The 53,101-nt window shown below is 33.4% G+C and overlaps 1 protein-coding gene and 2 long non-coding RNA genes across 3 annotated transcripts; 1 reads left to right on the forward strand and 2 right to left on the reverse strand.

The window, feature by feature from the left end:
- Window positions 1–1,842: 1,842 nt before the first annotated feature.
- On the reverse strand, window positions 1,843–3,180 carry LOC124455742. The gene is made up of 2 exons (XM_047006374.1): window positions 2,546–3,180; window positions 1,843–2,446 (listed from the first exon to the last, which is right to left on the reverse strand). Exons 1-2 carry the CDS (start codon window positions 2,699–2,701, stop codon window positions 2,252–2,254), a joined length of 351 nt encoding a protein of 116 aa, XP_046862330.1. The 5' UTR covers window positions 2,702–3,180; the 3' UTR covers window positions 1,843–2,251.
- A 6,620-nt stretch (window positions 3,181–9,800) lies between these two features.
- On the reverse strand, window positions 9,801–17,894 carry LOC124458182. Its single transcript, XR_006953059.1, has 3 exons — window positions 17,849–17,894; window positions 10,021–10,053; window positions 9,801–9,942 (listed from the first exon to the last, which is right to left on the reverse strand). It is a non-coding gene; the product is annotated as an uncharacterized LOC124458182 (long non-coding RNA).
- A 6,114-nt stretch (window positions 17,895–24,008) lies between these two features.
- LOC124458173 lies at window positions 24,009–25,025 on the forward strand. Its single transcript, XR_006953051.1, has 4 exons — window positions 24,009–24,044; window positions 24,115–24,286; window positions 24,355–24,538; window positions 24,627–25,025. It is a non-coding gene; the product is annotated as an uncharacterized LOC124458173 (long non-coding RNA).
- Window positions 25,026–53,101: the final 28,076 nt, after the last annotated feature.

Genomic DNA, 53,101 nt, shown 5'->3' on the forward strand with positions numbered 1-53,101 from the left:
ATTTATTGGTTTTATGGAAAAGGCAATACCGTGCGAAGTAGTGTTTGCGAATGATATAGTTCGATTGGCATAACAAAGGAGGAAATAAAGGACACGAATGGCAGAGAGGTAGTTCAAGAAGAGGATTTTTATTACCCGTGCTTAGTTATGAAGCATGTGGGAGGATCATGGATAACAGAGGAACAAAAGGAACAAAACCGAAATATTATTAATCTGAAGATCATGGGAAACAAACAGCCTTTCTTTATGTAAATGCAGATAATACTATATTTGACGTTAAAACTAGGGTGAAAATATATTAATAGTTGTGAATTCGGAAAAGAATGGCATTTTCAATCATAATAGAAACCATTCACCTTGCACATGCAAAGTGTCCATGTTTGTGAATTGCAACAGCTGAGACTGAATCAAATATACCAAAGATGTGCTCCTTGGTATATTTTTTGGTCCGTTATTTCTCCGTAAAGACCTCACGCTCGGTCATTAAGGGCTTAATATTAATGAGTTAATTAAAGTAATATATACCTAGTGCAAATTAGCCACTTTCCAACAAATTTTTCTTCTTTGTTGATTACGAAAAATAATGAAATTTTGTTTAATTGTATTCACCTAAGGCTTTCAATTTATATTGTCATTTTTAAAGGCTCATATGAAATACTCGTCTCCAACCCCTGTGGGCTTGGTAGCTTAGCAGGTAGAGCGGCGGACTAATATCCCGAAGGTGCGAATTCTAATCTCGTCCAAGTCACATGTTTTTCATGTGCATTTTAAAAACCATGTTAGGATTAATATATTATATATTCTCTGATGATGGCTTTGGAATAAAGTCGAAACACGGTGCCATTCAGTAAACTGTTATAGTGGTGAGATTCTCTCGTCCATATGCAGTTTAAAAGAGATTTGACTCGTCTCCAATCCCTGTGGGCTTGGTAGCTCAACAGGTAGATCGGCGGATTAGTATCCCTAAGGTGCGAGTTCAAATCTCGTCCAAGTCACATGTTTTTCATGTGCATATTAAAAACTGTATTAGGCATATTAAAACTGTATTAGGCATATTTCATGTGCATATTAAAAACTGTATTAAAAACTGTATTTCAATTATCGATTCATAAATATTATATTAGTACACACGTCAGGATTAGCTCATGCAAGCCCTATTAGCGAGACATCTCACAACCTGCTTACGATCTTGCTTAGCCATGAATTTACTGTTAAAATTCACGTGTTCATATGACATAGCAGACTGATCCAGTTTCCAAAGTCAGCCTGCTATCATGAAACATTTTCCACATAAATTCAGCTAGGTGAATAGGAAACATTTTCCAGCTTATATTGAGGCTCCAACTCTGTTCCGAGAACATTCGAATTTGATTTAGCCCATTCTTACACTAAATCTTGTTTAAAAAAATGTCTGCAAATCTTCTTATGAGTTATAACCTAGTAGCTTGAACTTTTCAAGGTTTACATAGCGTTCCAAAAAGATGCGATTTCAAAAAAGCTGTTTCGAAAAGACCGACTTGATTTGTTTACTGTTTGCAGTGTCAAACATTCTAACAGTTTCAGTGGCGAATCTAAAGACCGGTTTCACAACCATAACAACTGTTGTTAAGGTCGAATTCGGAGAACAAGCAAACGAAACTGCCATTAAATTATCAACTCACTGTTTCCGCAGATAGGAACCTTCGTATTTTCTAAAAAATATTATTACTTTACATTCAAATATTATATTTTCTGTATTGGACAAGCACTTTTCATTTTTGAAACGATGGGAAGTTGTAAGCAAGGCTTCTTTGCATGATTTCTTGGAAAATTTTGACCGCACACCAAATCACCAAATGTAGGTGGTATGTGCTAAACATTGTAATTCATTTCTTGATATGATCCTTAAAGGACGATCTTTATCTAAGAGCAAGCTTAACATACAATCTTTGTGGAATTAACTTGTGTCTAAATAGAAGGCAACGTGATTCACGAACAACTAAATGCTATTTTTTTCTGTGGTGAAGATGAGTTATATTTTTTTAATTTGAAAATCGTAAGTGCATTAGAGTTATTTATTAAACAATTGAATTTAGTATGACTAGTTAATAGTAATGTGCAATTATTCTTGAAAAAGTATTAACATGGCAAGTTTTTTAAGAAGTTCGATAAATTTCGTGGAAATTTAAAGATTTTCTCTGAAAATAATGCTACAGAAATTGAAAATTTATAACGAAATGCATTGGCTCTTGGAAAATTGCCTTTCTTCTATTCAGGTTTGCTGTTGTTGTTTTTTTGGCCTTATCATTGTGCCACACCATTCTTCTCCACCAACATTTTTAGACCAAATTATGGATGCTGTATTATGAATGCCAATATTACCATTTCGATCGATTGCAATGGCAGAACCAATACCACTCTTTGGTAAGCGCTCCTTCATTTTTTCCACTGCGTTCTTAACCGAATTCTATATAGTACAAAATAAGTTTCAAGAAGATTTCATTCTTTTCTGACATGCAGGCTTTGTAAAATATTTCTGCATTGAGTTTGAATTTATATGACTTACCTGAGCATCTTGTCCCGACTCCATGTTGAACACTACTTGTCTTGCTAATGTCATTTTTCTTACTACCTCTCCATATCCACCAGCCATTGCCGCGCCATATTCATTAGCGTATCCACCACAACCAACCGTACAGGCTTCGCTAAGTCTACCTTTCATTCTTCCTGGTAGGCCACCTGATGAATTGAAACAAAATTAGCATAAAAGCTGCTTGCATTGTCTTACCCGAAATATTTTTATTTTTGTGTCTGTGAATTAGCGATACAGGAAGAAAAAGTGGAAAGAGCAAACTGGGAATGAGATGTTAGGTACAATGTGGGAAGTGTTGCATGAACCTGCAGTAGTAGTATGTGCAAATCAAAATAAAACTGTTATTGGAAAGAAGCGATGTGGTAATGGATGAGGATCAGACTGCGATAAAAGAAATAGAGAAAGCGTACAAAGGTTTGAACGATGGTCTAGATATACAGGAAGTGGAAGAAAGAGGCAAAACAAGTTGTGGCAAAAGCCAAAGAAGGAACCTGAAAATTGTGATATGAAATCCTGGAAACGGAAGAATGGGAGAATAAGATATAGAAAATAGCTATACATAGAAATAAACTGAAACACGTGTAACACATGTGACGGGATGAAAGAGAGAATTTTTTTATCGAGGAATTTAAGGATGTAGTTGAGAGTTTAAAAATTGTCATAAAGTAACTGGACCCACTTGAATTGCTAAGGAGCAATTTGAGGGACAAGATATTGTAGGGATTGAATGGCTACAATGTTGCTTAAAAAATCATGGAACTGATTTTTGGGGTTATGGACTATGAGCTATCTGATCAGAATTCTTATAGATAAAGTAGACCCGTTCCAAATCTAAAATTTCAGAGAAATAAAATTGCTTCAAGTGAGATTCAAGGTGCTAGCAAACGTGATGGAATGAAAGGTTACAAAATTTTGTGTTTTGTACACTCTAAAGCAATGTATGAGAGGTGTTTAGAAATATTAGAAAGCCCTTTGGTGATTCGGACGGTTTGAGATAAAGTGAATGTCCATCAATTTTACGAACTAGGCCCTTTCTGCTTCGGCATATTTAAAAAAGCAACACCGTTAGAGCTTGTCTTTACGGATAATATAGCCTTGATTGGAACAAAGTTTGAAAATGCATACTGAGAAGTTGGAAATTCTAGAGGAAGGGAGCTACTTCAAGTTGAGTACTTTAAATGGCTGGACTTAGTCAAAGAAGCTGAAGGAGGATCATGGAAAGCAGAAAGTGAATGGACATGGATAGTATGGAGAGAAATTAAAGGAATTATTTGTGATGAAAAGCTTCCATTAAACCAAAATGTAAAATTTACAGAACAGTTAACACGAGGGCTGTTGTATGGGGTTGAATACAGGACAATTAGGGAAAGAAAGACAATTTGATGGAAAAAACTGAGATGCGGATGCAGAGATGATTGTGGAAATATTATCAACGAAAGACAAATAAAAAATAACATTATAAGAAGATTTTGTCTGCCAACCATTATTAAAAAGAGAAAAGAAGCAAGTTTAAGATTGTATAGACATGAAATAAGAAGACCCATATAAAAATCATTGCGAGATGTCATGGAACTAAAGATAAAGGGGAAACAAGAGGATGAGGCAGATCAAGGAAGAGATGGGTAGATTGTGACTAAGAACATTTAAATGAAAAAAGATTAACATTACAAAGAAATCATGAAAGAATAGAATTTAAGCAGGCTATCTTTGGACTTTTGGAGATTAGAGCTGTGTAAAAGAAAAAGAAGAAGAATTTCTGAAATTAAACAATAGATTACATTTTCCCGATGTCTACTTTGTAATAGATACACAGAATTTTAGATCTGATGCACGGGGCTGATCCAGTGTGTTGTCAAACTTGCCTTGGCAACAGTCACACTTGGCGTTACATATTAAGCTGTATGCTACTATCACTCAGCTCAAAGCTGCAGTAATTATATTTCTGGCATTTTAAATATATTTTGATATACATCCGCAGAATGACTTAACAAAGAAAAAATTTATACGACTATAAGTAGATGTAAATAATATATTCATTGTGTCAGCTGTAGGGAAGAGCCCGCATAGGTTAATTAGTTCATGAGGTTTGCGCGTGTGTATACCGAAAATCTTTTTAGGTTTCGGAAGGAGCTCGTAGATCTGCACACACGATTTTTGGGCAACAGTCAGCAGCCTTTTTGTTGCTAAATTTAGCATGGTCGCAACAGTCCAGTGCTGCCAGCGAATCAAAAGTCGCTATTCTTGTCAGATGACAATAGTTTGGCAACAGTGAGCAAGAGATTCCGCTGAATTATAACAAAATCTGAATCTATACGCAAAAAAAACTTCATAAGCTGTATGATCAATGTAAAGAAAATGTAATTTTTCGGCTTATGCGTCGATAAACGACTTTTACAAGTAGCATAGGGGCATATGGCCACAGTTTTGGAGAAAATCGAAGAGATATTTTGCCGCCAAGCAAAATCAAGTGAAATAGTTGAAGCGTTAAAATTGCTTCAAGAGCAATGTACAAATCATTTTCACCGAGAATACCTGATTCGCGACTTTTCGAAACTGCAATTTTCAAATTGTGAAGTCAAAAGATCAAATTTAAAGATTCCTGTTAGGCATGTCAATTTTTATTTGTATTTTCAAATAAACTTTTTGTCTCAGAAAGAAATTCACATGAAATAATGTCTCCAAAACCTACAGAAGTATCGAATACAGCAGTTGCAAAGTCTCCTGCATTATATGTGAAATCAAGTCCTAAGCAGCAGCAAAGCAAACTAATTTGGATTTTTTGCTCTCTAAGAAAAGAAGTAGCACCTGTGGTACGGAAAAATCATCAAATTTGGTAACACCACACGATCAGACAGAATATCCAGTAAATATCAACATTAAAGTGGAAGATCTGGATTCGGGAAACGCAACAGCTAACCAACATGAGTCCACAAATAACAGTGAAAAGAGGAATGTTCATTCTAATGATGTATATAACTTTGTCAACCGTGGCAATAAACTTTCTGATGCTGCTAAATATGATCTTTTGTGTAATGTTTGGAAGCTGGGTGAAACCTACGACTTTCCTTTTGTTTATTTTAATGGAAAGAAAAACCGATTTCAGCATCGTTGGCTGTCGAAACTCAGTTGGTTGGTCTACTCGGCAGCTGTTAATGGTGGTTTTTGCATAAATTGTGTCCTTTTTGTAGTGAGACAACACATAGCTTGTGTAAGCTTGAAAGATTAAAAAGTTCTCCTCTTTTACCCATTAGATCTACAGTGCAGAGGCTTAATGCCCATGCTTCGTCATCGATGGTCTACAAAACTGCTACTGTTCGAGCAGACGACTTTAAAAAGGTGATGGAACAAAAGAAGATAGAAATTGATGTGCAAATTTGTAATGCAAAAAGAGAACTGATTGGGAGAAACAGAAAGCGCCTACGGTCAATTATTGATGCCATTATATTATGAGGTCGACAAAATATTCCTCTTCGTGGTCATCGAGATGATGCTTGCTACTACATTGTTAACGACGACACCAACCCAGGAAATTTCATAGAATTTCTAAAGTACGGCGCTAGGTGTGGTGATATGATGGATTTGCTTTTCAAGGACTGTCTATCCAATCAAACGTATCGATAAAAAACAATACAAAATGAAATTATTGAAATTTGTGGGGCTTATATATCAGATGCTATTGTAAGTGAGATAAAGAAGGCTAAGTATTTTTCGATTTTGGCCATTGACTGCTTTAATGTGGAACAACTAGCTATTGTTTTACGTGTTGTTGACGATTCTTTAAAGATACGTGAAGAATTTGTTGCATTTTTTCCGTGCAAACATGATCTATCTCGCGAATAATTAGCTGAGGAAATATTAAAGTTTCTTGGTAAGTTAGACTTAAAACCGGAAGACTTTCGCAGACAAGGATATGATGGTGCAGCAAACATGGCAGGCAAACTATCGGGAGTTGCGTCTCGCATCCAAAGAAACTACGAAAAGGCAATCTATGTCCATTGCGGCACACGTATTTTAAACATTTGTGTGGCCGCTTGTAAAATTGAGATTGTCCGTGATATGATGGACAATGTAAGAGCAGTATCTGATTTTTTTAACAATTCTCTAAAACGAGTGATAATGTTTGAAAAAAAGTTAAGGAACTGTCGCCACTGCCCGCCAACAAAAACTTTTTAATGTTTGCCGCACAAGATGGGTTTTAAGAATAAATGGTTTGACCATTTTCAAACATAGTTACTGTGAGATCATAGCAGCTTTGGAAGAAATTTCAGCGCATGCATCATACGAGCAAGATGTGCGTTACAGAGCTTCTGGAATGAACAACGCAATTCAAAACTTTAAACTTATTCTTTGTCTTGTTGCGGTCGAGTCGTGTCTTCAATGCACCAAACTTTTGACTCTCAAGCTTCAATCCTCTTCCCTTGATCCTGGAAAAGCTAGGGAAAAAGTTTCTCTTCTTTATTTAACTTTAAATGATATGCATGTTAGCGTGAATACCACTCACACACAGCTATATGAAGTGGCTGTCAAGATTGCCAGCGAATTAAACGTAGCTCCAACGAAACCTGGAACTGCAGCACGACAAGTACATCGTGAAAACATCCCTGCAATTTCTCCGTCAGAGTATTTCAAGAGAGCAGTTACTATACCTTTCCTAGACGAGATTGTCAATCAGGTAAAATCTCGATTTTTGGAAGGGAACCATGATATTCTAGACGCTATGTTTGTGATGCTTTCTTCCGTGGTTTCTAACTCAATATGGAAAGAGAGCTTTTCCCGGTTTCTTAATAAGTATGAAGATGATATTCCCGATATGGATTTTGTAGAAAGCGAATTGAAAATGTGGCAACTGATCTGGTACAATAAGAAGCAAGAAGTCAGTTCAACATTTAGCGATGTTACTCCTTTACCTTATAAGTTTTCTTTTCAAAAGGAAGCATTGCGTGTATTAGGAACAATTCTTATCACGACCTGCACTTGCAATGTTTTATATATGAAAACTTATACAAATACCACCTTAGTAAGCAGATCAGTAGATAAAAACATATCTAGAACTATATGAACTGGCTGACTGATAAACAGGGTGGCTCGACTGGCTCGACTGATAACGGAGTTGAAGAACGCTTAATTAAGCCATTCCATTAGTCAATAGCTAGATCAGTGGACGATCTGAAATAATATCGACCGATAAGCGGGGTAGCTGGACCGATAAGGGAGTCCAACTGCTTTCGTGTAATTGGTTCGTTTAAATTTTTTGTCTTAATGTGATTGGTTTGACCGATTTCGACTGATAGCCAACTTAACTAACATAGTCAAGCTCATTGTCTGACTTGAATGTTTGATCGTTTCATAGTAATTCTTTAAAGCAAGATAGAAACTAAACTACAATCAGATGGAATTTATGGAAATCTTTTACAAGTTCATATATCGATATGAATGCTGATGTTCAAACTTTGAATTTTTTCTAGAGGGTGAAAAATTTATGGATAAATTGTAAATGCGTGGCAAAGACGATTTCGCGAGCGACACTTCAGTCATTGATATTCTAAAGCAAGCCAACATTGTTTTCAGTTTTCTCACCAGAAAGAGAAAATCAGTCGAAATCGGTCAAACCAATCACAGTAATACATAATGTATTAATCCTAACACGGTTTTTAATATGCACATGAAAAACATGTGACTTGGACGAGACTTGAACTCGCACCTTCGGGATACTAGTCCGCCGCTCTACCTGTTGGGCTATCAAGCCCACAGGGATTGGAGACGAGTCAAATCTCTTTTAAACTGCGTATGGACGAGAGATTCTTGCCACTATAACAGTTTACTTGATGGCACCGTGCTCACTCGTCTCCAGATCGTCCCCTGATCTGGCTATTGACCAATGGAATGGGTTAAATAAACGTTCTTCAACTCCGTTATCGGTCGAACCAGTCGAGCCACCCCGCTTATCAGTCAGCCAGTTAATATAATTCTAGATATGTTTTTATCTACTGATCTGCTTACTAAGGTGGTATTTGTATAAGTTTTCATATATAAAACAGAAATTTTGACGATGAAATCCAAATTTTTTACTATAAACAATTTTTACTATAAACATCATTTTTTACTATAAACATCAGTTGCGTGACTGATTTGACATACCCTAGATCCGCCACTGAACCTGAGTATTTCACATACATGAAATGTTCTCCCTTGTCACATATTGTTCCCTTTTCTCACTGAACACCTCATGTAGAGATGTCAAGGTGTGTTGATCTATGGCTCATACCAGTTATAATGATCATCAGAAAAATTACCTAGTGATCATGAAAAATACTTTGCTGTTTTGCCAAATTTCAAGGTTTATCTGCATACATAGAAAGACATTTTTACTTTATAGAAAATGCTTTTCATACATCAATAGCCCTTTCGAATTTATGGCAAACAATCTGGTATGAGCCGTACATTAACACACCTTTACATCTCTACATGAGGTGTTCAGTTAGAAAAGGGGACAATATGTGACATGGGACAACATTTCATGTATGTGAAATACTCAGGTTTAATACCATTCCAGTCAAATTGTCAAAATAAAAAGCTTCATGGATCAGAAGATTCAAAATCACAGGTTATAGTAAACAGCTTCTCATGTAATCAATGTTAGCAATTTAAGCAATTGTCTCATGAACCTGAAAAATTCAGGTGACTCAACGAACCCATGACCTCTGCGATGCCGGTGCAGTGCTCTAACCAACTGAGCTATGAAGTCACACAGTGGAGAGCGGTCAACCGCACTGCATATAACATTCTTTCATATGACATTCCTTTCACGGGAAAACATGAGTCCAACAAATTGACCACTCTCCACTGTGTGTGACTTCATAGCTCAGTAGGTTAGAGCACTGCACCGGCATCGCATGGGTTCAAGTCCCGTTGAGTCACCTGAATTTTTCAGGCTCATGAGACAATTGCTTAAACTGTCCAGCAAAAGTGCGAAGATCATATCCTCATTTAATTAATAATTTTGTATCTCTGAACTAAAAGTACTTTATAACGTGTGGAATGTTGGGGAGCCTCACGCTGAAAATGTGCCACAGGCCTCACGCATTATTAATCCGGCCCTGCAAAAACCCCTTCGAAATTGTCTTCATTAGTCTAATTTAAGTGCTCTTTGTCATGAGTTTAAAAGGCTCTAAAAAGAACAGCTTATTGTGTATTACCTGAAACCTTAAAAGAGAAATTTGTACACACCTCACTGAGAACATGATATCCACTTCGACAAGCTTCAGTAATTGCATCAGTCAGCATTTCCGAATTCTTATTACCCATAACAACATAATACGTCGGGCTAATTTGCACAGCTATTCTCGGTGCAATATTTTTTTGAGATTCATCTTAAAAGAAACCATTCAATTTAAGATCACTTTTAGTCATTCTTGTGTAATAAAGCTACGTGAAAATGAATAATTTACCTGAAAATTCAGCCATTCTTTTCTACAAGGAACCTGTGAAATACAATAAAAATGACTCTACATAATAGTAAATTTGTCAGAAAAATAGTCAACTTCGTGATAATCAATGAAATTGTCTTTAGGTAAAATATATATGCTTGAAAAATTGTCTGATCTCGCATAAGTCCAAGCTCATTTGCATTCAAGATTATCCACGAAGTACGAATTATGCAATAGTTTTGACAACGTTAGCGAGTTTTTAGTTGTGTGAATTACTTAATCAGTGAAAATTTTATGACTCAGTGATGATTTAAACTTGACAACGCCAATTCAATGGGGTCATGTACGATTGAAAAAAACAAAAATGAACCAGTTCCTGGAACATACACTGTATACAAGAATTAAACAAGCTGTGAACTAAAATATATAAATAATATCTATTTATTGCATGAGAAGTCGTGTACTTCATTAATTTAACGAGCCATCTAAATTCAAACTTTATTAATACGATTGGCTGCTACACACACGTGATGAAGAACGTGTTTTATATTGCTGCCACGCATGAGCGTAGCAGCACACTATTCTTGACATGACTCGACCCATCCCCCCCCTACCTATATACTGGTGAAATCTTGATTTGTGTCTGTCTGTCTGTTATCAATTTCGGGGGGGGGGCTTACGGAATAAAGGCGAGCGTACAATCACAACATAAAACCTTTCGGAACTTCTGTAAGTTTCTGTTTAATTTTAAACTTCAGGAATTCGAATAGATATGAGGCATAAACAACATAATACAGTAGATAGTAAAATTGAGTGATCACTGGCATCAATTATACATATCTCGTTTGGCGAAAAACACATGAAATGGATTCACCCTGCCGTATTGCCGTATTAAGTCAGTTTGATCGATTGATACTGCTTATCTTGCACATATGCTCTCTATGGTCTCTATGGTCTCTATGGTCACAGTGCTCCAGTGAGGGAAATGTTATGAAAACGTGTATTTAATTTCTTTCGAGCTTTTGTGATTACATAAATATCGGCGTGAATTTAACAGAACGTCCAAAATCACAAAGAATTTATACGCATGGTGCGAGTTTAACCAAGAATACAATTAAACGTTTGCTCTTTGCGATGACTCCGCGTTCAAAGATTAAACATAGTTTAATCGCAGTCGCACAGAATCATGTGCAATAAGATCCTATCAAAATGTTATAAAGGAAATAGTTGAAACAAAACTACAGTTGTAGAATATTGCCTGTTTCTAATCATGTAAACACGCGTTCGATTGATCGGTTGAGTGAACAAAGTATCATACTCTTCATGAAGCATCATAAAGACATATTTCTGAAGATATAAACATCTTATCTAAACATTGTTTTCATTTGAAATAGTAATGAATTTATGGTTATTGTATTATCAGTTTTGAATTATACATGTAATATTGCCAACTGTTATATTCATTGTCCGTATTAACAGGAGAACAAGGCAACGTCAACTTTCAAGGTAAAAGAGACAGACCTAGTTGTAGCACCTTGGAAAATCAATCCGATGAACATACCGGAACTGGCAACCAAAGAAGCAATAATGCCACTCTGAGAAACCAAAGATCTGCAGAAAAAGACAATTTGAAAAAAAAGGGGTCTACCGTTGGCGTAGTTGTAAGCTACAAGTCACAGATTCGGTGTTTAAGGGAGATGGATGATGTTTTACCTACAGAGGATGCTGATCAGTATGCTCCACTTACTTATTTTAAACGTTTTAGGGGCTGATTTAGTCTTACTATAAATTAAGCATTTTCAACTCTGGGCTGAACTGAGGCCCGTTAAGTGGTTTAAAACTTATTGTGTTTACATGGAAGATCTCATCTCCAAGCCGAACAGAAATTAACGGGAATATAATCTAATAAACACGCGAAATTCAGAACAAAAAAATAATGTCTTAGCGACAACAATCAGACAAGATATGCTTTAATAACTCAGCCCTGCAATAAATTTTAACAATCATTTGGCGCAATTTTCGTCCCAGTGCTGAGTTCATTGCTGGTATTTATCGAATATAATTTACTGATATTCATGCTTTGCTTTTTCCGCCACACGGTGGTTGCTGAAGGATGGGTAAGAGATATCTTGCATATTTTTACTTATAGAATATAAATAAATGTAAATATATATATATATATATATTATTATGGATAATATTCCTGGATAAAAGAGCGCTCAATATTCTATATATTAGAAGAGCGTAAGATAAAATGAACTAAAATAAAATGGACAATTGTTTGCTGTCGCTACTCAGAGTTTCACGCTGTAGGGTGATCTTCAGGCAACTGACAGATAATATTTTATTTGCTGACTATATACATCGACTAAAAGGTGTTAAGTTACATGACGGCATGCACTAAACATATCGGAACGTTTATTTAAAATGTTCTATCTTACGCTCTTCTAATATATAGAATATTGAGCGCTCTTTTATCCAGGAATATTATCCATAATAATATTTTATATATATATATATATATAAGTTTGAAAATTTGTAATCCAGGCATTGAATACATAAAAGATAACAGTTTCTCCGGATTTTAATTGATTTTTTATTGAGCTATCGACTCGTTGCTTCGAGCCTTCATCAGAATGAGGATATTTATTTACACGTGCCTTTAGCTTCTAACCAGAACAGATGACGGTACACTAAACACACAAGTATACCGCAAAACCACCCATACAGACCAAATACTCGATTTCAACAGCAATCATCCAACACAACACAAAATAAGCTGCATTCGAACACTTTTCAACAGGATAAACACTCATTGTAATACGGAAGAAGCCAAAAAAACAGAACGCAACTACTTATACTCCACATTTATTAAAAACAACTACCCTAGAAACTTCATAAACAAAACTATATACAAAATACAAAACACAAACCGACAAAAGCAACAAAAAACCGGACGAAACAGTAAAAATCGTCACATTACCATACATAAACGGAACATCAGAAATGACTGCCAGACTTCTTCGACCATTTAATATTAACGTCGCCCACAAACCTACACAAAAACTCAAATCATGCTTCACCAAACATAAAGACAAAACAACAATTCATGATACAACTGACGCGATCTACATGATACCATGCAAAGACTGTTCGAAGCAATACATAGGACAAACATCTAAGAAAATTGAAACAAGACTAACAGAACACAAAAACGCCATAAAACGACGAGATCCGAACTCACTACCGGCAGAACATACCCACGGAAACAACCACATTCGACTGGACAGAAACTAAAGTACTCGGACGCGCACAGACTAAACACGCACGCGAATTTAAAGAAGCTTGGTACAGTGAAGACAACGACACAATAAACAGACATATCGACATACCCATCATATACTCACAACTAAAGAAAAAGGACAAAAAAACTACAAACAACACCAAAACTAAAACACTACACTCTAATATTACTAACACCAATCATATTAACAACACACCAAAACCCATGGCAACGCATTTCACCCCATCCAATCACATTAATCCACCCACTAATCCAATTAGACGCTCTATACGTCTCCAAGCTAAAAGCACGTGTTAATAAATATCCTCATTCTGATGAAGGCTCGAAGCAACGAGTCGAAAGCTCAATAAAAAATCAATTAAAATCCGGAGAAACTGTTATCTTTTATGTATATATATATATATATATATATTTGAAAATTGGTAACCCAGGCATATTATGATAATGATAAGGATTCTCTGGATTTGTTTTAAATTTTTATTAAGCTTTCAACTCGGTGCTTCGAGCCTTCGTCAGAATGTGACAATATATTATTTACAAAGATTTTGTAGGCGTTTGGAGCGTCTGATTGGTTGGTTAGTAGTTGAGTTGATATTATTGGATGGTATAAGATGCGTTGTCATGGTTTCGGGTGTATCGATTACGTTAATGAAATTCGAGTGTTTTATTTTAGTCGTTGTGTTATTAGTTTGTTGTTTTGGTTTTGTCTTTAGTTGTGAATAGATGATGGGGATGTCAATATGTCTGTTAATTGTGTTGTTGTCTTTGCTGTACCATGCCTCTTTGAATTCTCGTGCGTGTTTTGTCTGTGCGTCCAAGAAGTTGTGTTTTGTCCAGTCAAATGTGGTTGGTATCGTAGGTATGTTCTGCTGGTAGTGATTTTGGGTCGCGTCGTTTGATGGCATTCTTGTGTTCAGTGAGTCTTGTTTCAATTTTCTTGACGTTTGTCCTATGTACTGTTTGGGGCAATCTTTACATGGTATCATGTAGACCGCGTTGGTTGTGTCGAATGTCGTTGTTCGGTCTTTATGTTTAGTGAAGTATGATTTGAGTTTGTGTGTTGGTTTATGTGCGATGTTTATTTTGAATGGTCGGAGTAGTCTTGATGTCATTTCTGATGTTCCGTTTATATATGGTAATGTCACTATTTTTACTGGTTCGTCTGTATCTTCGTTAGGTTTTTCAGTTTGTGGTTTGTTGTGTATTTTGTTTAATACTTTGTTGATAAAGTTTCGTGGGTAATTGTTGTTTATGAATGTAGAGTATAAGTAGTTGCGTTCATTCTTCTTGGCTTCTTCTGTATTGCAGTGTGTTTTAATCCTGTTAAAGAGAGTTCGTATGCAACTAATTTTGTGTTGTTTGGGTGATTGCTATTAAAGTTGAGTATTTGGTCTGTGTGTGTTTTTGCGGTATACTTGTGTGTTAGTGTACCGTCATTTGTTCTCGTTAGTAGGATGTCGAGGAAGGTAAGTTGTTTGTCGTGTTCTTCGTCTTTAGTAAAGGTAATGTTCTTTGTGGTATTGTTTATGGTGTGTAGGATTTGTTCAGTTTTGTCTTTCTTGACTATGGCAAAGATGTCGTCGACATATCTTTCCATAGTCTGATGTTTGTGTTGTTTGTGACTGATTGTGTTTCGAGGTGTTGCATGACAGCTTCTGCGAGGAAGGTGGATAGTGGTGATCCCATTGGTGTGCCTGAAATTTGTCTGTAGTATGTGTTTTGGAAGGTGAATTCAGTGGCGAGGCAAAGGTTGAGTAAGTCTAGGATGTCATTTTGTCTAGTTGTGTGTAGCCGTTTGTCGTTTGTGAGTAGTTCGTTTGTAATTTGTTTGGCAATGTCCAGTGGTATGGATGTGAAGAGTGATGTCACGTCGTAGGATATCATGATTTCGTCTGGTCGTAGTTTAATGTTTTCAATACTGGCGAGGAAAGTGGTGGCATTTCGGATGGTGGTGAATTTTGACTAATGGATACAAATGTTATAAAGATATTTTGAAAGCTCATACGTAGTTGATCCTGGAAGCGATACGATAGGTCGAAAGAGTGGGTTGTTTTCTTTGTAGATTTTGGTAGTCCGTATTAAGAATTTGGCGGTGGATGCGTCATTGGGTCGGATTCTTCTTTAATTCGTTTTCGTTTTTAGTTTCGTTTTAGTAGTTGTTTTCCCGTAACATCAGACTATGGAAAGATATGTTGACGACATCTTTACTTCAATCCAAGAAGAAGATAAAACTGACAAATCCACCACCATAAACAATGCAAAGACATTACAACTGCTAAAGACGAAGAACACGACAAACAACTTACCTTCCTCGACATCCTACTAACGAGAACAGATGACGGTACACTAAACACACAAGTATACCGCAAAACCACCCACACAGACCAAATACATGGACAAATCAGACTACATCAACAAAGCGACGACCCTCTTACAAGACACCAACACGTATGAACCTCTACAAACAGACCCCAACAAAACCACTACCAACCGCATCAACAAGAAATTAAAACAACTAAAAGACAAAAAGAAACTTAACGAAACCGTCTACAAAAGAATCCGACCCAACGACTCCTCCACCGCCAAATTCTATGGACTTCCAAAGATTCACAAAGAAAACAACCCGCTACGACCAATTGTATCTCTTCCTGGATCTCCCACGTATGAACTTTCAAAATATCTTTATAACATTCTGTATCCATTAGTCAAAAATTCACCTCACACCATCCGAAATGCCACCACTTTCCTCGCCAGTATTGAAAACATTAAACTACGACCAGACGAAATCATGATATCCTACGACGTGACATCACTCTTCACATCCATACCACTGGACATTGCCAAACAAATTACAAACGAACTACTCACAAACGACAAAACTTGGCAAGCTACAACACAACTAGACAAAAATGACATCCTAGACTTACTCAACCTTTGCCTCGCCACTGAATTCACCTTCCAAAACACATACTACAGACAAATTTCAGGCACACCAATGGGATCACCACTATCCACCTTCCTCGCAGAAGCTGTCATGCAACACCTCGAAACACAATCAGTCACAAACAACACAAACATCAGACTATGGAAAAGATATGTCGACGACATCTTTGCCATAGTCAAGAAAGACAAAACTGAACAAATCCTACACACCATAAACAATACCACAAAGAACATTACCTTTACTAAAGACGAAGAACACGACAAACAACTTACCTTCCTCGACATCCTACTAACGAGAACAGATGACGGTACACTAAACACACAAGTATACCGCAAAACACACACACAGACCAAATACTCAACTTTAATAGCAATCACCCAACACAACACAAAATTAGTTGCATACGAACTCTCTTTAACAGGATTAAAACACACTGCAATACAGAAGAAGCCAAGAAGAATGAACGCAACTACTTATACTCTACATTCATAAACAACAATTACCCACGAAACTTTATCAACAAAGTATTAAACAAAATACACAACAAACCACAAACTGAAAACCTAACGAAGATACAGACGAACCAGTAAAATAGTGACATTACCATATATAAACGGAACATCAGAAATGACATCAAGACTACTCCGACCATTCAAAATAAACATCGCACATAAACCAACACACAAACTCAAATCATACTTCACTAAACATAAAGACCGAACAACGACATTCGACACAACCAACGCGGTCTACATGATACCATGTAAAGATTGCCCCAACAGTACATAGGACAAACGTCCAAGAAAATTGAAACAAGACTCACTGAACACAAGAATGCCATCAAACGACGCGACCCAAAATCACTACCAGCAGAACATACCTACGATACCAACCACACATTTGACTGGACAAAAACACAACTTCTTGGACGCGCACAGACAAAACACGCACGAGAATTCAAAGAGGCATGGTACAGCAAAGACAACAACACAATTAACAGACATATTGACATCCCCATCATCTATTCACAACTAAAGACAAAACCAAAACAACAAACTAATAACACAACGACTAAAATAAAACACTCGAATTTCATTAACGTAATCGATACACCCGAAACCATGACAACGCATCTTATACCATCCAATAATATCAACTCAACTACTAACCAACTAATCAGACGCTCCAAACGCCTACAAAATCTTTGTAAATAATATATTGTCACATTCTGACGAAGGCTCGAAGCACCGAGTTGAAAGCTTAATAAAAAAAAATTTAAAACAAATCCAGAGAATCCTTATCATTATCATATATATATATATATATATATATACATACGGCTTTGTGAGAAAAAGTTGAAAAAAAGATACCAAGGTCATATAATTGTGATAGAAATGTAGCAACAGCAAAACAAAGCAATAATATCAGTAAATTATATTCAATAACTGACATTATTTTTAATCCACAACAACTATAGAACAGCGAAAATGTGCGTTTTTCTTCAAGAATTTTGACACCAATTGTAAATTAATACCCAAGCACTTCTTTAAAATGCTTTTATTTGAAAGCTATATTTAGGCTTTGTATGTACAAATTCATACCTTTAAGTAAGCACCATGAAAGTTACAATCAACAACAGTGTTTTCCTAAACGCAGTTAGACTAAAAATGAAAATTTAGTTTAAGGTGCAGAATATACATAACTCCTTCATGAATTTATAATAGTGAGTGAGACAATGAAAATAATAGCTACATGAAAAATTCATTCAAATTCCAACATATTCATTTTTTGCATTCGTTGTAAAAATTAATAAAATTGTTTGCAATTATATTCACCACAGGCTTTTCAACTATTCTTTCGTTTAAAGGGTTTGTCATCTTTCGAAATCTTGAGTACAAATAAAACTTATTCAACTTACCAAACAGGAAACACAAAAAACTCCCCTTTGAATGCATCTTAAAGTTCATATTCATAGTTTTGATAATTATGATCCTTTTATCCGTGAGCTACGAAACATGATGTAAGTGTCAGGTATAAGTATCAATAATGTTAATTTTAGTGTATGTTGTGGTCTAACGTTGCAAATGGACTGCTTTATTTCAGAATTTGCAATTTACTTGTTTCTTTTGTATGTTTTCTCAATCGAAAATTCTATTGTAATTATTTTCTAGATTGTACCAGAAGAGTGCTTGTAAATCAAACAAAATTGTTCTCATAGTCTCTAACTTAGTGCTATAAAGTAGGCATTTACAATCTTCTGAGCTATTTCAGTAATTAAAGTTTGCGCAAAACTGGGAATCAAATATTGATTTAACTGTTTAATGCCAGTCAGTTAAGTTCACTGAAAAGTAAACCTTCACAAAGATTTATGTGCATTTCGATGTATTTGTTTATAGTTACTGTTATATAGCAATAAGCAACATCAAACTTCCTCTAGAATTTAATAGTAAACTTAGGAATGATCAATATGCGATTAGCTTTCGACCTGATTGTCTACTTGTAGTTAATGCCATTTTCTTGATATATAAGTTCAGATATTTTATGTGAAATTCTCGTGTGCCGAAGCATGCAAAACACAAAAAAGTTTGCATCTTAAAATGCTTCTTAAAATTATTCTTTTCATCAATTCAGAAATATTATGTTAGGGATGAAAATTTTTTAAATTGTTCGTACTAACCATGCAGAAATTGCATGCTAAATTTTTTGAACGCCTTGCATGTCTCATTCATATACCTATAATGTAGATGTCGTGGCAATGTAGCTAATATTGAAAAGAAACAGATAAATATAACTACATTGCAGCTCAACAAAAATTCACTTACAATTTGCTCCAGATTACTTAATTTCTAGTTAACTTATGTGCAATGGCCTTGTTTACGTAATAAAATGTGTGTATGATCTCAAACAAAACTCAATGTCGTGATAAATTAGTGGGAGATAACATATATTAGTCAAGTTTTACTGAGTTGGAATTTATGGAATGGCGGTGTATTACAATCTACTGCGCAATTTTCTTTAATTAAAGATCTTAATGCTCGGCTTTCAACTTTCATCTATTTTTGGGTTTTTATCTTATCTTGTTTGAGACAATTATGCAAATTACAATAATTTGTTAGATAATAACAAGCTAAAACAATACATATTCCATAAAACAATACAAGCTATACATTTCTAGGTTTTGCGTCGTCTTAAATGAAAGAAAATGGCGCAGTTAGTGATCAAGTAATGCGTTTTGACAAATCCTCGCATGTTTTAATATAGAAAGGGGAAAATGAATCAGGTTACCAATTACGCCTACTGAAAATTTAGCATTCTTGAATTGTTCTCGCGCAATAGTTTCAGAATAGAAAATTTGTATATGTCGCTTGTAACGTAACAGGCTATTTTGGAAGATAGACAGCCTGCGCCTAATGCTTTTAAAAAAAGTAGCTGTATTGATGCGTATTATTTTTGTTGGAGATGTGCGTGATGTTCTTCTTTCTTACAAATTTAGGGTGGACTTGATTATTCTTATAATTAATTAAGAATTTCAAATCAGGTAGAGCTTTTTCATAACGTCGTTGTGGTATTTGATAGCGTATGCATAGATTGTGTAAATCAGAGTCTGTGTTTCCGAGTTTAGACCAAAAACCATGACCAGCCGACAATTTAAAGCCGACAATTTATTGCTTACTTCCGTTTAGTTATTTCATGCGTTGTAAATATATATGTGTATGTATGGTTTTAAATATCATTCTGTCTGAGGATGACTTTGAAATAAAGTCGAAAATTTACAGTTCACTTCTCGTCTTGTTTTGTTGCATATTTTGCAATCTCAAGATGTCTTGTTTTGATGCATATTTTGCAATCCCAAGATGTCTTGTTTTGATGCATATTTGGCGATCTCAAGATGTCTTGTTTTTTCGGATTTTGCTTTATACTATATTTATTTAAATTGTCGTCTGGTCATGGTTTTTTTTACAATTTAAAATACTTTATAAACGATCATATCGGTAAGATTTTGCCTTCAGAATATTCTTTAGAATTGTTTTAACCAGCAGATTTAATGTAATGGTATTTTGAATTCAAAATGAGGTGCTATAATGTGTTCTGACTTACCCTAGATCCGCCACTGCTCCTATTTACCGGCCCCAGAAATGGTAGTATAACTATGTATATCAAATTAAAATAGAAAAGATTGTGTTTATACATTTTCGATAAAATTCATAATTTTCAAACAGTTCTTTATCGTCTGAATGTGTTGCTACAATGAGTTTATGAATTTCATGCATGTAGATGATATTTTCAAGCAACAATAGCACAAAAACAATTTACTTTTGCTATTTAATGGCCCACGCTTGCGGAGATCAATAAAAAAACTGAATATGGCAAAATGAATATAACAATACGATGCTTATTAAAAACAAATCCAACTTCATTCTATTGCAATGGAAGAACACACATGAACTCGTCAAATGGTCTCAAGCAGTCCCTCAACGACAAACTAAACAGCACCTTCGTCCTTTCCAGATCGTAAAAGTCCATAGTTATATTCCCATTTCTAGACATTTTTAAAATTGCTTTCTAAAACATAAAACCTCCATTAAAATCGAAACATTCAGATTGATAAAAACATTTCAAAGCTCTTATTTAGCCCGCAGCGACAAGTTGTGACAAAGTGAATTAATTCACCAAACTTTGTGAAATTACCACTCAAGAGTGTAAAGAGTAGAGAAATATATTTATTGCGTGCGAGAAATATAAGAGAAATTGTTTTGAGTCATACGCCCCGAAGCGAATACAGACAGACATAATTTTAAAAATATGTGATAGATAGTTTCCTTGGTAATATGTGCAAATCAGTTGCAGAAAAAAGACTTCTTGTGTAGTGTCGCTTTAACGCAATTAATTTTTGTGAGCAAAAGTGAATGGCCACAAATCCAGCATCTTCATCATCTAGTAAATAGTTTAACATTACCAAAGTAAAGAAAGCATGTCTATTAAAAAACATTGTTATATGCATGCTACACACGAGGAATTAACTCTTCGTTTTAAGTAAACCTTCACAAAGATTTATGTAGATTTCGATGTATTTGTTTATAGTTACTCTTATATAGCAATAATCAACATCAAACTGCCTCTAGAATTTAATAGTAAATTAAGGAATGGTCAATATGCGATTAGCTTTCGACCTCATTGTCTATTTGTAGCTAATGCCATTTTCTTGATATATAAAATCATATACTTAAGGTGAAAATCTCGTGTGCGAGCATGCAAAACACAAAAAAGTTTGCATCTTAAAATGCATCTTAAGATTATTCTTTTCATCAATTCAGAAATATTATGTTAAGGATGAACATTTTTTAAATTGTTCATACTAATTGTGCAGAAAATGTATGTTAAATTTTCTGAACGCCTTGCATGTCTCATTCATATACCTATAATATAGATGTCGTGGCAATGTAGCTAACATTGAAAAGAAACAGATAATTTCAATCTACATTGCAGCTCAACTGAAATTCACTTACATTTTGCTCCAGATTACTTAACTTCCAATTAACTTATGTGCAATGGTCTTGTATACGTGACAAAAAAATGTGTGTATGATCTCAAACAAAACTCAATGTCGTGATAAATTAGTGGGAGATGATCGTGACTAAAACACTACACGAGTACATACGAGTACATACGAGTGACATACGAGTACATACAAGTGACATACGAGTACATACAAGTACATACGACTTACATACACAACCAGTCTCTTCCTTAAATGAACTCTATACGCTAATTGTGTGAAAATACCCTCAAATTGACTCTATAAGTCAATTTGAAACGTCCATTCAAACAACAGGCCTGGTGACATGAGTGGCTCCTTTGCCAGTTGCCGAAATTAAAAAACCAAAAAACTTAGCGCGCGCCATTTTGTTTTGTTATAGGAGCGAAGATATTCTACATTACCCTGTATGGCTGTATCAGTATTTTGTATGAAATATTAAACACATCGGGGTTTCACCTCTTATTTATGCAAACACATGTCTCATAAACGCAGTAGGCCGAGTAAACCAACGATTGATGAGCAGTTGCTGTCTGCAATAAGCAATGTTAATGCTATTACAAATCAAGGTGTTCGTGGTAGAAAACTATTAAGAAGAAAAATGCCAGTAGAGATATAGTTCTTCAAAGAAGCGAAGGTGGCGAACGGATTATTCATAAGCCAAGCAAAGCACTTCGAGGAATAGAAATACACAAAGAGGTGTGTGCTGTAGAAACCAGGCTGGAAAGTATTGCCTGGTTTCCCTATGATCGTTTCTGTCGCTAGAGTCGTTTCTGTCTGTTGAAAAAAGTCCCCTGCGGTGATCAAACGACAGAAGCGATTATTGCGATGAACTGGTTTCCATTAATCGTATGCATCGTATCTAATTTGAACTAGTCACCATACACTTACTATATGATATATTCAAAATGGCGGCAGTGAATCGAAGAGGAAGACTTGTAGCGTGTTATTTTCTTTTGCGTGTGCTGAGAAGAAGGAGAGAGCGAAAGCAAAAAAGAAAACATCGTTTTTGGGTTTTAATATTTCGAAAATTTGTTATATAAACAATCATACTTCTGTACTTCTTCCATAAATGAAGACGTAGAATTAAAGTTGATTGCCGCCATCTTTGAATAAGGAATCTCGCACGTGGAATTACGGATGAATCATGGGATATATCAAGTCGCTTCTGGCGTAACGATCGTTTTGCACCGGTTTCCATTAAAAAATGCAAGCGCGTAAAAGGTGTTTCCGGTCGTTTCTGTGGCAAGGATAGAACTCTAGTCTATCTCAAACGATCGATACGCAAGGATCGTTTCTAACGTAAGGATCGCTTTTGTCGTTTGAGTTGAGCGTTTCCATATGATCGTCCCTGTCGCTTCTACAAATTGCAAGCGACAAAGACGATCCTTACGACAGAAACGATCATATGGAAACCGGGCTTATGTCGTTTTTCGACGAGATCTCCGGTGCGCACAATGAAATAACTGGTGTGCTGGTGTGCAAAATAAATTTTATGGTGCACTGGTGCGCATATGACAATCAAAGCATAATATTATTAAATTAATATACGAAGTATCGCTAATCTCGGTGTACACAGGCTGTTTTCAGTGTTTTGTTGTGTCAAACATGTTGTACGTCGATAAATCTTTGAAAGGAAAAATAGTAATTTAAAGTGCTTATCTCACAATTTTTTTTTCGAATTTTCTGATTGAGGTAAAAAAATCATTGTAAAAGTTATTTTACAATTTTCTGATTGATGGCTTCGTTTATGAGATAAATGCGTTTCTTTTCTCAAAATCGGCAATAATGGAGAAAATTGCTGCGCGTTCAATTTGCTTGATGAGAGCCTGAATCGAGAAGTATGTGACGTAACATAAGGACAGGAAGTTTTTCTGAAGTGTGATTTTTGCTATAATTTCTAATAAATCTACTATGGCTCTGCATCAAAATGCCTGATAGATGTGCAGTTTTCGGCAGTTCAAACCGAGAAAATTCTGCGGATGGAATTTCTTTTTACCGTATACCATTTTACGGTGATGATGAGCGTCCTGAAGCGAAGCGAAGACGTAAAATCTGGGTGAATTTTGTTGCAAGAAAACGCGCTCGATGGACACCGACTAAGTATTCGGCTGTTTATTATGGTGGATGGCAAAGTAATTTGGGCAAAGTTCAAATTTTTCCTGAGTCACATAGTAGACAAGCACACCAATTCGGACAACCACTGTTTTCAAGTTGTTTTCATGGCCCTGATATTCAACCAAGGGAATATTTGTTAGAAGGTTTGTGAAGGCATTATTTAAAGATAACTTCCCTAACAGTTTATCATCATTCTTTGTTGTAATGTTTAAGCTTCAGTTGCTCATGAAAAGCTTTGTGCTAAAATGTTACACCCACAGCTGATGAAGTCAATTCACCAGGCTTCACCAGTTGCTCAAACAAGTTGTTTGGAAGGATTCCATTCTGTCCTGAATCATTTTGCTCCAAAAATGATTCATTATTCCTATGTTGGAATGTATTGCAGGTGGGCGAAAATTTCCTATATGACAATGTTAGTTGTTTTGCAACTTCCACAAATCTTTATTGTTTTAGACACATTTTGGCATCCATCCACTTCAACAACAACATAAGGCGTGATGTAAAGATGAAGAATGATGGCACTTTCCACCACCACCAATGAATGTCATGCTGCAAAAGCAACCCAGATCAAAGGTGCTACTAAAACAGGTCCGTCGAAAATGCATTGTGCTCAATGATGTCCCCCCCTCAATTCCAGGTAATTAATAATGATTATATAACATGTTGTAGCTAAACATGGTTTGAAAATCATTTTAAATAATAAAAATGTCTTTGTTTCATGCCAGCAGCTACCAGTGTGCCATTCAGCTGTCAGTCTAAAGTGGCAGTTTCAAAAGAAAAAAGTCAGCCAAAATGTTTGACATGCAAGAAGCCAATGAAAGGTCACAAACATGTGGCAGAGTGCCCAAAAAATAGGAAAACTTAATTTTCACATCACTCATTTATTTCATTTTCTTTGTACCCTCTAAATTCCAACTTTTTATCATTAAATTTTGATCTTATTGCATGGTATGCACATGCTGGAAATGGTCTTCTTTCTTGTCCTAAGCATCCATAAATCATAGATGTGAATTCTCTGTATGCAACACATCGTAAGGACCTGAATATAAAGCCAAATCGTTACTAATGTGTCATAACACTAAAATATACTTAAATACTGGGAAATAACATAATATGCTATCATACATGTTTTCAGATCCTGTTTCTCTGTATCGTCTTTGTTCTCTGGTTTTGTATTTCCTAGCAGCCATTTTTAGCAACCACTTTTCCAAACAAACTGGTCTGAAACCTGGGTGTAGAGTGACACAACATGGAATAGTTGACAGATCTGCCAGAACCAACTGGTGTGTTAAGCTTTCAGCTACAGGCTTAAGTTCTTGGCAGCACCAGGCCTCTAGAGGATTCTGAAGAAGTGACAAAAACCACACTTGCACCTGATCAATAAAGAAAATCACATTAAAAAATTGTAATCGAGCATCTTTTAACAATTTTTTACCCAAAAGTAAATAAAAAAAGCGATGGTAATCTTGAATAGAAAATTGCATGTTTATGTCTATATTTCATAACTTGAAACCTGAATTGAAATACATTTCATAAGTTGAATTGAAATTAGAAATTACTCACCAAGAACTCAACTCAACTGTGTGATCAAGTCTTTTTTGTAGTATTTCAAGTTGCTTTTATGTTCATTTGACTTTTCCACGTAGTCTTCATACCATGCTTGTTCGGCCATTGGTTCATCAGCGTATAGATAGGACTCGGACTCGCCGTGATTTTCATCTATTATATTATATTCCTGGTCATTAATGTTCCATGCTTTGTCCTCGATGACATAACCGGGAATATAATCATACTCCGAATCACATTGCGAACTATGAGAGCTTTCCGAATCAGAATTCAACTCCGCCATCTAATCGTTGATAACAACAAGCCCTTGACTTGTTCCTTAAGTTACGTCACAGAGACTTGATCCAGGCCCTATGCCAATTATCAACTTTTACTGTCAAATTTCATATTTGATCAATAATAATTCGAAAACAATGCAGCGCATGAAAAAATTGTACTATAAGTTTTAGATTACTTTTGAAGAAGCAATACGAAAATTCGAAAAAAAAATTGTGAGATAAGCACTTTAAGGAATATTGATGATACAGTGTGTGATATTGCAAGAGACTGAATCTTGCTTTGTAAGCCTTTGTTGCTATTAAAATATCGCAAGTTACTCTTTATAAAAATGTCATTTCTCAACGCATAACTTCCGTTTGAATTGAATGTGAATATCTCAAATTTCGCCCACGGCTGCACAGAACTGTCAATTAAATTATCGTTCGCGGACCGTGGTTGGCGCATACTTTGAAAAATCCTCTTTTTTCTTCAAAATATAGCAAAGCAAATGCATCAGGCGTCAGCATGCGCCCCCATGTTGAGTTCGTGTTATTCGTCATGAATAACATGAACAGGGGCGTAACTTTTGGGGTGCGACACTTTGAAAAGCTGTGTTTTTGCAGGGCATATTGCCGTCAAGTGGCAGGGCAGTGTTCAGGAAGTAGAAAAATTGCCATACCATTGAAAACAACTAAATGATTACTAAGTGGAAATAACAAACCTTCATTTTTGACAATTTTGGCTTAATTCTACAGTGCAACGTGTCTGTCAGATGTGTAAGATGAAGTAATTATAAATGCAGATACAGATTCCGCTGGATACTGTTAAGATATGCTCTCATATTCTTCCTGTAATTGGTAAATAATTAATTATTGATTATTTTAAGAGATATTTATGTGCAATAATCACAATATTTTTTATAGTTCCTAATAGCTTTCCGTTGATTGTAAATTAACCATATTTAGTAAAGAAACAAATATATCCACAGTAATATCTTGTATAAATATAAGTAATTTAACCATTGTACGATAGATCGTAGACCATAGACATTGACGTTGAACATTAAATGTGATCATAACAGTTATCTGTAATATCTCTATTTGTTGGTGTAAGTCAATATATACTAAAGAAGGTAGATGGCTACATCACAAAATCTAACAGATACAATGATTGCAAATGTAAAAACATGCTAATGCTAATTTTTGCATTGTCAAAAGCCGTGAAGCAAGCTTCAATCCAATAATTTCATCAAATTCTATGTGATTTTGTATATTTGGGCGAGAAAGACTACTTTTCAATGGAAGGTTAGTTATATTTACCGAAGTTTGTAGACCCACAATTACCGAAGGAGAGTTGTGAGTTTATTGTATGCTGTCATAATTTTGATGTTTACTCAGAACATTTCTAATTTAATTGAAATTTCTCTTAAGAGGGAGGCGCAACTAGAATTAAAGATGATAACGTTCAGGAGCCCTGCGCAAAAAAAAACACCTCAACGTACACGAATTTATAGACGAAAGGTTAAATGTAAAGATTGTGGTGCAGAAATGAATGCTGATAGTTTTTTGAAGCACAGTTCAAATAAACACAATGGTATGGCAAAATCCCAAGATGTTGTAGAAGCATCACAAACAAAGCTTCATTTTTCTAAGGTTAGTAAAATGTCACTTACTTATATATGTACATGGTAAATAAAATGAAAGTCTTTAGCATGCGTTATAGATCTCTTAGAAAATTGCTGGTTAGTTCTGTATAAGTGCCGTTCAATTTATGTGAAATAATTGATAATTCGTGTTGCACAAAACTTTGCTATTCTGCTCTGTTGCAGAAGCAACTCTCTGTTATTGTGAAGGACACTCATACCATAAAGTTTCAATGTATTCTTATTTATTTTAGATCCTTCCAACCGCCCCTGTTACATGTGAAAAAAAAACAAACAAAACTACAGCATCAAGAGGGACTTCATCAAACAACTTCCACCACCGAACAAAACCGAAAAACCTGCCATGTTTGTTTTGAAAAAAGACTACTAATCCTAAAAGGACATAAAAAGAAAATTTTAAATAAACGCTCTCTTTTTAGTGCATGCCGTCGTTAATTTATCACCTCGTAACGAATTGTATATGCAGTGAATAATAAATAATCTATCAGTTGCCTGAAGATCGCCCTACTGCGTGAAACTCCGAAAAAATTACAGCTATTGTCTATTTTATATATATATGTACATATAATTTAATAAATTACATTTCTTAAAATGTTGCTACGCGGGGAGTCTGGGTTTCATGCCAAAGCAATCTTCAGGCAATGCCTCTTTTTTAACGTTAAATACTGTTTAAATATGCTACCTTGAAGGAAAACCTTGAAGTGGCATAAGAAATACACAATGTATGCCAGGAAATATTTGAAATAGATAACAAGATAAATGAGGTTGATTCAGAGCAAGAGGAAAATATGGATGTGGTTTGTAATATCTGAGTATGACGTTGAAATAATTAAATTAATTTTTTAAAATGTTATTTCTAAAGTAATTATATTTTGGTCTTTTTTAGGTTGATGAAGAAGAATCTGTTAACGAACAAGAAGAGAGAGAGAAATCTCACCTGTCATGAGAAACTTGCATAGCTGAATTAAACATATTGGCTGAAAATGTTAACCACTGCAAAAAAACTGTCACTGAAACGTTCTCCTCAGAAATAGTGTTTACACAAGAAATTGTAATGCATGTCCTTGTTTTTGTGGGCAACGCCCTTTTGCAGGGCAAATTTTCTCCACCCCCATTACTTCAAGTCTATTTACGCCCCTGAATATGAATGAACTTAAATGAACGAACTGATTTAAGTGATTTTATTATTTCACAGAGCAGTATTTATAGTATTCATTACAAGATCCACCCGCTATGAAATATGAATGCGTTGTTAGAATGTGGTGTTAGGCCCGTTTCAAACGACAAACTTTACAAGTGCCGAATGCATTAAAAACAAAAGATAATGATGAATTTGTCTCATTTTTCATTGCTTGAAATGCGTTCGGAGCATGTAAAGTTCGACGTTTGGAAACAAGCCTTAGATTAATATTATTTCGCGTAAAAAATAAAAAGTATAAGCGTATAGATGTGTAAAACTTAATGTGAAATATATTTTTCAAACAATTTTCCTTTCAATTTTAAACATTTTTGGGAAAACTTTTAGTCATGCATTGTTGCATGACCTGCATGACCGCAGGCGTCGACACTGGCTACAATTTCATAAAGTCGGTGTCCCCACTGTAGAAAGTAGTATTAAGTTACTGTTAGACTTACTTTATTGATGGGTTTATTTTGATATGATAAGCACATGGTTGGCACTTAGCACATTTGGACTTGGGATTAGGTTGTCTAACGGACAACTTGTAATCACGTTATCAATAAATAACTATATAAAAAGCAAGAGGCATTCACGCTTTTTAAAACCACATTTCGGTCCTCTTCTGCTTTTTAACGTGCTCTGAAAATGACTTCTGAAATTGAGGAAGATGAGACAAACGAACTTGTCAATGTAAAATCGCAACAATCAGCTGAGGTGAGCATTGTCCTTTCATCATTTTTCAAATTGCTCAGAATGAATTCTAAGATTATTCTAAAGAAATACTAAATATCTTCATTTAGGAAAAATGGACTACCATATTTAGATGAAAACGACCATCACCATCCATTTCAAGAAGGTGAAAAAGGATCAATGTGATCCACACATATGTTTGCTTTGTTCACAAGAGTTGACAAGAGGATCCAAGTCGTACAAACAAAGGCATTGGGCAAGAAAACATAGTGGAGAGAAAGGAAATTATATGTCAGTCATTGTGCCAATAAATCACGTGAAGGCTCAAGCATTGTTAAAACAAAAAAAGATTCAACAAAGGGAAGAGCAGATTGCAAATGAAGAGACTGTTAATAAAGTCAATACAGATCTGTCATCGTCATGCACGTCCACGATCACGTCCATTTTTTCTGGTCATGAGGTATATGCGAATGAGGATGACAGCACTCAGACCAGTACTTCTTATATTGGAATACGAATGTTATATTTTCAAATGTATTGGTAACTAAGGATAGCAACACAGCAGGGAAAATACAATCCACGGTATCAGACTTTTTTGACGAACAAGGATCGCAAGAGATTGATGACGTATCAGACAATCCTATTGCTAGAATTGAAGATGGTATCAACCGAATTTTAGTCAGATTACAGGCATTAAACATGGATGGTGATGTTAGAAGAAGATCAAGCCACAATCCCATAACAACCAAGATAGAAGCTGTTAGCGATGCTGGTGTGAAGGCTGCCAGCAATTTGGTGGAATTGTCCAATTGCGAACAAATACAAGTCGATATTCTGACAGATGAATGTCGCGTAACCTGTGTTCCTTGCCACGACTATATCAAAGGAAATCCTATGGCTATGCTCACTACTTGCATATGAATTTTTACAACCACATAGAGTTAAATATATGTGGGAAGATATTATATGCAAATATTGGCCGTGGGCTCTACGTGTTACATCGGAAGAAAATCAAAATGCTTTAAGAAATATTGCACCAGCACTGTCTATAATGCATGGGAAATCGTACATTTGGTCATGTCAGGTACGTTACATACTTAGGTTATGATTGTTTACCCAATAACTCGTAAGCTAAATACCACATACGCCGACGATAATGCTCTATTAAAGATGTTATGAGACGAAGTAATAATACTGTATTTCACGTAACTAAACCGTGGTTACGTAAATCTGAAAAGGGTTGTCTTGAATGGATGATTCTTTTCACACTTTTTAGGTTATTTGGAGCGGAAGATGGCAAAGTGGTGCGGCAGCAACTGTTGGCGAAGAAGTTGAGCAAATAAATTCGTATTTGTCAAGACTTGGCTCGTCTACTAAAAATATGACGACCTCCGGTGTGTATTATTTTCTGATCTGCATATACGCTTAGATTTTTTGGTCGATTAAGTCCACGAACTAATGTGCACAATGGTTGTACGTATTAAGGACAAGAACAATGCATTACTGAACATCTTCTGAGTTGGAATAAGCGAAAAATTTTATTACGTACGTGTATAATATGAAATGAATTTACAGTTCATAGTTGTGTATAGGTCTTGTTTGAACCCAATACGTTTACTGCGCAAATATAATTCTTTTTCACTGTTTTTCATAATGTGTACTTGTATTTCGAAGACCGAAAGGCATTTTTCATCTGCCAGGGACGATTTTGTAAAGTTAAGAAGCGAACTTAATGTCCAGGATTCAGACTTTAACGATTCATGTGAAAAGTAAGGTTTGAATTGTAACTGCTGATATAGATTTAAACAAATCTTTCTACACTTAGTCAGAGAACAAGCTATAAAACATAGTTCTGAGCAAATAAAACTTGTCAACGCACATGCGATGAAACGTGTTATAATACTTAACGGAACAGAAATGATAATATTGTCTCATTTAATTCAGGGTGAATCTGAAATGGACATCTGCGCTTTTTTGGAAGCTATTTATAACGTTTTCAATCGCTACGTAGAAAAAGAAAAGACAATAAATAATGAGCAATGTTATCAGATTGTATGCTCCACGATAGAATTTTTCATGCAAAAAAGTTGGAAAATGAAGTGTCCAAAAACAGTTTAAAGGTGAATAAGGGGTGTGGGAAACTAATCATCCTGTGTGTATTCATACCATAACAATAATTTAAGCGTACTATATCTTGAATAAAACCTCTGAAAAAAGCGATGGCTTAAACTGAAGACCATGCTTCTGATGATAAAGACATACTTTACGACGTGCCATGAAAAAATTTCTTGTTACTTTGGTAAAAAAAATTGTTAACAATTATTCGTCAATTACAGGTTGATTTTGCGAAAGAAGAGATGCTAGAACCAGCAAAGCACGATCACAGTAAACTAAGTAGTGATAAAAAGGTATGTCTTGTGCTTTTCTCAGATGATGATATGGGGAGTATTCATATTCCATTTGACGTTCTTTGATCATACCTTTTAGTCAGAACTACAAGAATTGTTGATAGCTCAGGAATTTAGCTATCTACAGAACACAAATGAGGTCGAAAGAGACAGTCTTTATGAGACAAGTTGATTGCTAAAAGCAGTTAGATCACAGATGGTGATAGCTAAGGAAATATGTCAATATTCCAAATATAACATAGGTTAAGACGTTTTAAGCAAATAGAAATATTTCAGCTGTAGCAGTACAAATATTCTGGCAGGGGAAGGGGCTGCACAGGGGAAAATTTACCGATCAACTATCGAGATTGTTATAATCAGGACATTTTTTATAACATAAATGTAGAATTCTAATTCATCTCATAAGAATAGTATTTCCTAGCAATGATTTGAAGGAGCAAGAAAGAAAACTTCTTCTTTGCATTGCCCATGTACTCCACTTTCACATGTTATCTCAGCATCATTCAAGAATTTCCTAATTTATTACGGAAAAAACTTTGACTTTCACGCCATTAAAAAGTTTTTACTCTTTCTTCTGAAGATTTAATACTTGTTAACATTTTTTGCAAGAAGCTTTGCTCCGATTAAGAAACAACGTTTTAGGTTAAAAACATGTACATCCGTCATATGTCATTTGTCCTCTGTCGTATCGTATACTTTGCAAATTAGAAGCTGCATGTTGTAGATTAATGAGATAATTTATCAATTAAGTGAACAAGAAGACAAAAAACCCGACTTAAGTAAAGACTACTGGGCCGTAACAGTGTAGTTTAACTTCATAACTGTCTGGCAAAATCATTTATTGGTCGAAAATATTTTTACAAAAAGCTCTTCCTTAAACCCAATAAAGGAAGTGATTTTTCTAGGCTCCATATCCCCTAGCTCACAAAATTGTTGTTCATTGGCAAATTTTATTCTTGTGCAGTTATTTGTTATTTTCACAAATTTTAATTCCTATGGCCAAACTTAAAATTTCCTTTCACATAGCAGCTGCGTATGAAACTGTTTCATTCAATATTTATTTATTGTATGTAGTCACAACATGGGAAAGAAACGTTGAAAGCACAAGCAGTGCAAGAAATCGGAGAACAACATGCAGATCCAAAAGTATGCCTGTATATTTTTGAAAATAATTGTGGATGGTGTTCTAATTTCACATCACATTCATCAAAATTCATAGGAAAGCAGACATCAGTCCACGATAGCTGAGGAAAATGAGCCCATTGTAAAGGACAATGTGCAGAACGTAGTTGATGAGGTTCGTTAATTGGTGAAAGCTAAACATTGCATGAGCCGTGCTGTTATGTGTCAACAACTGTAATTTAATTAAATCCTAGGTCCCAAAATATTTCAAAACTCCTAAAAAATGCTAGTCTTTTGTTGCCAGTCTCTTTGAAAGAAAAATGAGTCACTACAATCTATACAAAAATTGTGCTTCTTACATTAAAATTTTGGTCGTATCTATAAGCTACGTACGAGTTGAGTTGTACGTTAACTGGTTTGGCAGCGTGGTTTATTTTCATAACGTGTGGCACAATCGTTTATAAGTCGAAAAATTTTCACAAAAAGCTATTCTTAAACCTAAATTCTCCTACTGAAATGTACAAAAATCAAAAAAATTACTGCTCAAAATAAAATTTCCAAAAAAGAATCCAAACTGTTTCACTTAAAATTCCCGAGATCAACGCTGTTCAGGACAGCAGTTTACTACAGCTAGAGAAATATTTTTTGTGCGAAACGTTAGTTGGCTTAGAAAATTTAATGGAAATAGAAGAGACGAGTGCTCATGAGGTTAGATGAAGTCAGAGGGGTAACAGTCAAACATAGTCAATGAAAATGTCGATGTTCAAAAAGTAAAATAGGATTTGATGATTAAATGAAATTAAGAATATGGTGTATTTACAGCATTTTCATCTCGAATTTTTAATCCACGACTAGTTGAGTGTGAAATTTCGGCATGTCGATTTATCAGCACTACTTTTATTTGCTAAAAAAATTGAATTGTATACCATTTCCAAAGGCTAAAATTCGTCGTTCTTCAACATCAGTCAGATATATTTTTCACACCCAACATTCGTATGAATATCATTATAGTGTGCAAATGCTTGTTTTGTCATAGCGTTGTTTTTTGTTTATTGCAGCCGCAAAAAGACAACGTTGGAGAAATCTCTGTCAATGAGCACAATGGACCGACTAACAAAGTATGTTTATATGTTACTATGATGGAGCAAAAACATTTTGGATATTATTGTTTGCTTGTTAATTATGAATTATAAAGTTTCGAGGATTAATTGTTTAGACATTATCAGAAGAGATTGAGAATGTTTCTCACAAGACAATGTCTCCGGTATAGTAACTTGCAATTTCTCAAATATATCGTGAAAAATCTGAATTTGAGAACCAACTGAAGGAAAGCAATTGTTTATTGTTCAATGAAAAATATGAACTTCTTTTTCTTTCGAAAGGGCTACAGAATTAATTTTTGGTGAATTTTTAAGTTTTCCTAAAACTTTTAATCGCGCATTATTCAAAGTTTCATAATCTTCGTAAACTTGATAAGTGGAATATATATCTCAGGGTTTTACATTTTATAAGGTTCATGTATATATTCCTGAAAAATTTCCCAAGTTTATTTTTTGTTGTTATGCTTTATTGCATAAGAAGGATATTTATACAAAAGGCTCAGAGTGAAATTTTGCATTTAAGAACAGCTTTAATACAATTCAAGGTTTTTAGGCATTACATTATTATCGCGAATTCTCTGTTATCAACAGGTCTTTTTGGTCTTTTCTCTATTATCAACTGCACCCGGCTTCCTCGGGTGCAGTTGAAACAAAGTCGTTTCTTTTACTATGATTTTGTCTTGACCATTGTACATAGATTATTACCGTTCACTCGTTAGCTGTGTGGTGAGTACAATCGCAGTATAAACCTTTTTACTGAGAATACAACACATTTGCTGAACTGTCTCTTAGTTTCTTCTCTCTTTTATGAACTGCAAATGGTCGTGTTTGATTCACCGCATTCCTTCTTATGGAAATACCCACTACTTGTTTAACTAACATCCACTCTTTCTCCTGCCTAGCCATGGCACTATCAGAGCCATGTTAAAAATCATGCACTGCGTAAACCAATTTATGCCGTCTAGAGTGCCCAGAATCTGTGGTAATCGTACATTGTTAGTAAATAATTCACTAAAATTACTAATCTTATAGGTATAGCTTGGTTTTCCACTGGAAGTTCCAGTAAATTCTCCGTGTGTGTTTTTTCTATAATTATCGCATTTTTTTGGTAATTGTGATAGCGGTTCCTTCCGTCATGATCTTCCTTCGACAATCTAAAAAAAATACCTCAGAACTTTGGCTTCCAGTGTCAAAGAGAATTCCTGCTGGAACCGATTTTGATCCATTCGATACAAGAGCTCTGGCCGTCTGCAAAAGAACACTTCACTTGACAGTTCGTGTGACAGCTGTCGTGGTTGGAGAGGTTACACCTTCTGATACTTTTTGTGGATTGCTGTTATCAATTGCTTTCTCATTTAGGACACCCTGACTGTTGGTAGCAGGATTGCTGCAAATAGATTGATGATGCCTCCCGGAACAATGTCGACATTTTCTTGTGACGATACATCTACTTGCTTGATGTCCCCTTTTCAGACAAATAAATAAACGGTTGGAGTCCTTTAGAATTTTTACTCGAGCTTCCCTTCCTTTACCTCTTCACAAGATGCTGAATAATATGATTCTTGACAATATACGCATTTATCCTTGAAGATACAAGCACCGTCTTTATCATTTTTTTTTTCACTACTAATGTTCCAGCTGTCGATGGCTTCTTGGGCTTATCTCTGCTCGGGTTTTTCAATCGAACGCGATGACTCGCTCATTTCACGTGCCTCAACTTGAAACTTTAGTTTACTTTAGTTTACTTTGGTTTTGAGCAACTTATCAATTTGCCAAACATCACCAGTAGCTTTTCGTGCTACGTGCAATCGTATTTCACTCGGTAGTTTGAACATAATAATTGGTATTAGCAGACTGCCGTACTGGTTTGAGGATACCATAAGCGAATCAAGTCCTCGACTTGAACACTTATTTGATCGAAAACTTATCTCAATTGCTCAGTACGATTTTCTAAACATGCAGATATTTGTAGGATTTGATCCATATGTGCAGCATTGACCTGTTGTGTTCGACCAAATCTATCTTGCAGAATCGCAATTGCTGCGTCATAATTTGCAGATATTAAGGTAAGTCCCTTTATCGAACGTGCTGCACTACCCTCAAGTAATGAGAATAGGTAATTGAATTTGTTTACCTTAGACATACTCTCGTTGCTATGAATCATAGCATTGTATAAGTCCCAAAAGGCGTTCCATTCTGTGATCTTTCCACTGAATTTTGGCAATTAAAGTTTGGCAAGCTTTAAAACCATTATCGCTGGTGTTGTTGTCATAGGGGCATTCAAAGTCGTAGAATTCGTATTAATCACTTCATTCGTAATCGTATCAATAGCACTCGTGTTCGTATAGACCGTATTCGTGTTCGTATTAATGGTATTCGTGTTCGTATTAACCGCATTCGTGTTCGTATAGATCACATTCGTGTTCGTATTAACCGTATTCGTGTTTGTGTTCTTCTCATAGTTGCTTATCGTTGTGTTACTCGTGCTTGCTGTTTCTACCACTAAAGGAATCTGTTCGACTTGTGGTGTAGGACTTTGCCTTCTTTTTATAGTTTCTTGAAAAATCTCCGGTTTTCTTGCTTCTTCAATTTTACGTCTGTTCTGTTCTGTTCAGGTGCCATGCATGATGCATGCTTGGGCTACCATGTCTCTCCAACGTTGACGGTTACGAGCACAGGCAAAGATTTCTGCAGTGTTGGCGATTCCGGTAACTTTCTTAACTCTGTCCAAATACGTTATGCGTTGACGGCCTCGTGCTCTTTTCCCTTCGATTTTTCCTTGCAGCGCAACACATTCCAGGCCTTCCTTCCGAACTACGTGGCCAAGAAAACGAAGTTGTCTCTCGATTATTACGGAGAGTAGTTCTCTCTTCACACCGGCTCTTCTCATAACCTCTTCATTTGAGACGTGATCAATAAATGACACTTTCAACATCCTTCTCAAAAACCACATTTCTGCTGCTTCTAAGTTTTTCTCCAGGTCAGCAGTTAGAGTCCAGGCTTCACAGCCGTAAGTCAAGATTGACCAAATGTAGCATTTGAGTAATCGTATTTTGAGTGGCATTGATAAGTTTCGGTTGACAAAGATGGATCGCAAGTCTTGAAATTTCAATTTTGCAACAGCAATTCTCTTCTTCACTTCCTTTTTGCATCTCACATCGGTCGTCAGCAGACTTCCAAGGTAGTTGAAGCTTTCCTTCTCCTCAATATGGTCGTTGCCAATTCTCAAGTAACAGTGGGGCTTTTCTGCAAGTTTGCTGACTACCATCGATTTGGTTTTATCACAATTGATAGTCAGGCCCATTTCAGCGCTCGCTTCCACAACCTGGTCTAATAGTGCTTGCAGTTGTTCTTCAGTGGTTGCAATCAAAACAGTGTCATCTGCATAACGAAGATTATTGAAATTCACACCGCCAACCTTCAGTCCGACCATGTCTATGATGGTGCGGAGGATCATCTCACTGTAAAGATTAAAAAAGTCGGGAGATTGGACGCAACCTTGTCGTAAACCACGCGAGATTTGTATCCAAGCCGAAAGAATATCTTCCACTCGGATGGCCGCTTCCTGATTCCAGTACAAATTTCTGATCAATTGAATGTCTTTCCCATCAATGTTGAGTTCTTGCAGAAGTTTCAGGAGCTTCTCGTGCTGAACTTTGTCGAACGCTTTAACGTAGTCGATGAAACATAGGAACACCACTTGTTGATGTTGAATAGCCCTCTCACAAAGCATCCGAAGAGTGAAAATGGCGTTCCTTGTGCCTTTATCGGGCATAAAACCAAACTGCTCATCTGCGATCTCAGGCCGCAGTTTTGTTCTAACTCGTTCAAGAATGATGGTGAGGAGAAGTTTCACAGAGTGGCTCATAATACTGATGGTACGATGGTCCTTGCACTCGGTAGCGCCGGGTTTCTTAGGCAGCGCAATGAAGACCGAGCGAAGAAAGTCGTCTGGAAGTTCACCGGTATCATATGCGTGATTGAGTATCGTGTGCAGCAATTTTATTCCTTCTTCACCCATTGCTTCGAATAACTCAACCGGGACATCGTCTGGGCCCAATGCCTTGCCTTTCTTCATCTTCCTAATGGCATTCCGGATCTCATCCTTCGTTATCTCAGGACCATCGATGTTAGCCTCGATGTGTGGTGGTTCGCCTCGATTATCGTGAAACAGTTCAGTGATGTAACGCTCCCATCTGCCGCAAATGCCACGAGGTTCTGTCAGCATGACTCCAGTTTCTGAACGAATACAGCCACTTCTGTTGTTACTTCTTTTCCCTGTTAGCTTCCTGACCTTATCAAATATCTCGTTTAAGTTTGTGCAGCCCTTTCGTTCCATCTCTTCGCATTCTTTATTCAGCCAGGCCTCTTTCGCTTTATTACATTTTCTACGGATCTCTCGGCATAGCTCGATATATTGCACTTCATTTCTGTTCTTTAGAAGCCTCCGCCGTTCCATCAACTTCAAAATCTCCTCAGTCATCCAGTTCTTGCCAAATTTCAGCTTCTTCTTCTCAGGCAAACTCATCTCGGCCGCCTCTTTGAGGGCATCTCGAACCACATGCCATAGTTCTGCTTTCGGAGTACTCAGGTCAAGTCTAGTGCTTAGAATTCTAACCGAGATCAATTTTACGTCTAGTGCTTAGAATTCTAACCGAGACGGCGGCTGCTCTTCAATTTCGTGTTCAATATCCGTTACATGGCATATCCTAATGATTTCGTCGTTTATTTCGTCTAAGATCTTCATCTTACTCTCGAGTTGTTCAGCGATGAAATTACATCGTTCGATGTCTACTTCAGTGGCATCCAGAAGCTCGAGTGCTTCTTTTACAAGCCTTGTACACACGCCACGATAACCGCCTCGTTTGGCGCGAAGTCGTTCAATATTACCCTTCGACATTTCTTTGGTTTTCGAATGAAGCTGTTCTAGAAAACCGTCGTATACCTACTTACCGGCCCCACGTTGGGCGCCATTCTATAATCATTCGAAATATACTCACAAATCTTTGGACGGAATAGACAAGATGTGTTGGCTTTCTATATGTATATTTCACTAACGTATGATTGATATGTTTTTCTTTCTATTTTGGATTTATAACTATTAGTCTGATCTCCTCATGCACTGAACTATCCCTCTTTTCAATCTTTCTAACATCCTATTCTAAATACTTAGACTTTAAATTCTACCTATTGGAGTACTCATAAAATCCTTTCCTATATTTTATTGGTATAATAGACGTAAACCTGGATGTATAACAAGAGCTTTTTCTATTTTTATGGTGTTTGTAATTAAGAAAAACTTTGTTCAATAAAATGAATTCATTGATATGTATATGTAGCTATGCTTGTCGAAAGTATCTTACATGAAGATTAAACGTAATTTTAATTTCAATTTGATTTAGCTTTCTGGAGTTCTTTGAAAACAAAACTTTTGTGTCCAAATTAAAAGATCTTGTGCAAAGATCTGCTGACTTTCTGGATATTTTCTACATTTTTTGCTTGTTTCTTGAACTGTATATGTTATCTATAAAATTTATCGTCCATCAATTTTTACTTATATATGTTGTCGACATTATAAAACAAATTCTGCATAAGTTGATCAAAAATACATGTAGACATAATAAAATTCACAGGCATGTTTTTAGTGCAAGAACCAAAAAAATCATTTTTTCGTTTACGCAATTTCGAAAAAAATGCATTCTATAAATTTTGTGGTTTACTTGTCCCAAATGCTTAGATATTTTCCAGTTAGAAAAACTTTTTTAGAAAAGTAAAAACAAATATATTATGTATTTGCTATTTACTATCAATTATTGAGGTAGGACAATCATACACTATCGGCTGCTACTGACAATCTAATTGGAATGCTTCATATTTATTAATCCTCTTTAAGTAAATTCACTCATAGTTATTCCAAAATTTGAGTAAAGGGTTAAATTACTACGCAAAAATATGAGCAAAATTTATTCAAAAACGAGATGTACATACTCAAATCCAATGCACCCATAGTTACTCCGAAAATTACTTAAAAATACGTGTTGAAACTACTAAAAAAAGAGTTCTACATTCTCAAGTCAAGAACACGCATAGTTACTCCTAAAATCGAGTAAATTGTGTATTTACTCAAAACAAGAGTTCATTTTAATGAAAATATAAGTAATGGTTACCCAAGTTAAATACATATCTAAAGAATAAATGCAAATCCAAATAAACTAGGTAACTCAAAAAAGTACGTATAAGTAGTAATACACATGGGGGTACGAATCCATAAAAAGTTTACTTTTTATGTATTCGAATCTCCCCATGTGTATTACTACTACACAAGTGGGTAAAAATCTCGAGGTTATAATCTATAGTTTAGATTCTAGAATATTCGAAGAATATTCTAGAATAACAGAGGCTTAAAAAATGCTCTTCAAAAAACCGTCTTTAATAATCAAATGTTAATAATCAAGTGTTAATAATCAAGTGTTAATAAAGCATTGGTTTTGATGGGGCTCGGCAGCGCAGAGCACAAAGTGCTCGAGCAGGGGATGGAGCCCCATCAAATTCTAGGCGACGATGGGAAAATTTTTCACGAAGTGAAAAATTGGGGTCGCCTCCCATTGGATTCGAGAATTCGAAGAATTCGAGAATAACAGAGGCTTAAAAAATGCTCTTCAAAAATCAAGTGTTAATAATCAAGTGTTAATAATCAAGCGTTATTAAAATATCAGTAGCAGCGCGCTTTATAGTCGACTGGTATATTGGATTAACTAGTGGCCTTTAACAATGGTCTGAAAACTCAGCGCGTGGTAGAAATATTCTTTAATAATCAAGTGTTAATAATCAAGTGTTAATAAAGCATCTTTTTAAATCGTTGTTAGGGGCGAAGAATTTCAGGCAACTAAGCCTGAAATTTTGAGCGCAACAATGTCATAGATGCTCTTTACAAAACTATGGAATCTATATGTTTTTTTAATTTGTCTGTCAAGCGCGTGTCTTAGTGCATGTTTTTTAACAATGGTTGTTTAATGTAACCAGCACATTTCATCAGCGCATGTATAATAATACAATGTTGTACAAACTATGGAATCTATATGTTTTTTTAATTTGTCTGTCAAGCGAGTGTCATATAATTTTTGTTAAAATTGTTTTTAATAATTGTTTCAGGATTTTGAATTCTTTTGTATATCGCTTTTGTATTAATTACTTATTACAAACAGTTATGTGATATGTAGTCAAACATGAGGATTATTCTTCATCTTAAGTTTTAGCTTGATAGTTATTTTTAATAAATTTTTTAATTTTTCGATTTCATCATTTACAAATTTTTAGTTGATAGAATATTATCTTCTATAGTAGCCCTAAAATTTTGTGAAAACCATTAAATGACATAGATAATGTAGATTGATGTTGTGAATAAACTTGAATTTTGGTTAATCCATTAAATGCTGCCAGCCATTTTCTTTTCCATTCATCATAACCTAATGAAACTGAAGATTTTTTTGGTTCAATAATTAATAAAATATTATTATCTTTATCATCAACACAGTATACGTGATATAAATCTAGTAATGCATTAACTATCTTTTTTTCATTATCATTTGTTACTTTAATGATAAATTTTTTTTTAATCTTATCTACCATCATATCTAATTTAATTGATTTAGAGTTATAAGATGGATTTATTAATAAAAGTGTAAATTCAATAAATTTAACATTACTAAAATAAATTCTTATAATATTTTGTCGGGTATTAAAATTTTTATAATTTAATTGATTGCTATGGTGTACTACTTTACCATTTACTCTGCTATCAATCTCATTCTTTGTATAATAGTTATTTAAATTAGAAGTCAAAGCATACTTGGAATTTGATTCATTTTTTGTATAATAGTTATTTAAATTAGAAGTCAAAGCATACTTACCATCAGATTGTGTTTTATTATAATAGTTATTTAAATTAGAAGTCAAAGCATACTTACCATCAGATTGTGTTTTATTATAATAGTTATTTAAATTAGAAGTCAAAGCATACTTACCATCTGTTTCAGTCTTTGTGTAATATTTATTTAAATTAGAACTTAAAGCATACTTACCATTTGTTTCATTCTTTGTATAATAGTTAGCTAATCTTGAAACAAAAACATATTTATTATCAGCTTGTGTTTTAGTATAATATTTTAGTAAATTAGAAATCAAAGCATACTTACCATCAGCTTGTGTTTTAGTATAGTAGTGATCTGATAGTTGTGTTTTATCTAATGATCCTTGTATATTTACATTAATATCTGTTTTATCATGTCCATAAAATAAGCTCATTTATATTATTCCTCAGATTTTATATCCGGTTTATTATTTTTATGTTTGTAAACATGATTACCTATTATTATACAGCCAGTTAGGACTCCTAGGAAAGGTAATAGGGGTGATATTTTTTCTACTAAACTGTACACATCTCGTTTTAAAAGGTCGTCTGATTTAAGCTGTTTTGTTAATTCTTTGGGATCTTCAATAACATCAAACCCTTTTAATATATCTGAAAATTTTGATATAACTAAATCAGTTAAAAACTCATTAGCTTTTTGTAATCGTTTTTTCTCGTATTCAATGTATAATTTATCAATAATTTTTTGACTAGCTTTTTTAATGTAAGCAACTGACTTGTCTAAATCACCATCTTCAGCTAGTTTAAGTAGTTGATCTCTTTTATTAAAACCCTCTTGCGGTTTATCTTGTATAGTATCATTTGCAGAATCAATCTCATTAATTATATCGTCAATTGTTTCAGGCTCTTTACGCTTTGGCATATATATATTAACATATGTTTTATTGCGGAATAACAATTTTCCATTGGTATGGATATATTAGTTGAATAAATAGATGAGCAAATTTATTATTTTTCAATTTTTTTGTTATTTCTTCTATATCATCTTTATCAAAACCATAAAGATAATCATCAAATATGGTTTTCATATTATTGCGGTTTGTATTATAAAATGCAACTAAATAACTTATATTTTCACGATAAGGTTTGGCAATACTTGTCAATTGCTGTGTAACCACAATAGTAGAAAGTCCATAATGACGAGCACTGAATGCTAAACGAACTAATTCAGATGTCCTACTTTTAACATCTAAGCAGCTAGCGCAATCATCAAGTATAATAAGACTATTTGTATCTTTATATACATCACTAACATATTTTAAAACAATATCTACCTGATCTTGGTCACATTCTACCTTAATTAAATCAGAATCATTTATATATTTCCATTCTTGATAGGTTTTATTATATGATAGCGTTGGGCATAATAAAATAATATAATCAAAATGTCTATTAAAGTTTTCTTCTAACATTCTTAAAAGAAAGAAGGTTTTACCGCAATTTGTCATACCTACAATAATCATATTAAAAGGTGTATTCATTTATATATTACCGGTTATTTAGTATTGAATACTTTGTAAGTCATTATTAACAAATTGAACAAGAGCATCACTAATGACATAGATGTAACAGTTTAAATCTTTTGTATATGCTCTTTTTTTAATTTCAAGTAAAACGCCATTTTGTGTATTCATAATTCGTTTTCCGTTACCAGCAATATTTTTTTCTTGAAAGGTGCGTAGATCGATAACTAATGCAAATTTATCCTTATAAAATTTTTCAATTGTCATGAAGCAATCTATCGGAATAGTTCTATCAAAAAATTTTCTTGCTTCTTCATAAAATTGTTTTTTATTCATACCTTGGGCGAAAATACAATTTGGCACACCCTCTATTGTCACAGAAATTTTATCGATTAATGGAAATAGAAATTTTCACTATCACTAACTGAATTTTCTGTAAATAATAGTACAATGCCTTTCATACTTTTACGAGGGACATTTACGTTTATATTCTGTAATGTACTTGACTTATCCCATTTTTCCTTTTTTAAGAGGGTTATATGTTCATAAAATAGGCTTCTTCCTATAGAATATAAATTTGTCACCTCATTTGCAATTTCTTGGTTTTCAATAGTTTCATATTCAAGTTGAATATTTTCTAATTCATAATCACCTATATTTTGACCACTTTGGGGGATAAGGACTTGATCACTTGGTGGCAATGTTATTATGTATTGAAAGTTATTATTCATATTGAAAGGGCAATACAGACCATGGTCTTTAAGAATATTATCAATATTAATTTTTTGTCTTATACCATAAATATCATACATTAATTTATCTGATACTTTTTCTGAACTTCCACTTGTTACCCCACTATCATCCTTTGAAATGAGTTTTCGTAAATTTTCGCTACAAATACCGTATTCAATAAGGCCTTGTCGATCACTTTTAGGTAACCACAAGTCTTTGTATACACTTATAATATTATGTTCACTACAATCGTAAAGGGTTTCCCCAGCCACTTTAATTTGTAGTCTATGTTGTAAAATCTGGCTTAGATTATTTATAAAGTGACTTTTTGTATTACTGATTTTAAGATCAAACGATAGATTAAGTGAACCAGGCACTAAGCAACTATTTGCTTTCAATTTCGGAATATTAATATAAACTTGTTCATTCGGTTTAAGACTATTAGGGTTAAAGGTTATACTATAAAAAGTACGGTTACCTTTAATTTTTGTCATATTAGTCCTTTTATAACCGGGTAAAAGCTCTTCTTGTAATCTGTTCATATATATTAAAACATATTTTATTTTCTTCTTTGTTTATACTGATCATATATTAACAAAGCAGCAGCAATAGCTAAAACCCATAGATTAGAAGCTACCCATGCTAGACCTTTAGCTCCCAAGATATAGCCTGAGCGATAATATTCAATAATGGTCCTAACACTGGCCATAATTTTTACCTAGATTTGCTAAAGCCTTAGAAAATTTACTAGTAGCTTGAGCACCTTGAAGGATTGCTTTTCTAGCTCCTATGACAATGGTTGTAATTATACCAGCCACAGATATAGCTAAAGCTGATAATCCAGGGATATTTTCCTTAACCCATTCTTTAAACTGTTGTAATCTAGTAATGTCTTCTTCCTGTTTATCTCGTACATCCTCTTTCTCTAATTGATCTTCTTCTTCTTTAATTATAATTTCTAATTCAGAAGCTCTTTCATGTAAATTAGTTAATTTATCAATATTGTTGTCAATACCATTTTCATTTTCTATTTCATCTATTCTAGCTATAGTTTTGTTTAGCTCTTCAGAAAAGTGATTTATTTGTGCTTTTATAAATTGTGAACGTGTGCTTTTATCAATAGTTCCAGAGGGGGTCATTACACCTATATGTTCTCTAAGCTCTTGATTAGTTATTTGATTGAAATTTTCTGTATATTGATTATTTAAATCAACCATAGGCATACTCTCTTCAGTTTTTATAAATTCATTTTGCAAATTAATAATTTTTGTAATTTCTTCTTTAAATTGTTTAACAGCTTTTTTAGCACTTTCTGCTTTATTGTATTGTAATTTACCATCACTATTACGTTTTAAAACAATTCTTTCAGCAACTCGCTCATTGTTTTTATTTAATGGTTTGTATGTAATATTATTTGTTGAATCAGTTTTACCTAAATTTAATCTAAAATTTAAACCTTCATAAGCTGCCATACCTTTTAGGTTATTAAATTTAAACTTTTTTATATAATTTTTTTTTTTATAATTTGTTGTAATAAACTGTTCAACAGCAAAATCAACTTCATTTTCAGGTCTATTAATATTTTTATAAACAGGAGTAGAATTATAAGTAGGAACATTAGGAAGAGTATCATTTTTATTTGTCTTTTTTTTTATTGTTACACCATCATTATCGTTAGTAAATGATGGATAATCAATAAATTTAAAATCTTGCCAATCTTCATTATCATCTTGCTTATCATCTTCATTATCATTGTTATCATATTCTTTCTTCTTATCTTCTAATTCAATATTATCAAAACCTCCTTCTGCCATTATATAGATTACTCTATATTTTGTATTTCACTTTCAGGAATCCAACTGTTATGTTTATTATCATAACCTAACCATTTAACTAAAACCATTTTTTTACCTTTAACCTTCTTACGTTTTAATATTTTTTCAACTCTATAAACATCATCTTTCTTATTCACAACTGATAGTTCCTCTTCATAAAATTTACCGATTATAGGCTCTCCTTCTGTATCTTCTATCTCATATAAATTAGGGTCTCCTCTAATAACTTTAGTCACTTTAAACAACTCTTCTGTAAAATTTGCTTCATAACCTTTCGTAAATATAGATTTATACTTTGATATTCTAACCATATCACCAATTTTAATCTTAGGTAATGGTAAATAAGCAACTTCATGACCGTATAATGTATTCCATACTTCATCTTCATTATTTTTATTAACATCTTTAGGCTTCATTAAGATTGTACTGTGTTTTGTATTGTTATAATTATATAATAAATCATCTAATATATCAATCCATTTATATGTTCCTTTACTGTAAAATATTTCCACATAGATGTTTTAAGCGTTCTGTTAAATCGTTCGACAATTGCAGCCTTTTATCATTTTTAGTAGAAAAGTACTTAATTTCATGTTTCTCTAATAATGATTTAATACCTACATTATAAAATTCTTTACCATCATCAAATTGAGCTAGTTTCGGGTAATCATTAAATCTATCTTTAAATTGACTTAATAGTTTTGCAACAGCTTTTGTCATATTATTTGTGTCTTTCCTATAAACAGGAATAGCAAATGCATATCTACTTAATATTTCAATAGCTGTTAATATCCAATAATAACCATTATTTTTATACTTATAAGAACCCATATCAACTAAATCCATTTGTATTTGTTCACCAAGATAGTTTATCCTTGTTTGTCTGAATTTATGTCTCCTAATAATAGGTTTATATCTAGTGTATGTATCTTGAGATATTAACCATTCTTTAACCTGCTTTCTACTAACCCCCATACCTTCTTCTAATGCTTTCTGATACAGCCGTTCTGCTGATTGATACCCTGTTTTCGGATCATAATAAATATCTCTTAAACTTTGCTCAATTTTAATGTCTTCATCCATTTAACTTACTCAAGATAACATTCTAGAAGAACACTACCTACATCCAAAGGGTTACCATCTTGATCTAATACATTAAATATTAGCTCCTTTTATAATTGTAACTTTAGATTCAATATCGTTGTATTCGTATACAGTACCAAATAACGACTGAATTGTTATTACTGGTAAAGTTAAAGCTATATTACTTTTTTTCCCTTCAGGGTTATAATTATAACTTGAATTTACAATATTAGAAGAAATCTGAATATAGTTCAATCCTCTGTTTATATCCACTTTAGAAACACCATTTTGTACGATACCTTTTTTCATAGTTTTTATAGTATCATTAAAGCCTAACATTTTAATAAGAGTATCAGATAATACTAATACCTCGTCATTATTATTAGTTATTTTACAAGTTCCGTTGTTTTCTACCATCTCAAACTTTATGTTAACAGACTCAAAAAACGTTTTAAGCATTTTAAAAGTCCAGTAACCAGCATCTATATTATATTTTGTTGTGCCTATTGTAAAAGCTAAAGTATTATTTAATTTTATATTTTTATATTCCCAATACACATAAGCTTTTTTAATATATAAATATGAATAGTTAGTTGTTACTATACTTTCTTGTAAGTCAATTTTTTACTATCTCCGTCTATAAAAACAGTGAACTTCATATATAATATAGCTTATATTATATGTCAGACAAGCAAATCGAAGAAAATGCTATAAAATTAATGATGATAAAATATATAATATATTTAGAAACAACTAAAACGCCTTCATTTTCAAATCTCATAGCAGCTGTTAATGGAGATGAAGGTCATTACAGGAATATATCCATTCATTTATTGTAAAACCTACATTTCAAAGGCCGGTAAATGTCGATATCTGTAACTTCAGATTATATGTAACTGAAAATGATTATTTTATGAGTAGTTTACCAAATATAACAGCCATATGGTCAAGTGAAATTAAAAGTAAAAAAGAACAACCTACTGGTATAAGATACAATATTAAAAGTCATTTAAATTATAAACAAGAAGCGTACTATGCTATGATTTGTGGATGTTATGTGGCTTCGTTTCTATCTGGTATTGGGCTTAATCATTTAAATTTTGATAAAAGTAAAATTATACAAAGCCTTGTTAAATATCATTTATATTATCAGATCAGGAAATTTATGAAACATCCATCGTTATTAGATAAATATGACTTTACTGAATTGAAAAAGCATATACCTTATAAAGGTATTTTAAAATTTGATAAAAACAATGATGGTTATTATGTTAATTTTCAATATTCAACTACTGATTATCGTAGCTTCATTGCATATCATTCGGAAGGGATTACATTAATTGGAAAAATTCTTTTGCAAGAGTCTATTGAAAGCTTTGTTTATACAATTCTTGGAGCTCAAGCAAATACAAGATGGTCAATAGTTAATCATGGAGCTAAGAGCATGCAAACTCAAAACGTTTTTAGGAAATTATTAAAAGATACTATAGTACAGAATGATACGACTGTATTTATATCTAACATGAGGAAAGCTATAAAAGACACGAATGTTATTTTAAATATGGCAATAAGCCCTGGTATGATTTTAATCCCCTCTCGTATGATCATATTAGATAAAAAGATTGATGGGTATAATAATATTTTAACATTAGCAAATAAAACTATGAAATTCGGTATTAATTCTAAAATAAATTATTATGGAGTTAAAAGGAAGAACCTAAAAAGTACATCAAGATAATACACCATCACAACACCTAGATACTCTAGATGAAGTTCATAAAAAACCATTAGTACATAAACATACAAAAATGATAGTAAATAATCCCCATCAAACAGATATGATTGCTTTACTCGGTATATCAACGCTATTATCATTCATATTAGTTAAATATGTTTTATAATATAATATGAAAAAAGTTCTAGATTTTAATCATATTTCTAGTGAGTTGAGTCAAGAGGAATTTGAAAAGCTAAAAAAATTGTATTTATACTATCATAAGATGTACACCTGTTACAAATGGAAATATAATAAATTAAAGAAAATTAGACTATCATTAAACATGGGAAGTATTTTTCTAGTCTCAATTGGTGGTATTGTTGGTAGCGTAACCCTTAACCCGATAGTTATAGCCACACTGAGTGGCTTAGGTGTTTTAATTCAAGGTTATATGGTTAAGAGTAAGATTAATAATAACTTAGAAATGTGTAAATTTTCAGTTTCATCATATGAAAAAATACTTATGGCTATAAGATCTTATTTAAGAGGATTACCTTATGATGAAGTGATATTTCTATCAGACATAAAAGTTATTGATGATATTATAATAGACTTTTGTACTACTATAGATGGTATGGTGAGTAAATATAACAAAAATATAAAGATCTGTGAGTTATCTGTGAGTTATCTATAAGATTATCTGTGAGTTATCTGTGAACAAAATCTACAGTATTATATAACATGTCTGAAGAAAACCTAAAAATTACTACAGTTAAGAAAGAGAAAGACCCTATTAGAGTCGAAGCTGGTAAACGCTTAGCTGCTATATCGAAAGTTGCTAAAGAAAAAAATGAGAGATAGGATTGAATTAGAAAATAAAAAGAAAATTGAGGATAATAGCTGGAATATTAATTATGGATTCTTATTTGGAACTATTGGAGTATTAACTGCTATTGCTAGTCTCTATTATACAAGGAAAAATGATAAAAGGCAGGAAAAATTAACAAACGATAAATCAAAAGAAGAAACAACTAGTGAAAAACATGTTTTGATACAAAAAAATAAAAAATATAATTTAGACTCATTTGAATAAAATATTTCCTATTATATATGAGTAATAATACTATGAATAAGAAACAATTTATGAATGAAGCTTTTGATTCAATGCTTGTTACAGCAACTGCTGTAGGTCTTTCTATGGTATCTAAAAAACTTCTAGGTCAAAAATTAACAGATACTGATAATATTAAAGATTTTACAAAACTAGCTATTGCTATTACATCATCAACAATGCTAGTTAAATATGCTCAAGACAAAAAATGGGTCCCTGAAAATCCATTTAAATCTGCATAAATATATATGACAAGTTTTATTACTAGTTGGGTAGGAACAGCTTTTGGTTCTGTTGTTAATGGCCTAGGATTTAGTCTAGCAGGCTGGCTATTTCATAAACTTGATAAAAACGGTTACACTGAGGAAATGAAAAGATACCATGATTCTTTAGTAAAACTACAAAAGGCTAAAGAGGCGTTCTATGAAAATGAAGTCAAGCAGCATGATAAAATACAACAGCTAAGACAAGAACTTCAATATGCTGATAATGATATAGAACTTACGAACAAAGCTTTAGATGCACTTAGAAAAGTAAAAACAATACATTACAACGGTCTAACATTTCACAGAGAACCACAATTAAATGACTTTTACAAACCATCTAATAATATGAAAAATTATCAATCTGGTACAATGGTTGTTATTGGTATTATATCTGGATATTTATTATATAAAATTACTTAAAAATAAAATATATAGTATTAGTATATATGTATTGTAATGAATTGTTCATAAAGAGTTAGAAGAGTTTTTGGTTATGTAAATTGTTGCTTTTGTGATAAAAAGATATGTGATAGTTATATTAATAGATCTGTTAAAACATACTTATGTTGTGAAAATCAAGAAATTATTTCAGATAATACAAAGAATGTTTGTAAGAACTGTGGTTCTGTTCACTCATATAAGATAGTTAATGAATGGATACCAGAAATTTGGAAATGTCAAAATCAGTTCATTCAAGAAAAAATGGTTTTGTAATAAAATTAGATTGTGTGTAACTTTTGAATATGTTGAGATGATTACAAATGATTTTATAAAGGTTGTTTGTACTATGATTAAACATAAATTAATTAATAAAAAGAATATTAGTATGTATAACTATTATATAATACGCTTAGCTAGCCGTAGGGTATACCATTAAAACACCCTGTTAGAGATATGAAAATAGTAAGACAAAGAAGATTTTGATGATAGATTATTTGGTGAAGTATATAAAATCTTGAATGGGATAAAGACATCAACTGTACTTATTATAAAAATTGGATAGAGTCAAAGAAATAAAAATTTACTATTATATATGAATCTTAAAATCTATTAAAAAAGATTAGAAATTTTATTCTATGTTGTAAAAAAACTAGTGCTAATATAGAAGGTGTTTTAAAGGATTTTGAAAAAACATTGTATAAAACAAAAGATAATTTAAACGCACCTTAAAAAAATAAAATATATAGTATAGTATATATGTGTTCAGATAACCTACTAAGAGGAAGGCCAAGAATTTATACTAAAGAACAAATCAAACAACATAGGACATTATATATGCTATCAAAACCATGGCATTGTGATTTATGTAATAAAACATATAGTTTAGCATATAAAACTTTACATCTTAAAACTAGAAAACATTTAATAAATTCAAAAATTTAGGTGCGTTTAACAAAAAAAATTTAAATATATAGTAATTATATATGATAGAAAATAGAAAAAATAATAATGAAATTCTTAGTCTAGTGTATTTCGGAGCTGGCTGGGATTTTCGAATGGTTGATAAAGATTTATATTCTAAATTTAGTTTTTTTATATACGTAGATGCTTTACCAACAAAATTATTACATTATCCACCTGATTCTACAGGATATGAAAAATGTAAAGATCTCCCAACATTTATACATACACTAATTACAAAAGCAAATAACCATCAATTAAAATTAGTTGAACATCATAAACATTTAAGGTTATTAATATTTAAAACTAATGATCATAAACAAGAACTTCACTACTATTATAATACAACAGTACAAGAAGCTCTTGATAATAAAATTATTAGAGAAAAATTAAACAAAGTGATCTGGATACATGAGAAGGGTTTCATACCATGGTATTTCGGTCTTCAACCAGGAATGTTACCCAACACAATAAAACTAAAGCTAAATTAAGAGAATATTTACAAAATATTTAAAACACTCAAAAGTTAAATAGATTAATTTAATTATTTTATAAAAGTTTTAAATATAGATTTATTTCTATAATTAAAATTAGTGCGTTTAAAAAAAAATAAAAATAAAATATATAGTATATATATGAATAGAGATTATTTAAATCGAAAGGTACTTAAAGACAAACCTATATTATATAATATGCATAAGATGAATAAAGATAAAACAAAACATAAAGTACTTAAAGACATGAGTATTTTATATAGTATGCCTAATATGAAAAAAGATGAACTTCAAAAGTTGACTAAAGACGATTTAATTAATTTAATATTAAATCAAAAGCCGTGGGTTGAAGGTAATACTTCAATTTCCAAACCAGTACAAAAAGTACAATCACAATCCAATATCAAACAAATGAATGTATCTCAGTTAAAAGTTATTGCTAAAGAAAAAAGGTTAAAGGTTATTATAAACTTAGAAAAACGAATTAATCAAAGTATTAACACCAGTCCCAAAACCAAGAAAGAGTGTAAAAGAGATTGTTAAAGAGTATGAGAACAATACACAGATGCTATCAGATAAAAATAAAAAACCAATACCAACACAAAGAGTTAAAATATTAGAAACAAATAATTCTCTTAAAGGATTTACTAAATCATATAAAATAATATTATTGACAATAAAATCCATTAATACAATTACAAAACACTAGAAAATATCTTACATATTATATTAAACAAATATTAGAAGTAATGAAAGGATTGAAATTTGTTGAAACGCTTAAGATTACATTTGAAAAAATTAAAATTAAAAATAGTGGTGATGTTGATCATATGATAAATACTGCTTATTTTAACAGTCAAGCTTTAACAATTATAAATAATGAAAATATTAATGAATCATTACAAATTTCAAAACAAAATATATTAAATATAATTAGTAAATTTAATCAAGGTTCTTCATGGGTTATTAAATCTATAGATAATCATTATCTTAATGTTGTTAAATACAAGCCATTACAAGGATCTTCATATTAATTTACCACAAGAACTTAAAACTCTAAAAAAGGATTAATTAATATCAAAAATACAGATAATGAATGTTTTAGATGGTGCCATATTCGTATTTAAACCCACAAAATAAACAACCCATACAGAATAAAAATCCGATAACGAATATATTAA

Source organism: Xenia sp. Carnegie-2017, unplaced genomic scaffold (assembly GCF_021976095.1).
Source record: "Xenia sp. Carnegie-2017 unplaced genomic scaffold, XeniaSp_v1 HiC_scaffold_13, whole genome shotgun sequence".
In the NCBI taxonomy this organism is placed as follows: Eukaryota; Metazoa; Cnidaria; class Anthozoa; order Malacalcyonacea; family Xeniidae; genus Xenia; species Xenia sp. Carnegie-2017.

Coding starts and splice junctions, on each gene's coding strand:
- LOC124455742 (XM_047006374.1), bottom strand. CDS start 2,701: ATGAAAGGTAGACTTAGCGAAGCCTGTACGGTTGGTTGTGGTGGATAC. Junction 2,447..2,545: donor AGTCGGGACAAGATGCTCAG/GTAAGTCATATA, acceptor TGTACTATATAG/AATTCGGTTAAGAACGCAGT.